At 32.2% G+C, this 72,089-nt stretch overlaps 1 long non-coding RNA gene across 1 annotated transcript; it reads right to left on the bottom strand.

The window, feature by feature from the left end:
• Positions 1-31,789: 31,789 nt before the first annotated feature.
• LOC118180948 (uncharacterized) lies at positions 31,790-46,638 on the bottom strand. Its single transcript, XR_004756791.2, has 2 exons — positions 46,463-46,638; positions 31,790-32,832 (listed from the first exon to the last, which is right to left on the bottom strand). It is a non-coding gene; the product is annotated as an uncharacterized LOC118180948 (long non-coding RNA).
• Between the last annotated feature and the right edge of the window lie 25,451 nt (positions 46,639-72,089).

Genomic DNA, 72,089 nt, shown 5'->3' with positions numbered 1-72,089 from the left:
ATGGCCGCCATCAAATTAGGCTTAACGGCACTTAAACAATTTTAAAATTATTGATAATTCTAAAAATATTGCATACAGATTTACTAAAGGCATAAAACCCTTAGCCGTAAGATAAAAACAACATAATTCAATCATTTTTAAAGCAAAAAATGTACAATTTACAAACATATAAGAGTAAAGAAACTGAGATCACTGAGCCGGGTAACAGAGTGGATATATTTATAAATATATTTATAAATATATTTATATACGTTTGGCGCAGCCGATTGAAACCAAAATACGAGGTGCACATCTACATGTTATAGTAGTCTTATGTACAAAATTTCAACGTCCTAAGGCTACTCGTTTTTGAGTTATGCGAGATACGTACATACGCACGTACATACGTACGTACGTACGTTCGTACAGACGTCACGAAAAATTCTCTTCAGAATTCACTTTAAAGCAGTTTTTTAGTTTTTTTGGAGGAAAAAAGTCTTTTATTCTGTCTTTACGTACAGATATCACGCAAAAACATCCTTAAATTGCATTCGAAAGCGGTCAAAGTGAATATTTTCGTTGAAATATGCTGCCTGAAGCTTTTCGCGATTACAATACTTCCTTTTTACTTCGTACAAGGAAGTAAAAATGAAAGGAAAATAGGTTGCTATAAATTAAGAAGTTCGCTAAACGAATTATTCTTAGCGCAAACTGAAAAAAGTCAACCAAAATAAAGTTCTAAATTTCTCCATAAATTCCTCACCAAAAATTACAAAATTTAATATCTAGGCATAATTGAGTCGTAGAATCGAAATTTGGAAAACAATTGGAATGTCATTTCAGAAAAAGTCTGATTTTATGTTAAAGTACCTATATTAGAACAATGCTATATATATACAGTGTCTCAAAAAAGTGATGGGACATTACAAAAGGAAACTGCAATAAAATAAATTTAAAAAACATGTAAAATTTTTTGTGGGTGTGTTTCATACTTAAATTTAGTAACAATTATTACATAACATACATTTTCTCAAAATATTAAAATATTAATTTAATAAAAATACAATTGTTTAGAACGGAGCAGAAAATGGCTCACTTAAGTGAGGGGACACTACATACTATGCAACAAAAATCGTCTGAAGTAAGCAATAAAAATATCTTTTGGGGTATTTATTTTTACTTAAAAGCTATTGCCAATAATTTTTAAAATCGTCTGCAGTATTTCTCTCCAGTTTGTTTTGGAATTTTTGTGTTTTTTAGCTCTGTGCAGCCATGAATGCTAAGCGAAAAGAAACTTTGCCTGGAATTCGAAAATTAGTTATTAATTTCCATATTGAACGTGGAAAATCTATTAGAGAAACTACTGAAACAGTTAACTTCAGTCATTCAACACTTTTCAATGTCATTAAACGATATAAAAATAATCATATGATTCAGGATAAAAGAAGACCTGGCCGACCATCAAAGCTATCCAATGGAATAAAGCGAATTATCGTTCGAAATATTTAAAAAAAATCCAAGAATGAGTGCTCCTACAGTTGCTGCTGATTTAAAATCATTATATGGAGTAATTGTTAATTCTTAGACTATTAGAAGAGTAATTCGATCTACTGGATATCACGGTAGAGCAGCCCGGAAAAAATTCTTCGTAAGTGAAAAGAATAGAAAACTCAGACTGGTTTCGCAAAATCCAACATAAATAAGAATTCTGATTACTGGAATGAAGTTATATTTGGTTCTGACGGTAGAATCTTGGTGGGGAGAAAACCCAGGGAAAAACAGAACTTGGTGCCAACAGTAAAACATGGTGGAGGAGGAGTTATGGTATGGGGGTGTATGTCGTCCGCTGGAGTTGGTAATCTTGTTTTTATTGACAGTATAATGGATCAGTACAAGTATATTGACATTTTAAATCAAAATTTGAAGAAATCTTCAGCACGAAAATTGAACCTTCAGAACGATTTTAAATTCTACCAGGACAATGACCCCAAGCACAGTGCTTTGAACGTTAGACTCTGGCTGCTGTATAACTGTCCTGAAATAATAAAAACACCCCCACAATCTCCACAATTAAATCCCAAAGAGAATATTTGGTAAGAATTGGAATCAAGAATTCGCAAACAAACCATTTCTTTAAAACAACAATTAAAATCGGTGCTTCAAGAAGAATGGGGTAAAATCACTCCAGAAATCACAAAAAAATTAGTCGAATCCATCCCAAGAAGATTAAATCATGTTTTAAAAGTAAAAGGAAATCCAAGAAAATATTAAGACCTTTTAAAAAGTAAAATTTTTGGATAAATATTTGATGGAAAAGTAAGTGTCCCATCACTTAAGTGAGCCATTTTCTGTTCCGTTCTAAACAATTGTATTTTTATTAAATTAATATTTTAATATTTTGAGAAAATGTATGTTATGTAATAATTGTTACTAAATTTAAGTATGAAACACACCCACAAAAAATTTTATATGTTTTTTAAATTTATTTTATTGCAGTTTCCTTTTGTAAAGCACAAGTGTCCCATCACTTTTCTGAGATACTGTATATATCCTAAGTCGCGCTTTCGAGATATGGAAAACGCAAGTTATATCAACAATCGGTCCAATAGAACGGAAGATATAATTTCTTTTTTTTTTTTTTTTTTTTTAAATTCAAAGGGGCTTTGTCCCTGAAGGACTACTGTTTTCGTTTTGCGATTTTGCGTTGAATCACTATAAACGTCCGTTTCACTTTTCAAACTGTTACCACCGAATGTTAGAGTCCTGCATTATAATTGAAGAAATTAAATCATGAAAAATCTGCATAAATGTATGTATATTTCTCGCATTGCGATAAAACAACGGTATCTAGATCCATCCAATTTTGAATGACGTAATGCTACTGCGAATATGGGCATCTGAAATTCCAAATTTGAAATTTGCAATTTGTTTTATTATCGATTTCATATTTTTTTAAATCTTTAACGAATTTTTGATTAACAAACTCAAGGATTTCAAAGTGAGCAATGGCAACATTGTACAGAAAAAACATTTTTATCTCCAGCACGTGAGACTGCCTATCGGAAATTCTAAAGGGATATGCTCAATTTAAAACTATTTTGTGATATTGCTCTTGAACTGAATTTTATGGTTTAAGGGCGAAGAACGTGAATAAAGGTAACAGACAAAATGTTAAAAAAACGCCCCTTCGGACGTAATTTAAAAACTTAAACATTTCTTCCCCCCCCCTACAAGGTATCATTCAGCTACATTATTTTTCCTGTTCAAGAAACGCAGTAGAAAATAAAAGACAAAGCGGCGATGTTACGAAAATTTCAATAACCTCACGATTATTACGAACCTAATTATTTTAAACCATGCTTCATGCCATTAAACTAGCATATATTCCTGATCTGAGCGATTATTGTAATATGAATGAAGAGGTATAGGAACTCACATCTAACTGTTTAACTCAAATCTGTCTTTTAGCAAACTTTAAGAATAAGTGTAATAATTTGGTTGATCAAGATGTCAAATGTGCTGCTAATGAATTTTCTATCTTAACTCTGATGATAAGTTTGATTTTAATACATGTAGAACAAATTAAATTAAAGTAATTCAAGAGACTATATGGCATTTATAATGTTCCCCGATTCTATCCTAATGTTAAAGAACGGCGAAGGGTCGTTTTTACATCCTGACATTCCATAGATGTGTAAGAAAGTTGTTCTCTAACATTTCGTGGTCACTTAACATTTTATTCTTGTTGCCATTGCTACTTAAAATAATACTGTAATCGTGCTTCTAGAAAATAAAACGCCGACTAGCTCTAAAAGTATTTATAACAGAGATCAGAAACAGTTTCAAAGAAACGAAAATCGAAACAGAGAAACAGGAAACACAAAAAAGGTACACCTAACATTTTATAATAACAGTTCGAGTTACTGAGACGCAGTACTGGAGAATTTTATCCTCATCGTAGCTCGAGATCAACTAACTGTAAGTTGTTCTCGTTGCCACTAGATGGCGTTCGATAAAATAGTTCGGTTGCATCCACATAGTTCTGATGTTCAATTATAAAGTAAATCCATTTTTATGATTAAAATTGTAATGGTATAACCGTTTTATTTTCATTTTCTACATACAATGCATGTAACATAGCACTCTCAATTTTCGGTGCTTTTCAGACCAAAAGGACAATTTTGTCTAGAGAAGCTATTAATTTCGTTTTGGAATTTACGTTGAAAAGTTAAATGCGTTGAATCACTTTTCAAATTGTTGTCACCAAATATTATCGACCTGTATTATACTTAAAGAAATTAAATAATGGAGGATCTGCATAAATGTATGTATGTTTCTCGCATTGTGATAAAACAACGGTACCTAGAGCCATCCAAATTCGAACAACGTAATCTTTCACCCGAATATGGGCATCTGGAAGCCCAAATTGAGTTTGTTATATTATCTATTTCATATTCTGTAAAACTTTAACGAATTTTTGATTAAGAAACTCAACGATTTCAAAGCGGGCAATGGCAACTGTAAGGGAAAAAAAATGACGAAGAAAACATGGTAGAGGGGAAATCAAGAGCAAGAAAGTTACGTGAGAGGAAATTGTTGGATTGCATACTTACGAAACCATGCCGAGTGTAACATCTGACGAGAAATGTTCATATATATCAGTACATGGTATTATCAAATTTTATTCCAAGAGAATTTTCAAAACCATGGCGACAGTCTCGTAATTTGGGAAGCATTCGAATGTATATGCCATCACAATAAGAAATTCCTAACTTTCATGCTATAATATTGTCCGGAGACTTCTGACATCAAAAACTGTTACGTACGTATGGGTTCGTAATAGATTGAATGCACACGAGTCCGATGATAGTAGGCTAATAGAATTTATTATATTAATAGAAACACTTCTAATTTGAGTGATTTTAAATTGTTAGTTACAGCTAACATAGTGGTCAATTACATTTATTCAATTTCAAAACATATTATGGTGATACAGAGACCGACCAAAATATCGCCAAATTTGACGAGTATTGAAGATTTTCCGACAAATTTGGTGGCAAAATAAATCGCTAAAACCGTTATCAACTTGGCGATATCTCGCCAAATTAAAATTTACTCAGTGCTAAATGTACTTGCCCCCTGTATTGTTATTTTTCCAGCATAGTTTTCTCTTAAAATTTGTTTCGAGTTACATTACACGGAAAAATGCAACAATTTCACATATAATTGCACCAAATTCGTAACAATACGTATGGAAATTTTAAAATGTTGTTAATTTTATTTTTCTGAAACAAAATTATGTGCATGTATTTTAAAATAACCCACAGTTTTCGATATTATTTATTTCATTGGGGATGGAATGACTGATGAATTTCCTATATCCCAATTTCTGCCGATGATATCACAAAATATCAAGAGTTAATTTCAGCTTCAGTTACCAATTATATTTAATTAGTATTCACTTATATTCAATTAGTATTCAATTAGTATTCAATTATCTTATCAATTAGTATTCAGTTATATAATCAATTAGTATATTAAATTCAGCAAAAAGCTGTTACTCAGAATCGGCGAAATATTGCTGCTGCCCGTTAAGATAATGTTTACTGTAATTATTAACTCAAACGGCGTTAGCCCAGAAGGGCTATTAATTTCGTTTTGCCATTCTGCGTCGAATCATTATAAACAGCGTTATCACTTTTCAAATTGTTGTCACCAAATGTGAAAGCCCTGCATTACGTTTAAAGAAATTAAATTATGAGGAATCTTCATAAATGCATTTCATATTATGTTTCTCGCATTGTGATAAAACAACGATACCTAGAGATATCCAATTTTGAATAACGTAATCCTCCACCCGAATATGGGTATCTGGAAGACAAAATTTGGAATTTGTTTTATGATTTGTTTCATATTTTATAAAATTTTAACAAATTTTTTGTTAACAAACTCAACGATTTCAAAGCGAGCATTGGCAACACTGCATGGGGGGGGGGATTATCTCCAGTGCGCGAGACTGTGTATCAGAAATTCTAAAGATATGCTTTTTTAAAATTAGTTTGTGATATTGCTGTTGAATTGAATTTTATGTTAAGTGCGAAGAACATGATATTTATTAAATAAAGATTCAAAGTTTAATTACATTGCACCTATTATTTCAAATCAGGTAAACCCAAAAGCAGGGAAACTTATCAGCTGGTAAACTGTATATAGTATTACTGTATGTTTTAACTATATATAGATTTTTAACATAGGATTACATCCCTCCATAATGGTCTGATGGGAAGCAGAAAGCAAGCATTTGAGGTGTGCGCGAATACTTATATCTTCCGAACTATAAGTCTTACAATCAGTCTATCATTACATTAGAGAGATCAAAGAGCACATTAGCAAAGAGAGAGACACACACACAAAAAGAAAAAACAAACAAGAAAAAAAAAAAGAAAAAAAAAAAAAAACTAAAAGCTAAAAGCTATTTTATTTTATATTACGCTCCCAAACGGGCGTATTTTTAACGTTTTGTGTGTTATCTTTATTTATTAAATATCATGTTTGCACTTAAACCGTAAAATTCAATTCAACAGCGATATCGCAAAATATTTAAAAGAGTATATCTTTAGAATATCTTTAGAATTGGGGGGGGGGGGGGTACGCTGTGTAAGTTTAGCACAAGGAGTTCTATATTTTCACCTGCAGAAATTCCGGAAGATATTAGAGTTACTGAGATTATCTAAAATATCAAAACTTATTATTAATCTCAATAAAATTTTGATAGGTTTCGGAATAAAGTATAGAACTTGCTTTGATGGTTTGGTTTCGTGATTACGGCAAAGTCTCAAGAGCTATCTGAACGAAAGGATGCCTTCGTGGAGGGTTTCCTGGGGAAAATGGCTCGTATAATACGCTACACATGGGGAAAACAAAAAAAGCGCCCCTGTAGCCAGCACGTTCGCGGGATTCGAACCTCGGATCGAACTACCAGTGTTTAGCGACTTTACCGCTCAGCTTTTGATGTGGTAACCAACTTTGATGATTAATGGTTACATATTGGATAAAAGATCTTTCTGAGCTTATCAGCTTTATAACTGGGTCATATGAAACTATTAATTATTCGTGTAATTTATTATAAATAACATAATTATTTTAAAATAATTTAATAATAAAATATTTTAGCTTTAATTTCAGAACCTATAGGTTTTATTCTAACCCCTCAATAGAAATCTCTCCTATATAAAGGTTACTTACTCCTTTTAAAATCTGGGCACCAGTGGTTTTGTTTAATTTTCCGGTAATTTTTCCCTTAAAAATGTACGGCATTTTGTATCTAACTTATTAAAGCAAATTGAATATTTTATTGATTGGGTCGTTTGCGTTACGGGGTCCAGACAAAAAAAAAAAAAAAAAAAAAAAAACAGGTTTCGAATTTAAAGAACTTTCCTGCTCCTAATTGCTGAAACCGTTTTCGTAAGTTCTCTGTTTTATGTTGGAAAACTTTGCAACTGAAAGTATATGTCTAGAATTAGTATACTTAAATCAAATTTAAAGAAATAAGACTTATAAATGGGCCGAACATTCTATTTATATGCGTGCATTATAACTATTGGCTAATCAGCCCGAAATGTATAATTGCAACGTTTCTACTTGAATATTCAAATGAATATTGAATTCTAAATGGACATTCTTTAAAAGGTAACTCAGCAGGTAGTTCTTGCGAAAAACGTATTAAATAATAAAATGTAACAGTTTACATACAAATGGACTTTTTTTTTTAATGATTACTCTATAAGTATTTCTTAGTGGATACAAAATTACTATTTTTCTCAATAAAATGATAATGATTCATTTATAATTTATTCTTGTTAGAATAAATGTGTGTTAATAAAATAGTATATACTAATAAATAACATAATTATTTAAAAATATTTTAATAATTAAATACTATTTGAGCTTTAATTGCAGATTTGTACGTGTTTTATTCTAACACTTTAATAGAAATTTCTCCTATAAAGGTTATTTTCTCCCTTTAAAATCTAGGCTCCTGTGGTCTAGCGAATGTGATAGCTGACCACTAGTAGTTCAACCCAAATTTAAATCCTGACGAAGAGGCTAGCAGCATGAGCATTTTCCTGGTTTTTCTCAGGGATAATGTGAATGTAAGCCAATTTCCTTGAGGAAGTGATCCACGAAAGCATTCTTTCTGTAGGCAGAGAGTCTTGTGTACTTTGCATAAGCTAATAAATAAATAAATAAAATTTAAAAAGAAATATTTTCTCAGCTTTTGTATATTTTCTGAATTTTTTATGTATTTTAACGAGTAAAAGGTCCATACATTAAAAATAAAAAAATAATTGTAAGCTGGAATTGAATTTTGTGTATAGAGAGAGATTTCCAATCAAATATATTCGGAGGGTTTTGTTCGATTATCCATTTTTCCTAAAGATCTCCCAAATTTTTCTCTTTGAGTAGACGAGATCGCCCTCTATCGGCTGTGGATGAAACTATAACCTTCCTTTAAACATTTAGTTTCGTTAATTGTTCTAACGTATTCGTAGTTCGCGAAATTTAATTAAAATGTATTATCGACCTAAAACGAATAATGCAATTTTCACAAACAGCGTTTTAGTTTAGAATTATTCATAACAACAGGATGAAACTTGTTTTTTAATACTTGATACGAGTGACTCGAGTTATTCCGTTCGCGTTTTTTAAACCAAACGTTTTGGAATAAAACACGAAAATTTTCATTGCATTATCTACTGATTAAGGACAAATTATTACCTGAAAAGCTTAGACGAATTAGTAGCCATATTTTTGACGAGAAAAATAGAGAACAAATAAAGGAACTCTTATTAAATCGTTGGAATCGTCTTTGTTATGACCGGCAAAAATAAATTAAATTTCTTTTATTATCTATTTCATATTTTGTAAAACTTATTATTATTAACAAATTTTTATTAACAAATTCAACGATTTCAAAGCGAGCAATGACAGCATTTCAAACGAGCAATGACAACACTGTACGAAAAAAAAAAACATTTTTATATCCAGCGCGCGAGACTGTGTATCGAAAATTCTAAAAATATGCTCTTTTTAAATTATTTTGCAATATTGCTTTTGAAATGAATTTCATGGTTTAAGGGCGAAAAACATGATATTTAATAAGTAAAGGTAACACACAAACCGTTAAAAAAAAATGCCCCATTGGGCGTAATATAAAATCTGAAAGCTTTCAAATTTTGTTTTAAGACTTTAATTTTTTTGTGGCATTTTATTACTATTTATGTATTTATTTATTTTTTCTGACAGCCTTCCAAAGAGCTCCGGCATTTCTGAATTTAGAAGTTAAGCTCTGATTGAGTCAAATTATTATTCTCGCACTCCGTCACATTTACTTCGTATGTTGCATAAATGTTCATTTGACTGATTTTGAATTGTATTGTCACTCCAGTTAATAAAAATTTTCGTTACGAGTCATTATTTTAAAATTCGAAGACAATAATTTGACTGTAATTGTGTATGTAAAGTAATGAAATAGAATCACATAGAGATTACATTACGTTATAGTAATATATTTATTATTCATCTTACATTATTGATTTTCTAAGTAGTAATGAACTTTTAATCAAATTATCATATCCAATACTTTTATGCAATTTTAATGACATCTTCCACATTTTTTTATCATGATGTAATGCATTCTATATTGTGACACGCGCTTCAAATTTTCTATAAAAATTAAAGGCACTTTTTATTTGAATACAGGGCAAATTGAATATCCTCTCTGTAACTCACAATTCGGCAATTGGGCATACATCTTCATTGTTTCTTGGATTTATATATATTTGAATATTACTTTACTTTATGTGTTCCATTGCCATATATTCGAATAAGTAGCTGCAAATGAATCACAGGTTTTGATTTTCCGCTGAATTTTCCTTAACCTTGACTTCGGTTCGTTAGCCATGCTTATCATTTTCAGTTTGGGTGTGCTGCCATCTATCGTCAAAATTAAGTACTCTATTGATATAATCATTGATTCACAAAACCCCGCGCAGATCTGCATTCTTGAAATCTTCCTTGACAGCAGGGAAGCCAGTCTTGAATATGAACAGCCAGGGATGCGGCGGGATGCCCGTTTATTGTAAGATATTTTCTCCGAAACGGGTTAATTATTTGCGTTACAAAAATATGCGATTCAAACTAAACTATTTGAAATAATAATAATATTTTTTTTAAATTTTTAAATAAATTAAACATAAATTTAATTAGTTACAGGTTTTTAAGTTTGACTTTGAATGCATTGTAATTCGTAGAATTAATTTCTATGTATGTATTTCCATTACATACATAAATATTTCGACCTAAAATACGAATGTTTCGAATGTTTGTATTATGGAGACATGTTACAAGCATTGTACATGTAAATACATTTTGATTTTACTACCATGTAATTCTTATTTGTGCTAAATAATTTAAGAATGCATAAAAATTAAACGTTTAATTAAAAACATTGCAGGAAATTCCAAGTAAATTTGAAATATTGTAATTCTCATAAACTTTAAAATTATTACTTGTGCTTACATACTATTAATTTCTTATTTCAACTCCTAATAAAACCTCGTATTTCTCTTTAGAAAATCATAAGCTGAATTTTGATTTTTTTTTCTTTCTTTCCCCTCTAAAGGAATACGAATTAAAATGGCAGCATTAATTAGGATTACTTTTATCTTTTGTTTTCATTACTTTAAACTGAGTTTTTATACCATACTAGTTTTTTAAGAGCTTTCCTTATGTGAAAATACGAATTAGTGTGTAATCTTAGTAATTTTAAATTTTTATGACTTTCTTTAAATAATTTTATAATCTACTAAACAAATGTGAGAAATAGTAATTGTTAATGTGAAGCACACAGTAGGAAGTTATTACAAACTACTGTGTGAAACAGTAGTTTGTAATAACTTACTTCTACTATGTTTTAATAATCGAAATTAGGATTTCTTTCTGTTACGAAGTTATTGCATTCAGTATTTATTGTAGATTATTTAAGTTTTCTAGAAGAGAACAATTAAAAATGAAAGTAAAATTTCATGTGCACTATTAGAAATTATTAGGATAATTTTATGTTTCATTTATTCAAAATTTGAAATATATAATTACACCGCATTAACTATATTAAGCACTACTACATGCAATTTGATGCAAAAGCGTATTAGAAACTGATCACCTGCCTTTATAGCCCTTGTCATACAGTGTCTCAAAAAAGTGATGGGACACTTGTGCTTTACAAAAGGAAACTGCAATAAAATAAATTTAAAAGACATGTAAAATTTTTTGTGGGTGTGTTTCATACTTAAATTTAGTAACAATTGTTACATAACATACATTTTCTCAAAATATTAAAATATTGATTTAATAAAAATAAAATTGTTTAGAACGGTGCAGAAAATGGCTCACTTAAGTGATGGGACACTTACTTTTCCATCAAATATTTATCCAAAAATTTTACTTTTTAAAAGGTTTTAATATTTTGTTGGATTTCCTTTTACTTTTAAAACATGATTTAATCTTCTTGGGATGGATTCGACTAATTTTTTTTTTTTTTTTTTTTGTGATTTCTGGAGTGATTTTACCCCATTCTTCTTGAAGCACCGATTTTAATTGTTGTTTTGAAGAAATGGCGTGTTTGCGAATTCTTGATTCCAATTCTTGCCAAATATTCTCTATGGGATTTAATTGTGGAGATTGTGGGGGTGTTTTTATTATTTCAGGACAGTTATACAGCAGCCAGAGTCTAACGTTCAAAGCACTGTGCTTTGGGTCATTGTCCTGGTAGAATTTAAAATTGTTATGAAAGTTCAATTTTCGTGCTGAAGATTTCAAATTTTGATTTAAAATGTCAATATACTTGTACTGATCCATTATACTGTCAATAAAAACAAGATTACCAACTCCAGCGGACGACATACACCCCCATACCATAACTCCTCCTCCACCATGTTTTACTGTTGGCACCAAGTTCTGTTTTTCCCTGGGTTTTCTCCCCACCAAGATTCTACCGTCAGAACCAAATATAACTTCATTCCAGTAATCAGAATTCTTATTTATGTTGGATTTTGCGAAACCAGTCTGAGTTTTCTATTCTTTTCACTTACGAAGAATTTTTTCCGGGCTGCTCTACCGTGATATCCAGTAGATCGAATTACTCTTCTAATAGTCTCAGAATTAACAATTACTCCATATAATGCTTTTAAATCAGCAGCAACTTTAGGAGCACTCATTCTTGGATTTTTTTTAAATATTTCGAACGATAATTCGCTTTATTCCATTGGATAGCTTTGATGGTCGGCCAGGTCTTCTTTTATCCTGATTATTTTTATATCGTTTAATGACATTGAAAAGTGTTGAATGACTGAAGTTAACTGTTTCAGTAGTTTCTCTAATAGATTTTCCACGTTCAATATGCAAATTAATAACTAATTTTCGAATTCCAGGCAAAGTTTCTTTTCGTTTAGCATTCATGGCTGCACAGAGCTAAAAAACACAAAAATTCCAAAACAAACTGGAGAGAAATACTGCAGACGATTTTATAAATTGTTGGCAATAGCTTTTAAGTAAAAATAAATACCCCAAAAGATATTTTTATTGCTTACTTCAGACGATTTTTGTTGCATAGTACGTAGTGTCCCCTCACTTAAGTGAGCCATTTTCTGCTCCGTTCTAAACAATTGTATTTTTATTAAATTAATATTTTAATATTTTGAGAAAATGTATGTTATGTAATAATTGTTACTAAACTTAAGTATGAAACACACCCACGAAAAAGTTTACATGTTTTTTAAATTTATTTTATTGCAGTTTCCTTTTGTAAAGCACAAGTGTCCCATCACTTTTTTGAGACACTGTATTTAGATTAATTATCGGATTTCAAAGAAAGTTTCCCCGCCACTGCGAATATCGTCTGCGCAAAGAGTTCACGTTGGAGTGTTTAATCATATTTTGTCAAACGATTTTTGGCATTTGAAAGAAAGAGACTTGCTTTAGAAAACTGTTTTGTGAAAGTTGTAAAAAAAATATCTTTATCATTAATTAAGTACAAGGTGTCTGAAATGGAACTATCACGCTGCCAGATTAGAACCTCATTTACTTCCAATTCTATTGCAAAAAGTCAGCTGCAGAATGTCACCAAATCCTGTTTACAGCTTTAGGTACTAATGTTCTATCATATGACACTGTGAAGGTTTGGTACCAAAAGTTAAAAAGCAAGCACTATAACCTTGAAGAAGCAGAGCGCTTTGGTCGGCCTAATGATGTTGATGAGGCCCGCCTGCGAGAATTTCGGAACTGCGAGAAAATCAGTATGCTACCGCTCCAGAGCTTCCGAAGGAATTAGCCGTTAGTACCATTTCCGTTAGTTGCGCCATGCATCATATAAACTTGACGTACAAGTTCAATCGCTGGGTGCCGCATGAGTTCACTCCAGCAGATCAGGACAGACGTGTTCGGACTTGCACTATTCTGCTCGAAATCAACACAAGTACAAAATTCTGGACCGGATCGTTACGCGGATTTACTTTAACAACACAGGCCGAAAAGGGGGGTTGGTTTGCACCCGGTGAGTCCGTCGGCAGCTTCGCAAGGCGGAATTTGATTAATAAAAAGATCATGCTTTGTATCTAGTGACATTGCCGTGGTATTGTCCACAAAGAGCATTTGGAAAAGGTAAAACCTCTCGATAGTAAGGTGCACAGCGAGATGCTAGTCCGTTTTGATGCTGCTATCGAGGATTCCGACGCAAAATGGTAATGTTCCATCAAGATAATGGAAGACCACATGTGGCTGCATTCACCGGCTGGACTCTGTAAGAAATCGAATGGAATGTTTTGCCACATCCACCCTATAGCTCCGACATCGCTCCTTCGGACTTTTACCTTTTCTAACATCTGCTACTGCATCTTGCTGGTGTTATCTTCCATTCTGCACAGGACGTCCGAAAAGATGTTGATCTGTTTTGGACTCGCGGCTGTCAAGTTTCTGGGCCGAAGACTCTGAGAAACTACCAAAACAGCTTGGCAGAAAATCATAGATTTGAATGGTGATTACTACCCGCCCTAAAGGTACTGTTTGCATGTTTTCATTTCTAACTTTATTAAGAACGTTTTTCGGCAGAAAACTTTCGTTGCAATCAGATAGATTCATCAAAAGATAGCTATCAAGTAAATTTTAATTTCTTTTGACTTGATCATCATACTAACTTCTTAATCAGATTTCAATACTTACTAATCGCACTCACTATCATAACATAATTACTTCACTTAACCATCATACTATGCTGATCATTAGGTCAGGACAGTATGATCAGTTTCCGAAAAAGCGCTAAGATGCAAGTCAAAATTTGGTTTTGTATAGTGAGAGTGGTGAGTACAATCAAAAAAGGTTTATATCCCTAAGATAGATCAACTTCCTCGTGCAGAGAATGTTGAAACAATTAAGAGAAAAAATATTAGAGGAGTTTATAACCCTTTCTTGGGATCTCTTAACCAGTCTAACAAAACACAAAAAAGGACGGGGGGATGTGAAATTAGTGGATATTTTAAAAGTCTGTAACGGGGACAGAGATGCTTGAACAAATTCCTAAAGTTTACAGAAATTACATTCATTTAAGAAATTTGATCAGAAAGATAAATAAAAGAAAGGTAAAGATAAAAAAATCAGAAAGATAAAGAAGAGAAATATAAATAGTTAAAAATTTGATTATAAAATAAAATTAATTTAGGATGCTAAAATAATTAAAACTTTAAACAATTTCACGCAATCGAAACGCAACGTTTTATACGTGTTTATTAGTGATTTATTTAGCTGAAACAGAAAGATCATTTAATGTAATAAATAATAACTAACCAGAATAATAGGCCTCATAAAAGTCCTTTCTAACTTCTAAAATTTAATTTTAACTGGCGAATGATTAACCTAAATTTCCAAGAAAACGTCGAGGAAGGAGAGACTGGGAACCCCAGGAATTACGACTACGAGGGGGAAAAAAAAGTATAAAAAAGTCTGAAAGCTTTCAGATTTTACATTACGCCCAAAGGGACTTTTTTTAACGTTTTGTGTGTTAGCTTTATTTATTAAATATCATGTTCTTCGCACCTAAACCATAAAGTTCATTTCAACAGCAATATCGCAGAATAATTTTAAAATGAACATGTCTTTAGAATTTCCGATACACAGTCTCGCGCACTGGAGGTTATTATTACTATTGTTACGAAATGTACAGACGCGGTAAGATAGCTTCCCCGCAAAGCAATTTTAGGGTTGCCATAAAATCGTAAAGAAGGCAGGGTTGCCACATTTAGCGAGAAATCGCCCATTTAGCGACAAAATTGGCGATATATCATGGACGGATGGAAAACCTTCTTCTTCCTCTTGAATTCTTACCGGTTTAGCCCAGAATGTTCTCGAACACAAGCCGAAAGCTATATAAACCCTGCTGGTCCTCAGTCAGTTGGTACCTCGTCTAGTTCCTCGTCGAGGGCGGATAGTCTCGAGTTAGTCCGTGCGGAGTCGATCGAGTTGACAGCCGGGCAGCGAGTGCCGAAAATTTCGTCGAGTGCATCGAAAGAGTCTCTTCGTGTATTGCGGTTAGTGCATCGTCGAGAGAGTGTGTTGAGCTCCGGGAACGACTGAACCGAAGAGTCGGGAGCTGTGCTCTGTGTGTCATCGAGTGCATTGCGAGTGGTAGCGTGGAGAGTCTCGAGAGTACGTGGAGTTCCGAGAACGACCGAGCAGAGTCGGGAGCTGTACTCTGGTGCTTTGCAGTGAAGCTGTAGCTTGATAACCTGAAAGCTGTGTCGCTGATCGTGACAGCGTGTTTATAACAGTTCGACGACTGTAAACGAGATTTTGGAGCTGTCCTGCTTAATACCGGCCAATAAAGTGTGTTTCCAAAAGTGTTCCAGCGGCCAATAAATCCACACGAACCCCGTACGAACGAGAAGTGAAGGAAGAAAATAACGTTACAACTGGTGTCAGAAAAAGAAAAAAAAAAAAAAAAACGCAACATTATTATTTTTTTTCTGTACAGTGTTGCCATTGCTCGCTTTTCAATCGTTGATTTTGTTAATCAAAAATTCATTAAAGTGTTATAAAATACGAAATCGGTAATAAAATAGATTCCAAATTCCAAATTAGAGCTTCCTGATGACCATATTCGAGTGGAGGACTACATTATTCAGAATCTGATGTCTCTAGGTACCGTTATTTTATCACAATGGGAGAAACATAAACACATTTATGCAAATTTTCCATTATTTAATTTCTTTAAATATAACACAGGGCGATGATATTTGGTGGCAACAATTTGAAAGGTGAAACGGACATCTACAGTTTTCAACGCGAAATGCCAAAGTGGAATTAATAGTCCTTCTGGGCTAAAGCCCTTTGAGCTTAAAAAAAAAAAAAAAAAAAAAAAAAAAATGATTACAACAGTATTATGTTTTACGTCAACTGCAGATAGTGAACTGAATCAAATAATTACAAGTTTTAGAAATGCAAGCCGACCAGCCATCAAGAGGTAAAACTGCCGAATTCAGGTAGTTCGACGTGAGGTCAGATTCCGGTTAATGGGCTGGCTGCACGAGAGCTTTCGTGGATTTCTTCATGTGTAATATGAATAGGATCCAGTTCTCCTTAGAAATTCGTTCACGAAAACATTCCATCCCTTAAACAGATAGCTCTATCGTATATGCTGCAATCCATATCCAATCTTGTGCAACGAGTCTGTGTGCCCATGTGAGTCCCCTGTATTCATTTGCGAGGTACACGATTCATCTGAATATACTGTTTACAAATTATATTCCAAGGAACATTTTACTTTATAAAGTAAAATTAGATAATAATATACCTTGCTTTGCATAATCAACTTGCAACTAGGAAGCGTGAGTAATTTTCGAAGGATGAAAAGTTCGGGTACGTTCCAAAGAAGAAGTAACTTCTTTTCGCTCTTAATATCCTGCCCTCGAAAACCCTGCAAAGAGAAGATTTAAGAACGAGTTGGAGAAAGTATTACATTAAGGGTGTTCCGGCCCGCCTTATCCGCGTTCCAAGTCATTAGGCCCCTGGAACGGGGGGAAGAGGCAATGAAATGAAAAAGGAGTACCTACCTTGTCCAAGTTGCTTGTTCCAGAGGTTGTCCTGACAAATGTAACTTTTCTCCATAAAAGAGTCTAATTCAAAAGAAAGTTTTTTCCCCTCGTCTTTCATTTTTTTTTTCCCCGATCAGTTTTCTAATGATGTCTTCAAAGTTATATTTCGTGTCGGGAAGAGCTATTCTGGTAAAAAAAATTTTTTGAGGTCTACGCAGAACTGAACTGGGTGGGAGGGAGGTGATTAACCCCTTTTCTAGAATTTTGGTCATAATTGGTGATTGCCTAATGAAACAAAACTTTAGCGATTTTAATTAAACGTAAATTAATTTCGTCACGTATTGCGGCGGGTTTTCGACGCCACCAGTGACCAGATTTTTCTTTAAAGTCCGAAGTTAAAATAAAATTCAGGAAGTGTTCTATACTTTTCATTCATCTTATTAGCCCAGAAGGGGTATTAATTTCGTTTTGGCATTTTGCGTGTTGATTCATTCTAAACGGCGAATCGCTTTTAAATTGTTGCCACCCAATATTACAGCCCTGTATTATATTTAAAGAAATTAAATGACGAAGATTCTGCATAAATGTATGCATGTTTCTCGCATTGTGATAAAACAACGGTTCCTAGAGCCATGCAATTTTGAATAACGTACGTCTCCACCCGAATATGGGCATCTGGAAGCCCAAATTTGGAATTTCTTTTATTGTTATTTCATATTTTGTAAAGCATTTATGAATTTTTGATCAAGAAACTCAACGATTTCAGAGCGAGAAATGGCAACGCTGTACAGAAAAACATTTTTATCTCCAGCGCGGGAGACTGTGTATCGGAAATTCTAAAGATACACTCTTTTAAGCATTTTGTGATATTGCTGTTGAACTGAATTTTATGGATTAAGTGCGAAGAACATGATATTTAATAAATAAAGGTAACCCACAAAACGTTAAATAAAACACCCCTTTTAGCTTCATATAAAATCTGAATTTTGTTTATTAATTGTGTGTGTGTATATGTGTGGTTTTTTTTTTTTTTTTTTTTTTTTTTTTTTTTTTTTTTTTTTACGTTTTTTCTTTTTAGCCCAAAGGGGCGTTAGACCCAAAGGGCTATTAGTCTCAAAAAGGCATTTTGCGTCTTCGTTTTGGTTTTTGCGTTGGTTCCCTTTTCACACTGTTGCCACCAAATATTATTGCTATGTGTTATATTTAAAGAAATTAAATTATGAAGAATCTACATTAATGTTTCTCACAATGTGAAAAAAAAGAACCACGGTACCTAGAGCCATCCAATTTCGAATGATGTAATCCTAATGCTAATGTGGGCATCTGAAAGCCCAAATTTGAAATTTGGAATTTGTTTTATTATCTGTTTCAAATTTTGTAAAACTTCAACGATTTTCTGATTAACAAGCTCAAACGATTTCAAAGCGAGCTATGGCAACACTGTACAGAAAAAAAGCATTTTTATCTTCAGCGCGTTAGACTGTGTATCTAAAACTCTAAAGATATGCTGTTTTTAAATATTTTGTGATACTGCTGTTGAATTGAATTTTATGTGGTTTAAGTGCGAAGAACATGATATTTAATAAATAAAGGTAACCCACAAAACATTAAAAATATGTCCTTTTGGAGGCGTAGTGTAAAATCTGAAAACGTTCAGATTTTCTGTGTTTTGTTTTCTTTTTCTTTCCAGCACTTTATGTTACAATAACACATCGTATTTTGCTTTTCGTTACCTTTTCGCTTTAATAATCCCCACAATTTGACTAACTGCTATTTAACCTTTCGTTTACCTTCATAACAGTGTAAAACTTCATAACAGTTTATAACAGTATAAAACTTTATCAAGAGAATAACAAAACAAATGTTTAATAACAGCGCGTATCTGCTAGTAACACTGGCAACCTTCATTCGTAATAGTACTCTGATGTCCCAAACTACATTAACGTACAGGAAATCAATTTCTCAAAAAGTGTTGAATGAAATTAAATGAATTTATTTGAGGCAATAAATAGGATCATAAGACATGCACAAATCTAAAGACTGAATATGAATGCAATGCAGTGCTAAAATATATTATAAAACCAATAACGTTGAATTAATATGTGACTATGAAAATTTAGGGAAATTCAGGAAAATTCAGATTTAATAGGGAGTGTGATTTTTCCTGCGCCGTACATAACCTGATTTCATACCCTTAATTAGGCGGTTAATTAGGGTAGGAGTTTGCGTCTTCAGAGCTTTGTCATTTTTAGTGGGCAAAGTTCAGCTTTGAAGCAGATATTCTAGTAGTGTTCCCATGCAATAATATGTACACTGCCGTAACAGTCATACTCCATAGTGCTAGCGGAAATGTTTCCTTTTCCTGGTTCCCTTCAGATTCAAATGTGTTTACAGCACGGACCTTATAAGCGATAGACTAACCCAGTGGGCGGGGCGCGCGTCACCGACATTTCGGTAAGAAAGAGTAGGGACGATTTGGTTTATTTTAACACTGACACCTATGGCGTTTGTATAACATAACTGTTTTTAATTATTACATGTGATACGTTGTATAGTGATGAGATTATGAAAGCCACAGTTTTTTCCAAATAGGATTTAATATATCTCATTAAAGCACTTTTTACTGCATTTCGCGCATTTTTTTTCACGCGTAATTCTTGTACAAACATCTTTACTTTGGTAAAATGGTAAAAACTCTAGGCACAAAATTTATGAACTTAATTTTGCGTACAAAAACGTAGAATTAAATAAGATTGATAGTACGTGATGCTTTGAAATAAATAAGGTAAAATTAAAGAAGATCTGATAACTCTCTTTAAAAATTTAATGATCATTTTCAGGCAGTGATTTTCAAAACTATAATAACATTACAAATCAATCATTTATTTGATTATATCATCATTAACTTATTAAAATTAAAGTGGAATATTTATTTTAGTAATTTATAAAATTCTGAGCATAAAATTTTCTGAGTGTAATGAAGGGAAAAAAAAGATAAAATAAAATTTAGAAGCATTCAGATTTTATATTATGCCCAAAAGGAACTTTTTTTTTAACGTTTTGTGAGTTACCTATATTTAATGAATATCATGTTCTTCGCCTGTAAACCACATACATTTGAAAACAGCATATCTTTAGAATTTCCGCACTGGAAATAAAACTGTTATTTTCCGTACAGTGCTCTCTCTGAACTCGTTGAGTTTGTTAATCAAAACTTCGTTAAAGTTTTACAAAATATGAAATAGATTAAAACAAATTCGAAATTCGGCCGTCGGCCGAATTCGAAATTCGGCCCATGTTCGGGTTGAGGATTACATTATTCAAAATTCGATGGCTCTAGAAACTGTCGTTTTTGTCACAGTGCGTCATGCAGCTTCTTCATTATTTAATTTCTTTAAATATAATACAGGGCGATAATATTTGGTAACAACAATTTGCAAGGAGACACGGACATTTATACTAAAACAGCGCAAACTGCCGCTTCGAAACTAACAGCCCTTCTAGGCTACCGCCCCTTTGGGCTAAGAAATTAAATTAACAGTAAATAAAAAAATCTTATGCAGAACTAAAAATAAATTTAAAAAATAATCATTATAAAATATAAGCAAAATTAATTATTACGGTTAAATAGAATTTTAATATTAGAATTAAATGTATACAAATTAATGTTCTATTCAAATACTATAATAAATCTAAAACGATGTATAAAAGAAATTAAGCAAACAACAACCACAACAAAGAAGCAGTATTTCACAGACGATTCACTATTTCTTATTCAATTAATTCAGTTCTCACTTCGCGACAAGGCAAAAATACATTAAAACTCAAGATGTTTGTATTGAAAATTATGAAGTAAATCTTAAACACTTATTTCCTCGAATAAATTCCAGAATGGATTAAGCATGATTGAATTCGCAATAATAAAAGAAGGCATTATCTTTATTATTGCGAAGCTTACTTTCTCTAGATTGGCAACAAATCTACTATTCTGCTGTTTCAAATGTAAACTCGCAATGGCCGTCATGGAAAAAATTATTAGACTTAGCGGCACTTAAAAACAACTTTTAAATTGTTGATAATACTAAAAATTTGCATACAGATTTACTAAAGGCATAAATATCTTAACCGGAAAAGAAACTCTGCTACAGTTCAATCGAGTTCCTATTGCAAAGGGTAATCATGGCCACCAAGTCCCACCAGGTCCGGTCTTAGGAACTTTTAGGGACTCGAAAGCTGTGCTATAGGGCTGTATGTATTGCGAAATTTTCCTTACGAAAACGAAGAAAGTGGATAATGAGAATCCTAGACTAGCTGGGGTTAGGGTTTTGAGATAGCTAGGGACAGAAGTTCAGAAGTTCGCAGAAGCTGACCATCAAGGCCGTATATATACGGTCTAGAATATTTTTTTGTGATGTCTGTAAGAACGTATATATACGTAGACTGCGAAAAAATATGGGACAGTTCTATATCTCCTCTTCTACTAAGCCGTTTGACAAAATTCAAATTGCGTTTTCATGTCTCGAAAGTGCGCCTTAGGATATGTATTAGATTTATATACAGCATTGTTTTAACCAGGACTGTGGAATCGGTAGGGAAATATCATATATATATATGTGTGTGTGTGTGCGTGTAAACATATACACATGGCTTACAGCTTATTTTTTTTTTAATATAAAAGACGTAACAGATGCTACAAAAAGATTGATGGCATAGCAAATTATTTATATTAATTAGCATTTATTATGAAATAGAAAAACTGGCATTAGTTATTTCTAAGAAACAGTATAGCTTCGGCAAGATCTTTGTTGGAGGCCCATATATCCGACTTCATAAACTTCAGAGCGGAGAAGAGTCTTTCCGCAGTAACTGGAGTAGGAGGAACAGCTATTACTGTTAGGGCTACTTCTTTTAATTTTTCAGGATAGATTTTTATAAGTTCTAAAAGAGGTGTCTTGCAAGCGCAATCATATTTCTCTATTTCTTCAAAGGCCGTGTAGAAATCTTGTTATATTTTTACATTTTTATATCTAAAGGCTCTTGGTTCCTTATTTTCATTCGCTTTGCCTTAGCCTTTTCACTATTATCCAAAAATATTTCTTAAAATCTAATTCATCACTAGAAGAGGATGATAGAGACTCAACTACCGTGTCTGCAGTTTGACTGTCCTGATTCGAACTCTCCAATTGTTCTGAGAATAATTTCACTCTTAATGAAAGTTCATAGATGACTTTCTTTGGCTTTTTAATTTGTTTGTCATCCAAGAAAATTCGGTGTTTCGAATCAACATATATTGGATCCAGCTAGATCTCATTGTCTAGCAAATTCGTTTCTTTTTTCTTTATTGAAGAAGTGATTCCTTCTGCAATAAACGCTCCATTTCAGAAAGAACAAACATCCCATTCTTCCATTCTCGCCTCCTGTCAATTCTTCAGATTGCAGCTTATTTGTGGCTATATATGGTGTAGAAAGAAGAGTTTCTAATTCTGCAAGATCATTCCACAGTCTTTCTGTTAGTGAAACATTAGAATTATCTACATCTTCTAAAAAAGTTCTTAATTCTAAAAACTCGTTATCATTAAATATGTACTTCCGTATCGCGTTGCTTGATCAGTAATTGCTCCGTTTCCTGCTCACTTCCTAAGAATAGCATCAGTTTTAGGAGTTCTTGCTGCTTACCTAAATTTACCAGTGAGATTTGTAACTAAATGAATCAGTTTAATTGCTAATGGCAAATATTACATCCATCCTTATTCAGAAGTCAAACAACAAAAATCAGCGTTATGTTTTCAAAATTTTCAAAATTACCGAACCAACATCCTCAGCTGCAAAACCGCTGCGGTTTTGCAGCTGAGGATGTTGGTTCGGTAAAACCATCGAAACTAGTCCTGTGAAAATTTTGAAAATATAACGTTGATTTTTGTTGTTTGACTTCTGAATTAGTATTTATTCGGCGGGTTATTGTGTCTTAATCCATCCTTATATTTATTTATTAATATGTTAATAAAATAGAAAATAACTATTTATTAATGTATACAGTCCGTAAGTAAAAATAACTCAGCTTGTCATTAATTTTTTTCAATTCATTTAAATTTCATTTCAAATTCAAACTGTCCAACAAAAATTGGAGTCGGAGTCGACCTGTTTTTAGCGACTCCAGCTCCGACTCCTTTTACCCCAAAATCTGCCCGATTCCGATTCCGACTACATGACTCCGACTCCAAAGCCCTGGTTCTAACATAGGAATTTTGACACAAAATCGAATTTTTTCTGAAATGACATGCCAATTTATTTCCATATTTTGATTCTACGACTCAAATTATGCCTAAATATTAAATTTTGTATAATATGGTGCGAAATTTATGGAGAAATTCAAAAATTTATTTTGGCGCATTTTTTTTTCAGTTTGCGTCAAGAATAATTCACTTGGCAAACTTCTTAACATATGGTAACCTAATTAGGACACAATAACACACCGAACAAATACTGATTCAGAAGTCAAACAACAAAAATCAGCGTTATATTTTCAAAATTTTCACAGGACTAGTTTGGATGGTTTTACCGAACCACCATTGCATTGGTTATGCAGCTGAGGATGGTGGTTCGGTGGCTGAGGATGGTGGTGATAAAAAACTGCAAGTTTTGAAAATAACCCGGCCAATTTTGCCGTATGGGTGTCAAACTTATTCATTTTAATAATTATAATAATTAACTACATTATAATTTTATTTTTTCATGACGAGTATAAATGTTTCATAACAAGTATTCCTATTCCTAAATATAAATACAGGAACCGGGAGGTCGTATACTAATTTTTTTTTTTTAACCTGACACTGCCAAAACCTGAATACTTTCGTCTCTAAAACACTTCTGTAATTCGAAGAATATGACTACGACTAACAATTAAGAAAATAAAAACCGGATAAGTACCTTTTAAGCCGGGTAAGCCGGTGGGTTTGGCACTTCCGATTGCAATAAAAAAGGGGAGTGCCTAACTAGACGATATAGTAATCCCATATACAAAATTTCAATATTCTACGGCTAATCATTTTTGAGTTATGAGAGATACATACCTACATACATACGAATGTACGGGTACAGATGTCACCAAAAAAATCCTTTTTGAATTCATTTTACAATCCATTTTGGAAAAAAGAGTACTTTTTTCTATGCGTACGTACAGACGTCACATAAAAACATATATATTTTTCAAATACTTTCGGGAACGGTCAAAATGGATATTTGCTTTGAAGAATGATACTCGAAACTTTTTGCGATTATGACACTTCATTTACCAAGGAAGTAAAAAGTACAAAACGACAAAATATACTATACAATAAACAGATAAATTTTTACCTTTATATTCAGTCTGGTCTAAACGATTGGAATTGAAATGCAAATGCAAAAAATTCAATAACGTTACATAAAATATTCCTCCTCTGTTTCCTCAGTTTTTTGCCTATGCCTTGAGATTTCCCTGTGGCAGTATCTCATCATGCAAGAGGTTGAGAAAGTCATGCTTCCGGTTTGAGACCTTTATACCACTATCCTTTAAAAAGGGAGGCACCTATGAAAAAAGGTATCTCCCCTTTATACTTCTAGCAATAAAAAAACTCTCGCTATTTGTTGGAGAGAGGGCATTTCAGTGCATTCACCTATCTCGGTTGCAAGAACTTTCATGGAGAATGAAAAATCTTGTGAATCATTGGTGCCTGCATTTCTGCTATGGCATTCCGTCATTTCAGGGCAATGATTGAAAAATTTGATCAATGCTTGAAAGTACTCAGAACCTGAGAATGGCTTATGAAATATGTAATTAATTAAATTCTAGCGTTGAATTACATATCTATACTATTAAAATCTGTCTGTTTGTTTGTGACATCATCTCCTCGGAAACGGCGGAGAGTTGAGTTTGAGAGAGGTATTCTCGGATTCTAAAAATTCGTTGGAAGTCATTTCGACTACTCTCATCTTTGTGCGACTTTAATTACCCGAGATATTAATTAAAAACTTTGAAAACGCTCATTTTCGCTCTCATTTTTCCGAGTGGCAGCAGCCTCACGCGTTGTAGATAAATATCTTCTTTATTCCGAGAAGTGTTGCCACTGCTCGCTTTCTAATCATAGAGTTTGTTCATAAAAAGTTTGTGAGGTTTACAAAATATGAAATAAAAATAGCATTGCTAAGCATTAAACATATTATTATGATATAAGGTCATATTCTGACGTCGAAGAAAGCACGAGATTGCATGTGACGTCATTGTATGTCGAAAATGTTTCGTTAATGGTATAATTTTAAATAAATAGCTGCTGGTGGCAACTTTTTTGTTTCAGCTTAGGATAATTGATAGCATATGTTATTACCACCTTAATTCTTTTATTGATAGCGAGAAAAAGTTGTTATATTACTTTGAATTTAAATCATGACATCATGCGCAGACGTATTAACCTGATGTGCCCAAAGATTTTGTTTCCTGGTTTGGCAACAAAACAATTTATGAATTGGTTGATGCTTGGAAAGAATGAATTCCTTTCATTCATATCGAAATGTATTAATAATACATTTTCTCTTCGGGTGTACATAGAACTTATAAATTTTGCTTTTGGTATAAATTTTGCTTTTAGCATAAATATAAGGTATTTATTGTTTCATTACTGCTTTTAGTGCATGCGCTAATGTTTCGTGGATGGAAACAATGGATCTAACTGTGGTGAAGGCACGTCAGGAAATGAGTTTCATATGAAGTGTAACTCATTTCAAAATTACGCAATTTGATTGCGTTCAGAAAAACAATATTTGGATAACTTCAGAAACAAATTTAGAGACAATAATTTGGAGTCAACAGGCTCTATTTAATTAAAAGTATCAGAGGTATTCTTTCTGAATGAGACCCGAAAGGGACCACAATTCCCCTGTTATGTCGCTTTGGATTTATTTTTTCATCTTTTCTTGTCTCTCATTAATTATGTGACTGCAAAAATGTAATTGACTAGCTCTCCGTCTGTGACTGTAAGGATAAATGTAATAAAGATCCTGGGAGTTTACTACAGCGATTTTATTTATTAATTATTTCTCTGTAATCTACCGTTTTTCCCCCTTCCAATTAATATAATAAAAAGAGAACTAAAAAATGAAATTATTGAAAAAAATCTGAAAAGTTTCCAGATTTTAAATTACATCCAAAGGGGCGTTTTTTTAACATTTTGTGTGTTATCTTTATTTATTAAATATCATGTTCTTTGCACTTAAACCATTAAATTCAGTTTAACAGCAATGCCGCAAAATAATTTTAAAATGAACATATCTTTAGAATTTCCGATACATAGTTCCGCACGCTAGAGATAAAAAGGTCCTCCCCCCCCCGTAGAGTGTTGCCATTGCTCGCTTTTACATCAAAAATTCGTTTTACAAAATATGAAATCGATCATAAAACAAATTCCAAATTTAAAATTTGGGCTTTCAGATGCCCAATTCGCAGTAGGATTACGTCATTCAAAATTGGATTTTTCTGGATACCCTTGTTTCATCACAATGTGAGGAACATATACATTCATTTATGCATATTCTTCATTATTTCATTTCTTCAAATATAATACAGGGCAATAGTATTTGGTGGCAACTATTTGAAAAGTGATACAACCTTTTAAAGTTTTCAACGCAAAATCGCAAAACGAAAAATAGTTCTTCAGGAACAAAGCCCCTTTGGACAAAAAAATTTAATATTTTTTGGTTATTTGTGTGTTTTGGATGGCTAATAAGTTTTCTCCGTTGCACAAAATGAGCTTTAGAATTCATTATTATACATTAAAGAACAAACACAGTTGCAAAATTTTGAAAAAGGTATGGACAAAAAATTCTAAAAGGAATCTTCATTACCTAAGCCAACAGCGGCCGAGCGGTAAAGTCGCTGAACTCTGGTAGCTCGTTCCGAGGTTGCAATCCCGGCGAACGGGCTGGCTGCATGGGGCGTTTTCAGGGTTTTCCGCATACAAGCCAGTTTTCCTTAGAAAGTCCTCCACGAAGGCATTCTTCTCCTTAGGCAGATAGCTATCGACTGCTTTGCCATAATCATATAAATGAAAGTGAGCCTAGACTACTCGTAACAATATGGAATTCTTTCACTGAAAGGAATTCCCCAAATGATGGACATGCCACTTAACCACTTAACGCATCGGTTCATCTGCACCGATTAGGTTAGTTTAGGCTATTTGAACATGGCAAAGAACACAAGAGCTATCTGCTTTAAAAAAAAAAAAAAAAAAAAAAATCCTTCATGGTGGCCTTTCTAAAGAAAAGTGGCTTATATTCACGTTATGCATGTGGAAAACCACAAAAAACAACCATACAGCCAGACCGTTCACTTACGATCCAACTCCTCATTCTTCTTGCAGTCATTATCTGTCAGATTTTCCTGTTCTCAATATTGCCAAAATTTATCTGATTATAACCGTATAGTACACATGATCGCAAAGAAATTGCCTGGGAAGCTGGGAAGTGAAAGCAAATTACAAACACTGTGGTTTTTATACGTAATTACAATCAGTATATTTCCCTACGTATATAATTTAATCTTTACCATACTCGTTGTAACCAGTTAATACAATAACGAGTATTCTTTGGATATCGTTTATAACATCTTTTAATTGAAATTATTTTTGTAGAAATATAATATCACTTATAACGTTTGAATACGGCTTATAACATCTTTTAACTGAAATTATTTTTGTAGAAATATTTGTCAGGTGTGTTTTTTGAATAACATTTGATTCAAATAGAACAATGGTCGAATGCTATTTTTTTGCATTTTAAGTTAGAAAGGGTAACTTTTTTTTTAGCCCAAATGGGCGTTAGCCGAAAAGCGCTATTGATTTCGTTTTGGCATTTTGCGTTGGATCACTACAAAAGTCTGAAACACTTTTCAAATTGTTGCCATCAAATATTAGAGTCCTGCATTATATTTAAAGAATTTAAATAATGAAGAATCTGCATGAATGTATGTATATTTCTCGCATTGTGAAAAAACAACGGAACCTAGAGCCATCAAATTTTGAATAACATAGTCCGCCACTCGACTTTTGGCTTTTTTTTTCACGGAGGTTTTAGGCACCTTTTCAGACCCCCCTTTCAGTGTTTTGTTTTCCAGATTTTGAATTTCCTGAAAGCTTTCAGACTTTTTTATTAGCCCAAAGGGCGTCAGCCCAGAAGTGCTATTGATTTCGTTTTGCATGGATACACTATAAACGGCGAATCACTTTTTAAATTGTTGGTATCAAATATTAGAGCCCTATAATATATTTAAAGAAATTAAATAATGAAGAATCTGCATAAATATATGTATGTTTCTCACATTGTGATAATATACAAAATAGATCCATCCAATTTTGAATACGTACCTAGATCCATCCAATTTTGAATAACGTACGTCTCCACCCGAAGGGGTATCTGGAAAAACAAATTTTATTTTTTATTTTATTTATTTATTTTTTTTTTTTTTATCTAGTTCATGTTTTGTAAAACTTTAACGAATTTTTGATTAACAAACTCAACTATTTCAAAACGAGAAATGGCAACACTGTACGAAACACAAAAAAAAAAAAAAAAAAAAACCATTTTTATCTTTAGCGCGCGAGTTTCTCTATGGGAAGTTCTAAAGATATTCTGTTTTTAAAAATTTTTTGTACGATATGGCGTTAGCCCAAATGCTCTCCAAACGCTTTTTTTATTATTTATTCGCAAATTTTATCCCACTTGTTAAATTTTGGTGAAAGCTTAGAAAATTTTCATAATTTGTTTATTTTTAGTCTAAATTAAAGCAAGTTATTTAATAATTATTTAAGCATGTCATAATTATTTGAAAGAAATGCCTGCTTACGAATTTATTCAACTGTTAATATATATTTGAATTACAAAATCCAACCCATAAAAATGCCTTACAGGTACGAAACTTTAGATTTCAGATCGAAAATAAGTATAAATCTGAATTTTTTTTCTTTGCGATATTATTGCTTATATGTGTTAAACGTTTAGTAAGCGAAATTCAAAATTTATTTTAAATATTTTTCTACTATTTTCAATTACTTTATCGTTTTGTTAAAAAATTAATAAATAGGCCAATTAAATAATATATTCATCAAACTGTTTTACTTAAAAGTAACAAATCGAAAATTTCGTTATATTCACTTATCTAATTTTCTTTCTCTGTTTTCAGATATAACGTACTAAAATTTCTTAAGAACGACCGCTGTAGTTCCAAGCAATTTTGCTCTCTCGTGGAAATAAGAGCCTAACAGAAAAATTTTTAAACGTTTTGTTTGGAAGGTACAGGTTGAACAAAGCAGTTCATCTAGACACATTAGGTATCGCCTGTATTTGCTAATGCTAAGCTTCAGCCCGTGATGAAATTCCTGGCGAGAACACCCGGAGTCAATCCCAGGGTCTGTAACCCCTCTTTCCCTAGGAGCAAGCTCTCGAGAACATTTCGGCTGGCCTTTTATTCGAGTACCCCTTGCGGCAGAGACACTATACAAACATGCCTTCGGGGCGGCAAATTGTACTTTCTCTGGCATTCGAAATCGGGTTCTTCAGTACGGCAATAAGCGATACTAACCACTATCCTGTCTGTGCGTTTCGCCTGACAGCATCACCGAAAATATTTTATTGACAGCTAGTGAGCTGTGGACGACCTTTCTCAGTAAAGAAAGTATTGTAATCGCGAAATATTTCGGATATCATATTTCAACGGAAATATCCATTTTGACCGCTCTTGAAGCTATCTGGCCGATGTTTTTGCGTGACATCTGTATGTACGGACAGAATAAAGGTCTCTTTTCCGCAAAACGGATAGTAAAATGGATTTAAAACGGATTCAGAAGACATTTTTTTTTCTTGATGTCTGTGTGTACGTACGTACATATGTATGTATCCCGCATAATTTAAAACTGAGTAACATCAGAACGTTGAAATTTTGTATATGCGACTGCTAAAACATGTAATTGTGCACCTCCCTTTTTGGTTACAATCGGCATCACCAAACATATGTAAATATATATAAATACATACCCACTCTGTAACCCTGCTCGGTGAGCTAAGTTTTTTTTTTTTTTTTTTCTCTTTTATGTTGGTAAATTGTGCATTTTTTGCTTTAAAACGGATCGAATTATGCTGTCCTTATGTTTCGGTTAAGGTTTTTGTGCCTTAACCGGATGCTTAATCTGCATGCAATAATTGTAGAATTATCAACAATTTAAAAGTTTTAAGTGCCACTAAGCCTAACATACCCTCCATTTGTTTACATTTGAAACTCTTTAGTAGAATAAGTCAGTGAATTAAGTCAGTTTCTGAAACTTCAATGTCTTTTTGCCGAGTGGGACCAAAAGTAAACATCCAATTTCGTGCACCGAAAAATCTGTCTTCTTGCCGGTTGTCCGAATTGCTTATTTTTGCGTAGAAACTCTAATTTTGAATGTATATATATATATATATATATATATATATATATATATGCTAGAGTTTCTGGGGCTTTCTAGTACTTTTTATCAACGACCTCATACGGAGAAAGTGCAATACAGTTATTTAAATGTTGAAAAATCAAAATACAGTTTAGGGAATCCACCACTCTAATTCTGCAGAGGTGGTCTGGAAAAAATTCATGTCTGGTCAGACGTCTAAATAGAGTATCGCTGCTGTCTTTCTTGGAAAATTGGGAATGAAAGTTGCCTCTTTCCCCAGAATCCTCCATCTCTTATCCACAGCACGTTGAATCATATCCTGCCTAAGAATTTTCTTAAGAGTCAGGTTAACAAACAATTTAGTCGTATGAAAAGAAAGCGGTCGATTAATGCAATAATTGTAGAATTATCAAAGTTCCTTACTTAGTCAATGCTTCAGCTTTTTCGTTTCCCATAATTCCACAGCGGGTTGTTGAATTATGGGAAAGAAATTCTGTGCGCCATTGCCTTAAGCAAAGGCCTACAATCTAAGATTAATTAATCGAGTAAGAACTAGCCAAAAATGTGTATAATTTAATAGGAGCCAATTAATTTTATCTAGCCAAAAATGTGTATAATTTAATAGGAGGTACAAGGGAGTCATGTGGTGTCCACATCAGAATTTTTTAAATCAGTTTTTAGGTATGAAAGATCATTTGCATTGTCATCCTACTTTAATGTTAAAAAAAAATTAAAAAGATAGTGACAAAAAGAGAAGAAATAGCAATTGTCTATAGGGCCTCTTAAAAATAGTGATATTTTCCAATATCTGTCATTTTCTCTTTAACGTCGATTTAGATATTAGTCTTCCGAGAACTTGCAGAAATTTTTCATTTGCCAAACACACTGCTATACAGAAATGTTAGTATCATAGTTAAATATATACTCGTGACCTGGTATAAGTTTTGGGCAGTAGAAATCCCTCACATTTGACCTGTTTCTTCAAATCCTATGGACTCCTATGCAATTCTTAATTCTTATGATGTGCCCTACCTTCCCTAGAAGTTTGTCGCAACAATGTATTTTATGTTTGGCAATACTTTTTTATGTCATCGCAAAACTTCGAAATTTTTTATTAACAAACTCTAGGATTTGAAAGCGAGCAGTGGCAACAACTTTCGAAATAAAGCAGATTTTCATCTCCAGCTTGAAGACTGTTGCCGCTTGGAGAAATGAGGGCGAAACTGATCGTTTTTCCGAGATTTTAATTAATATCTCTGATTTTAGCTACTTTTTTTTCGGGGGGGAGAAGTCGTTGGCCTTTTTCCAGGACACAGAAAAGAATTGTAGAAAGTTTGTTAACGATAATTATAGTAGTGACTGAGTTATTAGCGAAGAAACATACACACAGACTTTTTTCTTTATATATATAGATTGTCAAATTCATAAAGTGTTTGGGGCAAGATTTACTCTTAAAAGTGACATTGTGAATTTTCGCTTGTCTCCTTAAGTTCATTTTGCTTGTAAAAACTTCAGAATATTCAGTACGACATTTAAGATGAGGAGCTTCATGACGTTCCAAATGATCAAATTTGCTAAATTTCATACACCACATTTGAAGGTTGTCTCGTTTTGCCTTCGAACATCAGGAAAATTAGTAATGGAAATGAGTGTAATCAGTTATTCAATGAAACATCTCGTTACAACACAAACAGTTTATTTACAAATCTAATAAGTGACTACAAGGAACTGTAGTTTCAGCATCTCAAAACAACACTCAAAAATATAAATGGCGTAAGAAAATACTCATTTAATGATCAAATACACATGAAATGCAACTCGAAGTTATTTTTCTCCTTTTCTCATAAAAAGAAGGAGCTCAAAACGAAAATGCCAACAACCTTCACTGTTGCCATACGTAATTTTCTAAACTAGTCAATCAAAGATAATATTAGTTAGGGGTTCAACTTGACAAAGGTCCTTTCATCGGAATTCAAATCACTTGTTTTCGGGAAAACTTGTAAACATACCACACAAATAAAATTTCGAAGATGAATCACTTCATGAACTCTTAATTTATCAACACGAGCTATCTCTTGCAATTTATACTGTATTAAAAAGGTATTTTTTTCTTTCAGAATGAATTCGTGTATGCTTATTAAATGACTTTGTCAAACGAACTGCAACTCACATTCCACGCTATCAAAGGTGCGTCCTCCCAAATGGAACTTTAGATTTCAAGTTAAGTTCTTTTCCAAAGTGAACACTTTATTACAAGTAGAACACACCTAAGAGAAAAGAAGAGAAACTCATAAGTATTAGAACATATACTTAAATAAATCTTAAATACGTTATGCACAGACTCACATATTAAAAATGAAATTTAATGGGGTATTGCTAAAGTACGTGCATTTCTTAAACAGTAATTTTAACATTCATCATAGCTATTAACGGCCTTTTTGTCTCAAACTAGTTTACGCAATTATATTCCCACTTATAACGCACTGCTTTATGAATAATGCTGATTTATGTTTTAAGAAATAATTATGAATTATATCTTAAAACTGCTGAAGACATATCTTATAAAATTAAGCAAAGCCTAGGTACAAATGCATCACAGGCATTATTAGTCTAAAGGGATTTGAGTCCCGAAGGACTATTACAGTGCTCCGCAACCGGTGTGCCGCGGCACACTGGTGTGCCATGAGTAGGATATAGGTGTGTCGCAATCAAATACATGTATTTGACATTTTGCAATTTTTTATCATGTATTTAATACACAATGACAATTTTTTTTCCCTTAATAATGTCTATTTTAAATGTTTTCATATATTTCACTGTTGTGTGGTTGTGTGTGTGATTGTAAGTGTGTCAGCATTTGAATTTTTTCGGCACTTCCTTGATAACTCGGAACTCTTTGGTGTGCCACGAAATTCCAGAAAGATTTTTTGTGCGTCACAGGTGAGAAAAGGTTGCGAAGCACTGGACTATTACTTTCGTTTAGGCATTTTGCGTCGGATTCCTATAAATGTCGGTTCACTTTTGAAACTGTTGCCACAAAATGTTAGAGTTCTGCATTATATTTGAAGAAATTAAATAATGAAAAATCTGCATAAATGTATGTATATTTCTCACATTGTGATAAAACAACTATCTAGAGCCATCCAATTTTGAATGACGTCATCCTACTGCGAATATGGACATGTGGAAGACCAAATTTGAAATTTGGAATTTGTTTTATGATCGACTGCATATTTTGTAAAACTTTAACGAATTTTTGAGTAACAAACTCAACGATTTAAAAGCGAGGAATGGCAACACTCTACGGGGGGTAAAAACCTTTTTATCTCCAGCGCGTTGAACTGTGTATGGAAAATTCTAAAGATATGCTCATTTTAAAATTATTTTGTGACATTGCTATTGAATTAAATTTTATGGTTTAAGTGCAAAGAACATGATGTTTAATAAATAAAGGTAACGCACAAAACGTTTAAAAAACGCCCCTTTGGACGCAATTTAAAATCTGAAACATTTCAGATTTTTTTATTTTATTCTTTTATCTTGAAGAAAGTGAAGTATTATTGATTTTGAACATCAGAGAGGTAGCTGTTATGTGATTGTTTACTAACATAGCCGTCTGATGTTATTGCTTGCTAATAAAATTCATAAAATATTGAGTTTTAACGAAACAAAGTTTTTTGCAGTGGTTTTCTCGCCACTGCAAATATCGTCTGCGCAAACAATGCGGGTTGGCGTCTTTAATCATATTTTGTCAAACGATTTTCGGCATTTGAAAGAAAGAGATTTCCTTTAGAACATTGTGTTGTGAAATTTGTAAAAGTGGAGGTTTGAAAGTTCAAAAACAAGGACATTCAAGAAGCAGGGCGCTCTGGCCGACCTACTGATGTTGATGAGTTTCGCCTGCGAGAACTTGTGGAAGAAGATCAGTATGCTACCACTCGAGAGCTTGCTAAGGAGTTAGACATTAGTGCCATGTCCATTAGTCGCATTATGCATAGCATAAACTTGAAGAATAAGTTGAATAGCTGGTGCCGCATGAACTTATCTGCTCGAATATCAACGCAAGGACAAAATTTTGGACCGGATTTTCACTTGTAATGAAAAGTGGATTTACTTCAACAACCTAGGTCGAAAAAGGGGGGGGGGGTTGATCTGCGACCGGTGAGCCCGTCAGCAGCATCGCAAAGAGCAATTTAGTTATTAGCTAACAAAAAGATCATTTGGTACCGCTGTACTCTCCATAAAGAGTATCTAGAGAAAAGTAAAACCTTGGACAGTAAGGTGTACAGCGAGATGCTAGTCCGTGTTGACGCTGCTGTCGAGGAAAAGCGTCGCATTGAGTTCCGGAGCAAAAATGTTATGTTCCATCAAGATAATGCAAGACCACATGTGTGTGCATTCATCGGCTGGACTCTGTACAGACTCGAATGGTATCTTTTGCCGCATCTACCCTACAGCCCCGACATGGCTCTTTCGGACCTCTACCTTTTTTTTTTCACACCTGCAACTACATCTTGCTGGTGCTGTCTTCCGTTCTGCTCGCCCACCAGCGGCCGAGCGGTAAAGTCGCTGAACACTGGTAGTTCGGTCCGAGGTTCGAATCCCGCGAACGGGCTGGCTGCATGGGCGTTTTCGTGGTTTTCCCCATGTGTAACGTGTATACGAGCCAGTTTCCCTTAGAAAGTCCTCCACGAAAGGCATCCCTCCCCTTAGGCAGATATCCCTAGTGTGCTTTGCCATAATTAAATACACCACACCACACCACTTCCGTTCTGCTCAGGTCGTCCAAAATGAAGATGATCTACTTTTGGACTCGCGGCCACCAGGTTTCTGGGCAGAAGTCTTTGAAAAACTACCAAAATGTTGCCAAAAAAATCATAGATTTGGTGGTAATTACTAACTTCACTAAAAGTACTGCTTTCATGTTTTTAACTTTAGGGGGCTCATACACCTTAAACCCTTCATGATCTTCGAATATGTGACTGTTGCAAGGATCGGGATATTTTATTTATTTTAAAAGTAATTACTTCCAACTTTTTACAGTTGACTACGTAATATAGCTGCTTTGGGAACTAATAGCGAGAAAGTTTGTGTTGCCACAAATATTTTTGTAATTTAATCCGCTTTGTGACAAAAAAAAGTTTTCGCCATGTTTTCACCTCGCGCGCATGATATTTTAAAAATGGCTAATGATACATACTTGGAATTTGATGGAATTCTTTATATAGGCGCTATTTTCTAACTGAACCAAAATCTGATGAATAATTTAATATTAAAAAATTTTATGCACGAAAACATTACATTTTTTTAATAAAATACATTTTATAAACTCAAATTCAAATAAAATAAAAATTTAACAGGAAATTCTTAGAATTTTTGGTCATAGTAATTTCCAAATGTTATAAAAGTTATATATTAAATATGGAATTAAATTATGCAACAGAATGTTTTAAACTGTGCGTGCAAGGTGGCACGAAAAATTGTGTCACAAAGCGTATTAAATTACTCGTATAAAAATATTTGTGGCAACACAAACTTTCTCATCAGACAACAACTCTCACAAACAAAACTCAGAGAGCAGCTATATTATGTAGTCAGCTGTACAAAGTTGGAAGTAATTGCTTTTAAAATAAATGAGTTATCCCAATTCTTGCAACAGTCACCTAATCGAAGATCTTGAGGGTTTTAAGGTGTATGAGTCACCTTAAGAACGTTTTTCTGCGGAAAACTTTTGTTACAACCAGATATAAACTCTCTTGAATATATTCTCTCTTAAAACAGTGCAGAGACGTAAAACATGTTTTCAAAGCACTGTCTAATAATGATTTAAGAAGATATGAATTTATATATGCTACACTATGGATCAAGAAAATATTCAATTCACCAAACTGATAATATGGTTCAAGAAGTAATATTCTTTAGCCAATCAAATGTTACCAGTTTACTGATATGTATGGAACATTAGTCATTATGTGATTATTTCATTCTTCTGGTGTCTGTAAGTACCTTATCAGATGAATTTCGATAACATCCTCTTTCATAAGCTATCAATATAATCTTCGACCTTATCAGAATTTCTCAAGCAGCATTAAAGAGAGGGGATATTTATATCATCTTAAGACAGTAAATATACGATTAGGGAAGGAATAGTCTATGAATTATAACTAAAAAATATCGATGTTATTGCTCAGGACTCAGAAGAAAGTTTAATGCATCTTATAATTTTTGAAACTGTTTTTTCAAGTAGAAAGACATTCCAAAATATTTATGTAAAATCATATTATCCCATATATTTTTTAAAAATTAACCTTATTTCGGTTACTTGTGTTATCAGCAGAATTTTTCAAATTAAACATGAACATATTTCTAATAGAAAACATCTGACTTGTGCTTCCTTAACTTCGCAAACAATTTAAATAACCCCAAACTACTTTAAAAATTGAATAAAATAGATATTTGAATTTTCCCTAAAATTTAGCAGACTTTGTAGAGACATTAGGCTATTTTAAGCAGGAGACATGAAAAATGTGCAATGGCTTCACCGGGACTCGAACCTGGGTCTCTCGAATACGCGCCGAGCGTGCTACCGTTACAATACGAAGGCATACAGTGAGGAGGGAGAAAATACCTTATCTACTCTCCCTTTTAAAGGGCGACTGGGGATTAGGGGACCCAATCGCCAAATCCTGGTGGTGAAGAATCATCCTCCACCACATTTTAGTTCGGACACCACTGTGAAGTCATTAGGATTTTTGAAGTAGGAAATACGAAAACTGAACAATGCCTTCGCTGGGACTCGAACCTGGATCTCTCGATTATGCGCCGAGTGTGCTAACCGTTACACCACGAAGGCATGCTGGAAAGAGAGAGGAAATTATCCAATTATGTAATTTAAAAAAAGCAAGAAAAAAATCGTCGTTATTTCAAAATTTTGAAAATATACTGATCTTTACGCATGTTTTTTATCATTTCATACCAAACATTTCAATATCTTGTAGATTATTAAAAGTTATCTTGGTCTTTTTCAAAGACTGTAAATGATTTCACATTATTTAGGGAGTAACATGCCAGTTTTATTTCGGATAGTTGCGGAATGATGCTAAAACTTTCAAGCAGAAATAAAATATTGTTAACCTTTTATGAAAATTCATAAAAAACCACGATATATCATAGAAGTTTGAGGACTTTCAAAAATATTTTAAAAAAATCTCAATTGCTATTGAAAATTTAGATATTTTCAGATGATTTTCGGGGTTATATCATTTCATTCGAACCAGAAGACATATTAACCAGTTAGATTAAATACGTGATTTGTTGCATTTCTTGTATTTTTTCCGAAAAAAGAAGTTTATATTACGCGTAAGAAAATTATTACATTAAATCAATTAAATTTTATATTCATATTACTTGGTATTTTTTTACTCTGCAAAATTATTTTAAGTAACATTGGGGGAAAAAAGAAAAGAACAAAAGAGGGCAGTTCTGTATATCCCGTTCTACTGGGCCAAGAATACAAAGCAGATTTCTGAGGACGTAGGAATAATATTAACAGTAGAAATCTGGGTGTTTGGGAAACATTGGTCACCCAGCCGATTTCAAACAATACAAGAACCTGTGAATGACGTTCGATACACAATACTCCATTCCTCCACGTAAAGCAGCTGTCAATCATCGGCGATGCACATGTCGGTCATGATGTTAAAAGAAAAATAAAGAAAGTTAATTAAAATATATAGTATCTTGCATTGGAAGATAGATCGCTTTACGTTTTTCCTTATATTAACAGTAAAAAACTGTATAATGGTATACAATGCAGTTAAAGATAAAAAAATTCAATAAATTCTAATCAACTGTATTGAACAATAACATAGTTACAGTAATCTCTTTTTACGTGTCATGATGAGGCAGTCTTCCACAGTGATGACTAATGGATGTTATTTGGATGCTATTACCATATTGCTAGAGATCCATACATTCATAAATAAAAACACTGGGATTTTGTTGATGTAATTAAGAGTTGTTTAATGCAATCAAGGTATTACACAATGAACTGATATTCAATCAAAATGAAGTTACCAAACTGGAAAGTGAGTCCTTTCACTTTCCACCTTGATTCATTTTTCAAACTATTGCCACCAAGTATTATCGCTCTGTATTGTATTTAAAGAAACTGAATAATGAAGAATCTGCATGAATGCATGCGTGTTTCTCACATTGTGAAGAAACAACGGTACCTAGAGATATCCAATTTTGAATAATGTACTCCTCCAATCGAGCATGGGCGCTTGGAAGCCCGAATTTTTAATTTCGAGTTTATTTTATTATCTATTTCAAATTTTATAAAACTTTTAACGAATTTTTGATGAATAAACTCAACGATTTCAAAAAGAGCAATGGCAACACTGTAGGGGGGGGATTATCTCCAGTACCGGAAACTGTGTACTGGAAATTCTAAACATATGCTCATTTAAAAATTTTGTGTTATTATTGTTGAATTGAATTTTATGTGGTTGAGAAGAACATGATATTTAATAAATAAAGGTGACACATAAAAAGTTTAAAAAAAAAAAAAAAAAAAAAAAAGCTCTTTTGAGCGTAATATAAAATCTGAAAAGTTTTCAGATTTTCTTTTCTGTACTATTCCGTTTTGAGGACCCATAAAAAAATTGTACACATCGACCTATATTCACTTAAAAAGTAAAAGAAAATTGACAAACATCCAATTGTTTTTACCCTTGTAAAAAGCGGCAAACAAATAAGTGGGTGATTCTGCAGAGAATTTTTTCAAAGAAAAGGCATCATTCATTATAAAAAATTATGTTTGGACAACCAACGAGATGAAAGTATGCTTTAGCGATAACTCGGTAGCGAAATAGGGATGCAGGCATCCATTCAATTATGTTTAGCAATTTTTATATAAATTCTAATAATGATCTGAATTAGTTATTTACTCTTATGCTTCCACTCATTCATGTTTAGCCTTTTTTATATAAATTATAATAATAAAAAAGTATTATATGAAATTAATTTTTCATCTAAATTAAGACATCAATCTCAGATAGTTATTTATTATTATACTTCCTTTCTTGCGTTAGGGTATTAATGCAATTATTTTTGGCAGCACTGGCATCAACAATAGTTTGGCGATTTTTTATAGCCCTCAAAACCGAATAGTACCCTCTTTTCTTTCTCCACTCCTTCTTCTCTCTCTCCTTTGTTAAGATTATGAAATATAGTAGTGAATGAATGAAATCTGATCAGTTAAAGTGATCTGATCTTTGGCATGAGTGGCCAATAGTTTTTAAATGAATGGAATTTTGAAATCGAATAATGAACCAAAGAATGATGTCCATCATCTGAGTGATGATTTCCTAGCTCAAATGTCTCCCTGAAGCATCGATCTCGAAGTAGTATTCCTTCCAGAAAACACCATGTCCATAATTCAGAAATAGGATCAAAGAATTATTAGCATAAGATTTGTACCAGAATCCTTCATAAAGTAGGAGTGTACTTCATAAATTTATAGTTGTAAGAAGTAAACAGAAAACTAACTTCCTTGTTCTATTGCCCTGGTGTTATACCTCAGAAAAGACGGTAAAGATGAAACAGAAAATGCAGTGTCTCCAAATAGCCCAAACTGTGAGGATTATATAATCATGATTATGGTAACTTCAACTAGGCTATGTGTCTGCATGGCTTCAGGAAGAATTTTGAGAGAAACTTGCTTACTTTATGCTGCACATAAGAACCATGAAGCCCCTACACAGCCATTTTGTTCAGCTGTTGAAATTCATTTGAGTCACTGGTCAATCCATAAATTGTGAGGAATTTGAACCTCTCGTGAATGTAATAAATTAAAAAATATCTGAAAGGTTTCAGACTTTAAATTATGTCCAAAGGAGTGTTTTTTAACGTTTTGTGTGTTACCTTTATTCATTAAATATCATGTTCTTCACTATTAAACCATAAAATTCAGTTCAACAGCAATAACCCAAGATAATTTAAAAATGAGCATATCTTTAGAATTTCTGATACACAGTCTTCCACGCTGGAGATAAAAATGTTTTTTCTGTACAAAGTTGCCATGGCTCGCTTTGAAATCCTTGAGTTTTTTAATTAAAAATTCGTTAAATTTTTACAAAATATGGTTTGGTTTGGTTTATTTAATTACGGAAAAGCACACTATCGCTATCTACCTAAGGGGAAGGATGCCTTTGTGGAGGACTTTCTAAGGGAAACTGGCTCGTATACATGTTACACATGGAGAAAACCACGAAAATGCCCATGCAGTCAGTCCGTCCGCGGAATTCGAACCTCGGACCGAATTTTACAAAATATGAAATCAATAGTAAACAAATTCCAAATTAGGGCTACCAGATACCCATATTCAGTGAGAGATTACGTTATTAAAAATTGGATGGCTCTGGGTACCGTTGTTTTATCACAATACGAGAAACATACATACATTTATGCAAATTCTTCATTATTTAATTTCTTTAAATATAATACAGGGCGATAATATTAGGTGGCAACAATTTAAAAAGTGAAACAACGCTCCTAGTGAATCAACGCAAAATGCTGAAACGAAATTAATAGTCCTTCTGGGCAAATTGCCCCTTATAATTATATTAAAAAAATGTAATACTGACCTGAAAATATAAAAATGAATATAATAAATAAAAAATTTCAAATAAATGTACTGAGGTTAAAGAAAGTTGCGTGACACTCATTTCCTCAAACATACTTAAGGCAAACAGAGAAACTTTCCAAAGGAAATGATGATTTGTTTCCTATGTGTGCTGAACTATGAAAAGTTAAACCTTAACATGTTAAGGTTAGGGAAACAAAATTTTATCTGATGATTGCTTGAAAAAATAAATAATTCATCAAGCAGTTTTGCTTAAAAACTGAAAATAGTGCATATTAAATGCAATTTTTTAAAATTTTACTTCTGATAAGTGCCACATAAAAGTATATTTTGTCTGTTTCTCTTATAGTTCCACTTTAACTAATTTAATTTAAATTGCAATGATACTTTTTTCAAATTTTCTATCTCATCATTTAAAGTTTTCAGAGTAGTCATGGACAAATATGATCCTATTAAGCAGCACTTACTACATTGCGTAGCTAATGTTTTTTCAGTATAGCTAGTTATGAAAAGTAATGATAATTAAAAAGGTCAAAAGGTCATCATGGTTGCTTTTCTATAGGCATGTATAGAGAAAGAGTTTTGAATCTACACTTCATATAAAATTTTGGTACACTTTTGTTATCAGGACTGGCTTAAGAAATGTATACATGTATGTATGGATGTATGTGTTCATACATGCATGTATGTTCATAAAATGTATGTATGGATGGATGGATGTATGCCTATGTGTGTGTAACACACGTGTATATACATACATTTCTCAGTCTTGTCCTGATAACAGAAGAGTACCAAAATTTTATCAACTTTCCTCTAAAAGTATGTAAATTTTGTAGCTTTTAATGCATTGTGTCTAGGAGAATATTTATTCAGTAAAAGAATTATAAGTAATAGAATTTTGATTAGTTTGTTCTTTCTTTTTACCTCACACCAACTTATATACATAGGGAGGGGAGATAATGTTTTTGCTCCAAAAATTCAATAGCGAATTTTCAGTCAATCAGTTTGAATTAGGGTCTCCATAACATGATTTTACTATTCTTACAATGACGTCTGTGTGTTTGCATGTGAATTTTTTTTCTTTTTAATCCACAGTTATTCTTGTATGAAACTTCCAAAAATTTCTGTTGTCCATACATTTACGCTTTCTGTATTCATATAAAGATTTCATTTTGGATAAAATTGGGCAAGAGAAAGTGGACAGAATTGTGTTGCAACTGAATGAGCATTGTTTACTGATCGTGAAATATTACAGGGATATATATACATGCAGATCAAAATGATTTTAAATTTGTTGATACTATAGAAATAACACAGTAGAAAAATAAACTAAGGTATTTAAAGTGTTTTATTGTAAATGTATTATTGTAAGATCCATCTCTTCTATTCCACATATACTAAATTAAATCCTACAATGAATTTGGCGAATTCTCACACAGGCATGAATGAAATACCAGCACTGAAGAAGAGTGAAAATAACCCTTTATTAATTCAACTCAGAATAGAAAGGCATGAACTTCATGCCTTACGATAACACCGTCAACTTGCGGCGAAACTTAAATGTAGAATATAAATCAATTCAAAGTCTAATTAGAATAGTGCTGGATTAGCACGCTAAAGTATGACTAACTTTAGGTTGACTCAACAAAACCTAACAGGCATGAAATTATCAGAAATGGCCAAGGGGTGTACTGGCGTAACAGCGAGATAGCAACGAAACATGCTGACTAGTGAAAACATGCTCTTAATAAACTCAGGGATTTAACTGTTTAACTACTCACTTCACTTAATTTTAAATTTACATCCTGGCCAGAAAGTGTGAAGGGAAAAATGAGAGGTTCAGGAAAGGTATCAAACTTAAAGTAGTTTGATATGCAAAATAAAGAGAATCCCTACATTAGAAACACTTAATTTTTTAAAATTAAAGACGATTAAACTATGTATTATTCAACTACCCAATAAAATACAATTTTTAATAAAAAATAATAATAAAGGAGAAAACATTCGATTTTGTTTGTACAAATTTTGAAAAACCAGTTTTTACACTTGGTCAGTTATACCTTAAAATAGGACCTGAAATTTCAAACAAACAAACAAACATAACATTGAAAGTGATTAATAGCTTGTTGTTATATTATGAATATATTTAGCATAAATGCTGAAAATTTATTTCTTTTCCTTAATGCAATTTTCTCTTCATGGAAACACAAATCTTTTATAATATAAATGCCAATTTTATTTTTTAATGGTAATATGCATTTCTTAAAAATAAAATTGTGGAAAGAATTTTTGAAACAGTTAAAGATTTCTAATTTATTTTGTGTTAAATATTATCTGATTAAAATATTATTAATAAATTTACTTATATTTCTACTTTTAGATCTCATATGTTGTAGGACAATGAGCACCAGACAAGTTTCTCTAGAAAAACATACGACCCAACTTAATACTTCCAATGAGAAGATATAGTTTCGTCATTAACTCTTATCTAATGTGGTAAGATTTCTCTCAGCATAAGAAATATATCTTTTAAATTAGTTCTTTCAATTAATAAAGAAATATATCTTTTAAATTAGTTCTTTCAATGGATAAAAAGTAAAACAGAATGAAATTTTTGCGTTTGATTACCAGTATTTACTGTCAAAGCAAGAACACCATAAGGAATTAAAATAATGATATAACAATGGGCAACAGGCAAAATTTGCATAAATGTCTTTAAAATATCTTATCTCTTATCTTCAATACATATTTGTTATAGGAAATTGTTTGGCATGTATAGTACTATAATGGAGAAGATCCATACTTTCTTTACTTTTATTATCAGATAATGCCATAAAACAAAATGTAGCTAATAGATTAAGACCACAATATCCTGAAGCTTACATAGGTGAAAAAATATACAGAATTAACAATATTCCAGTTAATAATAGAATGATAATTTTTTTTTTCCTTTTACGCAAAAACTCCCAAACAACCATTAAGGGCGACATACTAGTAATTAGCAACTTCAGGTATTATTTTTAACTTCAAGGATTCAAGATTTATCTGATTATCAAATCAACAATCAAACTTAATAATCAAATAATCGTAAACTTAATATCAAATGCAATACCAAAGGATTTATTTCGCAACATCCAATATGAAGTATACCATAAAATTAGCAAAGCAACAACCTAGTGTTTGGCACAGATTTTAATCAAAATTCTATCAATTTCCAGGGCAAACAAGTACAGTCCCTCTTTATCAACAGGAAAGAAATCTGTGATGAAGGGAATGCAGTTGTATTTATATTAAAAAAGAGTAAAGCAAACAAGGCCAATAGATAGCATTACCTTCTCATCTGCTTTACTTCTTTTAGGAATAAATACAACTGTGGCTTTACCTTCCCTGCAGTTTTTTTTTTTTTTTTCGCTCCTGATGTAGAGGGACCGACACCTTGTAACCCTTGAAATTAATAGTCTTGACTAAAGTGCATGACAGATACAAGGTTATTGTTTTGTTAATTTTATGTTTCACTTTGGTGTGTCTCTCTTCTATCTTTATATATAGCATTATTAATTTCTACAATGGTATATAAAATGAGAGAAAATGCAATTAAGTTTTCAGAATATCAAGAGAGTGAAATAGATTAAGTTGCTGATAAGAACAAAATTAATAATGCCAATTAACTACATGCTTTACTATTATGAAAAATAATTCTTAAAATTAACATTTTACAAGGCAGTATTTTATTAGTTATATTTTGGAATGTCTGAAGAGTAAAGCAAGTAAAATGGGAAATAAGAATTTGTTTCTTATTAGCTAACTAAGAAAATTTTACTTTACGTTTTTTTTTTTTCTTTTTTTAAATTAAATACAAAATTTGCAAAAGAAAGAAAAAAGTCTAGAAAGTAATTTTTGTATTTTTAAACTATCCAAAAAATAATTTACATACTTCCAAACAAGCATTATATATAATACAAATTCCATATTATAACAGTTTTTAATTCACAAATAACTCATTAAAAAAATATGTTCCTTAATAGTTTTAAAATGTGCTTGGGAAAAATGGAAAATGTACTTTGAAGTTAGTTACTAGTTACTATTTACTATTAAGTTAGTACGTATTTCACATATTCTGGCACAAAAATTAGTAATTTGAATAATAATTTACATAATTACATATCAAAATGCAGTGATTCAGCATCAAAGATTAGTGTAATTTAAATTGTTTTCTTTGCATAACACAGTCCTAATTTCTTTTATAAATTAAAAAAAAAAAAAAAAAGAACAGTTACAAGAAACAGTACTTCAAAAACAGTTACGAGAAAAGTTTGCAATTCAAAATAAATATCCATGAAACTTTAAGTCAGAAATATATAACACTTTTTCTTAGTCCTTCAGTGCCTATCCTTAATTATGCAAAACATCCTTAATATTTTGCAAGAAATAATAATTTTTGAAATGTAAATAACATTTTTTTACATATGGAAATATACCCATACTGATGTAAAGTTTTAATATTCTGTAATTCCAGATATCACATATTTTAGTCAATATTCTTGTTTCTCCTATCAATGACTATTTAAACTCTGTTTATTAATTTTTATTTTATGGTAATCATAATATATCATGCTACTTTGTTAATGTAAACTAGAATGGAAAGAAAATGTACTTTCATTTTTCTCATATTTTGAATTCACCAGTTTCTTGTAAAGGAATTCTTGAACAAATGAAAATTTTAGTTTTAAACCAATTACAACTGAAATTCTATATATTCTCCTAGCAAAGACGTTCTCTTCATAATATTTTATTTTAGTTACTGCAATACCAAAAATTAGAAACTAGAGTGAAATGAAAAATTGATTATAAAATATATTGATTAGAACTCTGTCATGTGTATATGTGATATTAATAATGAAGGAATATTTAAAACAACATGTTTCTAAAGTAAATGTAATTGTAAACTAATATGCACATTTGAGTTTGCCAAATTTTCTTAATGCTGTGCTATATTTTTAAATGCAAATATTCTTAAATAGGTGCTTTTATTATTAAGGGTGCTGATGAAAATTCAAGATTTCTATTATATTTAAGAGAAATATTATATTTTACACATATTTATAGTACTGCACTTTAGAAGTTTATGATGCTTGGGCACAAAGTTATTTAAGATCTAAATTGTTGTTGCATGCAATATATTTATTAATTTTCATCACAGGCAGATTTATTCTCACAGGAATAAGTAATCACCTGTATTTCTTTCTTACCTCTTTGATGAAAAAAAAAGAAAAAGAATAGGATATCTTTCCTCTCGGAATACTGTTCGGAGTATCCATTTCGTGATTTAAGGATATGCTAACTCTTTATCCCTATTATAAATGATAGAATTAAGAGTAAGGAAAGATCTTTGTTCTTAGAGAAGGAATCTTAGTGCTTCGCCGTGTGCTGTAATCGAATTCGTGCGATGAGTCATCGTAGCTGCCAAGGGAAAGTGCGCATCTCTTCGGCGGGAACTTATGGGAAGCCGTCACCGTCTCGCAGCCGCTCACCGTTGCGCTGGCGAACAATCGAATGTCATCACGGGAAGCGCGCTTTAGCGCGACCCCGCCTTTGCCCGTCAATCAATCATCGAAGCGAACTCTCATTGGCTCATTCAAACGCACCTCTCCAAGATGGCCGCCACCGAGACCGGCTTCTATTGGAGCCGCCATATTTGTCAGTATCAAGTCTTTGCGACCCCCGACCCCCAGCGGCGGGTGGCCAACGAGGTTAGACTTATTTTTTTATTCTTTTTACTTTTTTTGCTTTCCCTCTCTCTCTCCCTCTTCCCCCCCAGTCCGCATCTCTGCGGAATGTGTGTCCGCGGGTGGTTGGGATTCGTACTGTACGAAGGTTAGGTGCAACATGGGGATATGGAACACCAAACGTAAAGCGTATCGGCGATTTACCTCTACTAGGTGCAAGTGTAACTCACGGATTACTACGTCTGTTCTTCGTGTGTGTTTTTACTGCCTGAACCCTTTGATGCCCTAACGAAATTCTGTGCTTGAGTCGTCGACAATGATGATATGTGTGTTCTATGTTGGAGGGAACTTTAGGCCTAAAAAAAGCTTATCGTCCTGCACGATCAGTTCTTCGGCATTTTAACCTGTTCTTTTCGTGTGTTTGTGTGTAAGTGTGCTTCGCGTATAGTAAAATGATGGAAGGATGCAATCTATTTCGGAAGGTAAGTACCGCGGCCATGCAAATATTGTACCTCATATTTTCACGTTTGGAATATTAAGATATTAATGAAATTTTTACACTTTCATAATTAGGCGTATTGTGTGATAAGTTCAACCCTTTTTTTTGCAGTCCAACTATCGCGATTTGAATCCGATCTGAAAGTGAAACTAAAATTCTGAGTGATTAATGAATTGAAAATCTGCACTCCGTTTGGCCGTTTCGAATTCTTTGATTATCTTCTTAAATATATTTGCTAATTTAGTGTTATTTTTATGTGCATTGTTCCTCGATAACAATCGAAGATTTGCAAACAGAGTTACTGAATTTTGGTATTTCTTTATGCTAAAATATGGCTTTCAAAATCCGGAAAAGTATTTTTGTCCCCTGGTCATATGCTTATAAAAGATAATATTTGGCATAGTTTAAATATACATCCTGCACTTTTATTTGGTGTTATGAATTGAGTGCACTGGTAAAATATTTAGTATTTTTGCATTGTGTTTTGTATGGATCTGGCATAATCTGTTTATTTTAGTTATCCTTTTAATTTGCTTTATATACTTCATTAAAATATGATAATGATTTAAATATTTTATCTTTTATATGAATTATCTTTAATATAACATAATCTGTTTATTTTCGTTATCTTTATTAATTTCTACATTGCATGTAATTTACAAGTTGCATTAAAGTATAATAGGATATAAATCTTTTATTTTTTATTTGAATTATCTTTTTATATTTTGCTTCGTGTAAATTATGTTACTAAAATTGCTTTTTTTTTAATTAATGCATAATTGTATTAGCCATCCTTCTCCTCTCTGTAGCTTTTGAAAATATTAAAGCCATTGTATGATTTAAAAACACTCTTATCTGTTTTCATAGGACGGATATTAAGCTATTTTAATTTTTATTAATCTTTAATAGTTAACTTTCTTTTTGCAATTTTGCAGCAGATGTTGTTAAACAAATTTAAACTGATACAAAGAACAGCAAAACATTACTATTGTTGTTCAGCTAAATATTTTTCGCTAATACAAAAGCGTTGAAGTGATACAAACTAAATAATTTCTTAATCGTTGGTGTGTATTACTTAAAACAGCTCAGCTCCCAGTAAATGTACAAAAACGTATAATGTACCTGTATTTCTGCGACACATATTTAAAAAAAATATATAATCTAGAAGTTTCTATGAAACTTTATTTTAAAACTGAAAAACTCACTTGAAGCTTTCATGAAATAAATCATAATTTAAAAGAACAACAGCACATTTTTGTTCAAACTAAAAACTGCTTATTCTGTAAAAATCGTGTAATTTATTACAGTAATATGAATTAGAATGTGTTGTTTCGACTCTATGAAATGTTATATAGTCAAAATAATCTAAAAATTTTACTAAAATTTAATTTATTAGCCCAAAGGGGCTATTAATTTCATTTTGGCATTTTGCATTGGTTCACTATAAACGGCATTTCACTTTTCAAATTGTTGCCACCAAACGTAGAGCCCTGCATTATATTTAAAGAAATTGGAACTACTCTTATATACGCCCTCGCTTGAAATTTCTCGCCAAATATTTTTGACGAGAAACTCCACGGTGCCATCTTGATATCTAAATTTTTTGTCTACATTTCAAACTTTAAGCGTAAATTGTCTCCAAAACGTGGTTTACGCCAATTTAAAAACCATGTTTTGAACACACAATTTAAGCGAAAAATCCGAAACAAAAAATGGTGAAAGTATAGTTTAGGGTACCCCTTGGCGATTTTTGGCAGTACATGGATACCGAGTTTGTGCAATTCTTTGACTCATTATTTTGGCTTGCGAAGTGACAAAAATCGCTGCTACACGAAGCCAAAATAACAAGACAAACAATTGCACAAATTTGGTACACATCGACCTATTTTCACTTAAAAAAAAATCCCCGAATTGCACAAAAATGACATTGTGCACTCCTTTGACTTTATCCATGTACACGCCAACCTATTTTCACTTAAAAAAAATCCCAGGATTGCACAAACTTGCATTGAGCACTCCCTTTATTTGTCCATGTACACATCGATATATTTTCACTTAAAAAGTCAAAGGAGCCCCCAGTTCTACAATATAAACAAACAAAAAATACATAATCTCAATAAAATACATTTCAAACCAAACAATAAAATAACCTAAAAAAGGAAAAACATTTAAGCACTACTAATAGCAGATATTCACTTACTCTATTTAGAAGTTCCTTCGTCTTTAGTCCGTGGCACACAAAATTCCTTAACAGTATCCAAAAACTTCCTAAAATTATCTGAATTCGAATTCGTATATCGGCATTGTCACATAAATTCATAAAAATAAGAGTAAAAATATCCTGCGTACTTTCCGACTGTCAACACTTTTTTCGAAAATCTCTCTTCACCACACTTCTGTCTTGATGATTTTCGAGTTCGCTTCGTAAACCCAGAGCCGCATAAAAATCAAAATATCAATCATACTCAAATGACTTTTTTCAAACCAGGTACCCTTTCTGATCGAATACTTCACATAGTGACCATCTGAACCTTTCTTCCTACAAACCCATTCAAATCCATCTAAACGGTTTTTACGTTCGACTAGATGCATATCCTTCCTACTTACAGGACACTTGTAATGGCTACTAAGTAAACCTTCATTTACAAACCACTCAATTAACGCTGTTTTCTCCTTTCGTTCCAAATCGAACAGAAACTTCAAATTAATCTTACTACATTCAGACATTTTACCGTCTAAACAATCAAACCAACACCCACACCATAAAACGCTTACAAAACATCTCATGATTCAAAATTTCCCAGAATCATGCATCCAATTACATCACAATAGGGTTTCCATAGCATTCAACGACTCAGGTTACCATAAATGGAGCAACAACTTGGTGATAAATGAAACAACAACTTTGTCATAATACAAGGGTACCTTAATACCTTAAAGTCTACTCTCACCCAAAAAAATTAGATAGCAAAAACGTAAAGTTTCTAACCGAAAATATTTGACAAGAATCCATGTACACAGCATCCTGTTTAAACTTAAAAAACTGCTAATCTTTGGAATATGGTAACAGGTAGTTTGGCGACATTTGGTAAGGCGATAAAGGTTACTAACTAGGACTTTAGCAGTGTACATGGATAAAGCCAAGAATGTGCGCAATGCCATTTTTATGCAATTCTGGGATGTTTTTTTGGTTGATCTTTGGATTATGGTAACTCGGCGATTTTTTGGTGAAAATTTGGTGACCAACTCTGCTACAGCAACCCTCTATTTTTTTTTTTTGCCACCATTTTGTCTTCACGAAGTAAAGACATCTTTCTTTTTTTTCTTTTCTTTTTTTTTTTTTTTTACTTACACAACACTTTTTCCAACAATCTACTAGCTGAATTACACTTATGCTAGAAATTTTATGTAACAAAACTGCTTAATCATGACAAATATTAACTGCAAAATTGGGAAAAAGTGCACAATCGCAAACTCCTTGCGTGTTTTTCAGAATAGCACATACACATAAACCATTTACACATCGACTTACTTTTACTTAAAAAAACATCCCAGAATTGCACAAAAATAGCATTGCACACACTCTTAACTTTATCCATCTACACTGCTATTTTCTCATAAATTACAAAAATTTGCACGAAAATGCAGGAAAATTTTCTTACACATATATGAAATTACCTGATCATGAAAAAGTATATACCCTTTCCAAGGATGAACATTTCCATGTATAAAATAAATAAAATATCCAAAAGCTTTTACCTCTAAATTATCTATTATATTATAAACATCACCAATGAATTTATACGCAAACATTAAAAATAATTACAAATACTTAGTGTCAAATATTTAAATTATTTCCATACACGTTTACTTCAACTAAAACGTATACAGTCAAAAGTCGTTAATTCGGACACCCATAATTCGGAATGATCTATAATCCGGACCTCAAAACTAAAAACTTTCTGCGCATGCGCCGCGTTGACACATGCGCATAGGCGTTTACGCGTGCGCGTAAGACCTTTTACTACTGCGCATATGAGTGTGTGCAAGTGCAGAATACGTTTTCGCGTCCGCGTTTTATGTATAATAGACGTATAAGCTATAATTATCTATTTCAGTTAATGTTGATGATTGCGTTGTTCCTTAATTTTCGAATTGGATCCGGTTTATTATTTTTTGCAGACTGTAAGACCAATTTTATAAAAGTAAGCTTAAACTTATATCAAATAGAATTTCCGATATATATTTGTTAATATGTAAAGGATCTAAAGCGAAAGTATGTTTTGAAATCCGAAATCTGTTTATCAATTTCAGGCTGCTCGGTGGGGGGAACGCCGGGCGAGCGCAGCGCATAATGAATTGGAAGTTGATCTGTCAGCACTATCCTTATCTTCAGCGCAGATGTTTTTATTTTATTTGGCTTATAATTCCTTACCAAATGTAGTATTTCATCTCGATATGCTCCGTCTTTGATATGATTTAAAACAAGTTCCTCGAGTGACAGAGGTTATTGAAAACAAAAAAATTTCGATTGACAAATTAGTCGGTGTTCTTGACACAGCAATTATAGGACTTGAAGAGCGGAACTTTGTAACTGAACAAGAAATGATGTCTGTTTAATAGAATTAAAGAGAAAGTATTATCACATGAAATGAAGCAAAACTTAAACAACTTACATTGAAAGAAATGTTTAATAAAGTAAACAAATAAATATTAAGCTTTTTCTTTTTGTAAATTTTGATACCCTTTAGATCATAATTGTTCTTTATTTCATAAATTACGGTTTCATATTTTTAATTTTAGAATTTCTGCATGCCATCTTACGCGATTTAAACTGATGATCTATGATCCGGAAAAATCGATAATCCGGAATTGCCGAAGTCCCGACGAGTCCGGATTAACGACTTTTGACTGTATCAAATTCCTACAAACATAAAATTCACAAAATAACTATCATTTAATTAAAATATAACTAAACCATGTACACGTCAACTTATTTTTATTTAAGATAACATCCCAGAATTGCACAAAAATGGCATTGCGCACACTCTTCACTATATCCATGTACACTGCTTTTTTCTCATAAATTAGAAAAATTTCACGAAAATGCATGAAAATATTCAACTTATTCTACTCAAACGTATTCCAAAATACTACAAACATATAACTCACAAAATCACGATCATTAAATTAAAATATAACTAAATTAAAAAACACTACCTAAAATATAAATAAACACATACATTAAATTAATAAAAATTAGATTACAATCCTAATTACTTTAAACTAAATCATTGCTAATGACAATTTTCCAATAATACCATTTTAATTTATTTACTCCTTACATTTAGAACAATGCATAAAAATAATATCCTCAAATGATTAAAAATACTAACTTACCTAATCTTCTTCAGAATCTTCATTACGTGGCACACACACTTTCCTACAGAAAGAGTTCCAATCGGCTGCAGTACTACTGCTAATTTCTAAATCCGAAATCCAGTAGTGAACTGGCAGTCTATTCACCAAGTAATAAGAAATTAATAAAATTTCACCCATACTCAAACTACTTTCAGCAAGCCACGTACCCTTCCTTACACTCTTTCACAAAATGTCCATTTTCACCAGATTTCTTGCACCGCCATTCAAACTTATCTGTAATATCCTTCCTTTCACACAATCTCAGCTTATTATTATCAGATAAACGCATTAAAAATTTAGAATTCACTTTACATAGTGCCATGCAATCCGAAAATTAATCAACACTATTTCACATAACACACAATGAAGCTTAATACAAAATAATTTTTCCAAATGTACCCCCTTTTCCGATTAAAGAACTGTAATTCGTCCATTAATGTCACATGACATATCTCATGATCTCCCATTTCCCTCACACAAAATAATGCGTAATCGGAACTGAGTACTTCTCACATTATTACCAAAGTCCTAGGTAGTAACCTTTATCGCCTCCAAAATGTCGCCAAACTACCTGTTACCATATTCCAAAGATCAGCCGTTTTTTTAAGTGAAAATTGGTTGACGTGTACATGGCTACCGTGTATGTGCAATTCTTAAAAACGCGGCAAGCAGTGGGCGATTCTGCACTTTCTCCCAATTTCGCACCTAATCTTCGTCACGATTAAGCACTTTTGTTCCATAAAAGTTCTAGCATAAGTGTAATTCGGCTAGCAGATTGTTGGGAAAAAATGTTGAGAAAAAAAAAAAAAAAAAAAAAAAAAAACCTTTACTTTGTGAAAACAAAATAAAAAAAAAAGCCTTTACTTTGTGAAAACAAAATGGCGTCCCAAACAAAACTAGCAGGTTGCTGTAGCAGGGTTGGTTGCCACATTTTCGCCAAAAATTGCCAAGTTACCATAATCCAAAGATTAACCAAAAAAACATCTACGAATTGCACAATCTAGGCATCGAAGAAATCTACGAACTATGCACACCTCGCTTTAGTAAATTAACATAACTATAAATTTCAAAGAATACCATGTACACAGCATTCTGTTTAAACTTGAAAAAGCATCTATGAATTGCACAATCTAGGCACTGCACACAAAACAACAAAATAAACTAAAATAAAGTACAAGTAATTCAAAAAAACAACAATAACAACAGAAATTCACTGTAAAAAAACAATGAACATAACATTCTACAAAATGAAAACAATAAAATAAAATGCGCTTACCATAATGGATTCTTCTTCAGACAGCAGAATGTAGCTTTAACATGCCGCCACATACTCTCTATGGTATTTATATGACAGCCAGACTCGCTGTCCACAAAATTCATACTATGGTTCATAAATAAATGTTCAAAACATTTTTTTCCTAAATCCTTGTAAGATTTCCAGCCATCCGAAAATTAGTTGTACAAGGCTCAATCCACTCTTTAATACGCTGCATCAGCCTTTCCTTACTTCTGTGTTGCACAGCCACTAAAATAATCTCCGAGACCTTCTTGCAACCACGTATCTCATTGCAACATACGCCATTTCAAAACATGCACGACACGAACCAACGAGCAATTAAACCACTCCAGCAAAAGGGTTTTCAACGCCAAAAGGGTTACCATATGACACCCAATAGTGCCAAAAGCCAGCGCAGAACACATATAACCACATTGGTGATCTTAATGTGCATATAAGAGTAGAGCAAAGAAATTAAATAATGAAGAATCTGCGTGAATGCATGTTTCTCGCATTGGGAAAAAGCAACAGCACATAGAAACATCAAATTTTGAATAATGTAGTCCTCCGCTCGATTATGGGCATCTGGAAGCCCAAATTTAGAATTTATTTTATTATCTGTTTCATATTTTGCGAAACTTTAACAAATTTTTGATTAACAAACTCAACGGCTTCAAAGTGAGCAATGGCAACACTGTATGGAAAAAAAAATTATATCCAATGTATGAAACTGTTTATCAGAAATTCTAAAGATATGCTCTTTTCAAGCATTTTGTGATATTGCTGTTGAATTGAATTTTATGGTTTAAGTGCAAAGAGCATGATATTTAATAAATTAAGGTAACACAAAATGTTAGAAAAAACACCCCTTTTGGATGTAATATAAGTTCTGAAAGCTTTCAAAATTTTTTAATATATTTATATTGTAATGTATTTTGCAGTAATTGACAAAATAACAGATAATCTTCTTAGTAAAACATAAATTTTATTTTTATTTTACGTAGATAGATAATTTGGAAACAGTCTTTTAGTTACAAATTTTTCATGCGTCTTCTAGCTGGTAAAACTTCAGAATCTAATTTTAAACAATTTATTATGTTGCTAAGCAAAAGTTACATCATACAAATATGGCATTGCCACTTTAGTAATAAATATAGTTATTTGTTAAATAACAAGATATTACAATATATATGTTATAATTCTTCATATATAGAAAAGTAATAGTTTGTTAGAAGATCACTATAGCAGTCACTTTATGTGATTATTGCATATGTAAATAATAAATAGTGTTAATACAATTATTTTCCATGTAGTAGGCTGATTAAGGTTAAGCATGTCCTTAAAAACTGAAATTGCTGAAATGTAAATGAGTCTCTTTTAGCTTGAAGTGAATTTTAACTGCCAAAATAATAAATACTCTACGAATTTTATGCCATCCTGATCAGGATAATGGTTAGTGATGCTGACTGCCATTTTGCGGAATCAAAGTTTGAATCTCAGAAAAGGCGTGGATATTTGTAAGGGCCTGCTGTCTGTGCAGCATAGGGACAATTAAAATACTGCTGAAAGGAAAATCTTGATTTGGTGGTTGTAAAAGAGGGGTACTAGATCCTCAGTTTCATCCTCCAGGGTGTTTTATTTCAAAACTCGAGCGGAGCTGCAGCGAGCACTGTGGACTCTACGTTTATGACCAATGGAAAGATTATAGTATCCTATCCACTTCTATCTGGACATGTCACATATAAATATGTACAAAAGCAATTGATATATGAGGCTTTTCTGTTAACAAGGTGCCAACTACCGAATGTGCATCAGTGTAGCAATTACAATAGTCTGTTTAGATTGTATCTGCAATACCATCACTGTGAGCAAGTTTGAAGAATGAACTTCATCCAATAATTTTACATCCTGTATTGAAGTGCACAGTCATTTTGCATTGAATTTGTGCAGTTATATGATGCTTTGTAAGTAGAAACAAATCACTGGGTGCATGGAACAATAGTTTCATTCACCCGTTGTACACAATGATCTATTTTCAATTACAAAAACATTAGAGAATTGTACAATTTTGAATGGCGCACAGTGTTGGCATTGGCCAGATATGTAATTAAGCATTACATATCTGGTTGTAATGAAAGTTTTCCACCAAAACACATTCTTAATAAAGATAAAAAAAATAAACATGAGAGCAGCAATTTTAGTGCAGGTAGTATTCACCACCCAAATCTGATTTTCTGCCAACGTTTTGGTAGTTTTTCAAAGCCTTCAGCTGAGAAACTTGGTGGCTGTGAGTCCAAAAATGAATCAACATCATTTTGGACATGCAGAATGGCAGATAGCACTGGCAAGATGTAGCTGCAGGTAGGAAAAAAGGTAGAAGTCCAAAAGAGTGAAGTCGAGGCTATATAATGGGTGTGGCAAAAGTCTCCGTTCGCGTCCGGTGAATGCAGACACTTATGGCCTTGCATTATTTTGATGGAATATTACCTTTTTGATTTGCATTTTAGTTCAACGTTTTTCCTTGATAAGAGTGTTGACACGGACTAGTGACTTCGCTGTATACGTTACATTAAAGGGTTTTACCTTTTCCCAGATACTCTTTATGGATAATTCCATGGCAGCTGCACCAGACACAAAGCATATCTTTTTGTTAGTCAAATTGCTCTTTGCAACGTTGCCGACGGGTGCAGACCAAACCCCTTTTCGGGCTTGTGTTGTTGAAGTAAATCCACTTTTCATCACAAGTGATGATCCGGTCCAGAATTTTGTTCTTGCATTGATATTCGAACAGATTAGTGTAGGTTCCAACATATCTGTCCTTATCTTTTAGCTCATACGGCACCCAGCGAGTGAACTCGTATAGCGCAACTAATGGACATGGCACTAACATCCAACTCCTTAGCAAGCTCTCGAGTGCTTGCATACTGATCTTCTGCCACAGGTTCTTGCAGGCGGGCCTCATCAACATCAATAGGCTGGCCAGAGCATTCTGCTTCTTGAATGTCATAGTCCTTGTTTTTGAACTTTAGGTACCTAACGTTCACAGTGCCACATGACAGAACATTAGCACCTAAAGCTGTTCACATGATTTAGTGACATTCTGTAGCTGACGTTTTGCAGCAGAACTGGAAGTGAATGATGGTTCTAATCTGGTAGCATCATAGCTCCATTATAGACATCTTGTACTTAATTATAATGATATTTGTTTTACAACACATTGTTCTAAAGCAAGTGTCTTTCTTTTAAATGCAAAATATATTTGATAAAATATGATCGAATACGCCAGCGTAAACCTGTTTGGGTGGATGATATTTGTGGTGGCTGGAAACTTTTTTGCAACCCAATATACAGTACAAAGTCCATAATCCATACGTCCATTATCCGGAATGATCTATAATCCGGACCTCAAAGCTACAAACTTTACACATGCCCGTAAAGAATGCACATACATTACACATGCACGCGTTGAAAGAAATGTTTAATAAAGTAAACAAATTAATATTAAGCTTTTTTTTTGTAAAATTTGATACCCTTTAGATCATAATTGTTCTTTATTTCATAAATTACGGTTTCATGTTTTTAATTGTATAATTTCTGAATGCCATCTTACCAGATTTAAATTGATGATCTATAATCTGGAATTGCCAAGGAGTCTGGATTACAGACTACTGTATTACATTAGGTGCTGTTTGACATCCATAATTTGAGCTGAAATTCTCATAATATATTCTTTAGAACCACACAATTCAAATAACTTTTTTCCTATTATGTATTGTTCCCTAATGATAAAGGCGTTTGAGTGATCATCTGTCGTCTTCATTAGGAAAGTAAAATTTACTTGTTTGTCAGAAATTGTGTGATAATCTAGTATGGGTCCTATATTTGCAATTTTTAAATTTTTATTTTGACTTAATATAAACTAATTTACATTATTCTTTAACTAAATGTGTAACATCTTCATACATTTTTATATAACAGTTACTATTTCTGATTAAGCTTTGTAATCATTTATGGAATTTTATGACTTTTTTCACATTCCATTTGTATTCTCATACTCTTTTTTTTTTTTTTTTTTTTGGTTAGAAATTAAGGAAATGGGGAGAGACGAAACAAAATGCACTAAACATAATGGAACTACTCTTATATGCACCCTCAGGTCGCCAAATTTCTCGCCACTCCACGGTGCCATATTACTATCTAAATTTTGTGTCTACATTTCAAACTTTAAGCCTTAAATTTCTCCAAAAACGCGGTTTTCACACATGCAAAAACCACATTTTGAACACACAATTTAAGCTAAAAATTCAAAACAAAAACAAAAAATTTAGATAACAAAAACGTAAAGTTTCTAACCAAAAATATTTGACAAGAATCCATGTACACAGCGATATGTTTTAACTTAAATAAAACATCTACGAATTGCACAATCTAGGCAACGAACAGATCTACGAACTGTGCACACCTCGCTTTAATAAATTAACATAACAAAAATAAATTTCAAAGAGTACCATGTACACAGCATTCTGTTTAAACTTTAAAAAAATCTACGAATTGCACAATCTAGGCATTGCGCACAAATCAACAAAATAAACTAAAATAAATTACGAACAATTCAAATAACAACAGAAATTCATGGTAAAAAAACAATGAATATAACATTCTACAAAATAAAAAGCACTTACAATAAAAACAATAAAATAAAATACATACATGCGTGAATTAAATTTTGGCAGTCACACAGCGTCTGTCAACAAAAGTGCCACGATTTTGCTATATCACATATCTTTCTGGGATTCAAAATTAACGTAAACGATAAAAACTTCCTTTAAAGTTAACTTACTACACGAAAACCACAATCCAAATCTTAAACTTTGCTGACAGCCACATACTTTAGCAGCAACCATTTGACTGCAAACCCACACAAGTCTATCAGAAACACCATTCTTCGTCCGACTTCTCATATCAGCTCCGCATTTCGGACACGCCAAACTCCGTTTTAAAAGTCCTGACTCCCGCAGAAATTCCAAAAATGCACTTCTATCTGCGTAAACACACCCGTGAACAATAGACTAGTTAACAACTCCAACATCGTAACTTTTAATACTAGATTTACTACAATTACACACTATCTAAAATACGCGACTGAAATCTTGCCACCACATCTCTCATTGCAACATTCAAAATACGAACCAACGAGCAATTAAACCACTGCAGCAAAAGAGTTAAGTTTCAACATCAAAAGGGTTGCCATACAAACAGCATCATCCACCAAACCATCCGACGGCACAGAATCGCGCCAAAAACCAGTGCAGAGCACATATTGCCACATTTGGTGGTCTTAAGGCGCATATAAGAGTAGAGCCAACAATATAAATATGAACTAGATTTGTAAGTATGCAGGTTGGAAAGCAAATTTTTGTAATTTATTTTCATTAATAAAAGAATTCATGAATAATATTCATCTTCTTCTGAGGTGAACTCACAGTAATCTTTATGTAATTCATTACTGTAACATAAGAAAGAAAATCAGAGATATATTGGTTGTGTTTGATTACTTAATTTTAAAAAGAAATACAGTCAAAAGTCGTTAATTCGGACACCCATAATCCGGACCTCAAAGCTAAAAACTTTCTGCGCATACGCCGCGTTGACACATGCGCATAGGCGTTTACGCGTGCGTGTAAGACTTCTTACGACTGCGCATTTGCGTGTGCGCAAGCGCAGAATACGTTTTTGCGTGCACCTTTTATGTATAATGGACGGCATAATCTAAAATTATCTAATTATCTATTTCAGTTAATGTTGATGATTGCGTTGTTCCTTAATCTTCGAATTGGATCCGGATTATTATTTTTTGCAGACTGTAAGAGCAATACTATAAAAGTAAACTTGAACTTTCGATTATGTCAAATAGAATTTCCGATTCTGGAGCTCCCAAAGGATCGTACAAAACAAAAGTATGTTTCGATGTCCATCAAACAAAAAGTGGAATTGCTGCAAAAAATGGATAAAGACATGAAGAATGTGACAGAGAGGTTAGTGAAAACGAAAAAATTTCGATTGACAAGTTAGTCGGTATTCTCGGCACAGCAATTAACGGGACTTGAACAAAAACTGAACTTTGTAACTGAACAAAAAATTATGTCTGTTTATAGAATTAAAGAGAAAGTATTATCACATAAAACGAAGCAACTTAAACAACTTACATTGAAAGAAATGTTTAATAAAGTAAACAAATAAATATTAAGCTTTTTTTTTGTAAATTTTGATACCCGTTAGATCATAATTGTTCTTTATTTCATAAATTACGGTTTCATATTTTTAATTTTAGAATTTCTGCATGCCATCTTACCAGATTTAAACTGATGATCTATAATCCGGAAAAATCGATAATCCAGAATCGCTGAAGTCCCAACGAGTCCGGATTAACGACTTTTGACTCTATTGCATTTGAGCTATTGGATGAAGGAAGTGTATCTTTAGAAAAAAAATTTCTTGGTGAAACTGGCCTTTATTCATGCTAACAGAAAAAAATTCTTCAAATGCCTATACATGCAATCCATTTTATATCTTCAATGTGATTTAAAATCTGATGAGATAATTTCTTAAATATTTGCATTTTCTTGGTGTCTGTAGAGCATTTTAAAGGTTTCATTTCAATATTTACTAAAGTGAATTTTCATTTGTGGCTTAAAATTATAGAAAATTTAAATTCATCAAAAATATTTTTCAGAACAGTTTTTAATGTTAAAGAAGAATAATTCTACATCGGTTTTCCTTTCATAATCAGTTTTTAATGTAAAACCATCGTTATATCCAAAAGTAGAATTTTGCTTTGGTTTAAATATGAGATAGATGTACATATATTGTTCATATTAATATTTTTAAAATTCTTTTAAAAAGATTAATTTTCATACTGCAAAAAGGATAAGGGCAAACTAGGTGTTTAGATTTATAATGCTGTGAATCTCAGTTTTTTTTCTATTTATTCACCATGATCGAAACAATTACCCAGGAATATTTTGAATGGAAAATTATAAAAAAATAGTTTTTATGGCAAACTTTTTAAAAAGTATCCTCTCATGTATCTTTTTATTTAAAGTGTGAAATCTTCTCTTTCACAAAATAAAGAACCAGCCATGGAACAAAATAAGTTTGTGAAAAATAGCTGTAAAGTGCAGTAGTAATTCCACATAAAACCAGCATATGAAATTTTGGAGAAAACTACAATATAGTTTATTTAAAAATAATCTCCTCAAATGTCAGTTTATGTACTCACAACTGATAGATATTAGTTAGTAAATTAAGCTGCTTATTGCAATAATTGTTCTTAGTCAATTTTTGATGTTGCACCAGCACCTGAGCAGTAAAGACGCTGAACACTGGTAGTTTGCCCAGGTTAGAATCCCAGTAAACAGGTTGGATTCAGGGGCATTTTCATGGTTTTCCCCCTGTGTAACATGAATATAAGCCAACTTCTCTGAGAAAGTCTTCCACAAAGGCATCTTTCCTCTTATACAGACTTCTCTAGTATGCTTCAGCATAATCCAGTAAAACAGATCCAGAAAACAGGCTGACTGCATGCCCGACTTTGAGGATTTTTCCATTGAGAACGTAAATACGAGCAGTGTCCTCTTAAAAAGCGAAAGCATCCATTCCCTTAAGGAGATAGCCTTTATGTGATTTGCTGTAATCGATTTGATTTGATTTATTGAGATTATGGCAGAGCACACTAGGGCTATCTGCCTAAGGGGATGGATGCCTTCATGGAGGACTCTGTAAGGAAAACTGGCTTGTATACATGTTACATGTGGAGAAAACCACAAAAATGCCCATGCAGCTGGCCTATTCGCTGGATTCAAACCTTGGACCGAACTACCAGTGTTCAGCATCTTTACCGCTCGGCTGCCCGTGGGTATTTTGCCGCAACCAAATCCTAATTCTTGCATATTTAATAATGAGTCGGAATATACCTTATTACAGAGAAAATAACTTTCCTTTTTAAAGTTTTTTTTTTTTTTTGGTTAATTTTCTTATCTGAATTCTCTTTATCTCTTGAATAATATGTAAGCTTCAGTAAATTAAAACTGGCAGAAATTTTATGTAAAGTGTTTTAGTAGTAGTAGTATTTAGTAAAGTAGTAGTTTTTGCAAATTTTATGTAATGTTTTGATTCAATTTAGGAGTTACCGTATTTACACAAATCTAATGCGCATCGTTTTTGGCCAAATATAGTATTCAAAATTGGGGTGCGCATTAGATTCGATGGCGCATTAGATTCGAGTGCAAAGTTCGCCGATGACCGTGAATTAACCCCGACAGGAAAAATTAAGCGTGCTGCACCGCACATTGTTGCACTGAGTTTCTGCTGCCTGGAAAAGCATCGAAGCACCAAAGATTGTGAAATCCTTCAAGAAATGTTGCATGACGATGATGATGAGGAGGAAAGAAGAAATGAATCTGCGGCTGACGAAAAGAGCTGCGAGGATTCCAGTGATGAAAACAGTGAATAAAGTGAATGTTTACTATTAATCACTAATTGTAGAAACTGTTAGCTAGATAGAAATGTTACGATTTATTTCATGTTCATATTTTACGATAGATACCGTATATACGGTAGTGGTAATTAACAATGATTGTTTCACATAACAATTGCCCACTAATAGGTTAATTCTATGTTCTACTACTTTATGTATAAATCCATTGTTGTATAAAATATGGTATCTAAATTTAAATAAAATTATCATACCATTAATTGATAGTTTATATACAAATCCATTGTTGTATAAAATAAGATTCAATAAATTCCTCATATCATTGATGCGCATTACATTCGCCGACAAACAATTTTTTTATTATTTAAAGTTTTAAAATGGGGATGCGCATTAGATTCGATGGCGCATTAGATTCGCATAAATACGGTATATGGTTATGTCTAAATATGTCATCCTAAAAGAGTATCTAAAGAAAAATCGCTTTTATTTACTATACAGTGATTTAGTTCCAGGTAAATGAGACAAAATTGCTTATATAATGATAGAACATTGAATGAAGTTAATGGTACTTTATGATTTTGTGCACTTTGCAAAAAGAGATCAATTTATTTTTAAATATAAGGCTGTGGTATAAAACAGGCTCTGAATGATAAAAGTAATGGCTTTAAAATATTAAATCTGTTAATTTTGAATAGAGTGGAAAATCGCTGAAGTTTTGATCATAGCGTAAATATGCATATGCCAGATAAAAAAGTTTTAGTTTGTTATAACAATGGAATGCTCTTTGCCTGCTCGATTTTGACAACACAGGGTAGGACTGGTTGCCTCAAAATATTGATGATTTTGTAGAGGGGCTGAACACTGGTAGTTTGATCCAGGCTAAACTCTAGGTGAACATGAGAGGTGTCATGGCTTTCCTAATGTGTAATGTGAATATGATCCAGTTTCCCTTAGGAATCTTCCATGACGGTATCTTTACCCATATTCCGATAATTCTTGGGTTATTTGATATTAATTAATTAATGTAACCTTAAGCTTTGTTGCAAACTTTTGGAGAGAAAGTGGCTTATAATCACATTACATGTGGCAGAAGCCTAGGAAGACTATTTGCTTGTATTTGGAATGTAGATCGAACTATCTGTTACCTAACGAAATTGTCAATGGTCTTATCTGCATAGCAGCTGGCTGTCACAGTGTAACTAAATACAATATTTACAGACGTTTTAACGTCAGTTGGATTATTTGATTAAGGTAAAGTAGAATAAGAGTAATTAAGATAAAATAACATGCCAAACAAGTATTAATTTAGAATTCAAACAACAAAAATCAGCGTTATATTTGCGCTTTGGCAGCTGAGGATGATCATTAGGTCAAACCATCGAAACTAGTCCTGTGAAAATTTGCAAATATAACTCTGATTTTTTTTGTTTGAATTATAAATTAATAGGTGTTTGCTAAAGAGAATGATGCTTTCATGGATGAGTCTGACAGATTAACTGGCTCATAATAATATTTTTCATTAGAAAAACCACAAAAAGAATCACACAGGCAACTCATTCACTAGAATCTGAACCAGGGTGTCTAAATATGTAAAATTCAATATTATGTATTCTTTACACAACGATCTTCTGAGCCATTCTTTCTTTCCCTCCCCTTTTTTTTTTTTTTTTTTTTTTTTTTGATTAGTTACTTTTTGTTTTGTTTTTGCTGTTATAGGAGGTTACTTTTATTTAATTAATTATTGCTATTTTTAGAGTTAATTGTTTTTCTGAAATGGTGTGTGATAAGCTTCAAAGCAGTTTATGCAGAATGCTACATTATATGTTTTATATATGATAGCTGTCCCGCATTCCAAACCGTTTGCAAGAACAAGCTTCATTTTACACCTTTGTCTTTTATTTGCATCAAAAGAAAAAGGGGAGCATTGATACGTGTGGGTTTTTTTTTTTTTTTTTTTTTTTTTACTTGTTGGAGACAGTATGTGAGTTTGAAGATAAGAATGATGAATCAATTCTCTAATCAGATTCATCTGAAAAATTTTGTGATTTTTTTCGTTACTGCTTTTTTGCTTAGAATACATGTGGTTAGCACTGTTAGGATGAAAAATAATTTCTTGTCCACTTCAAAGTTTTTCTATCAAAAGTATAGCTATTGGTCATGTGATGACTTAAATCTATGGAGCCGACATTTTCGCTGTAACTTACTACAATTTCAAGTCTTGACTGACCATCCGGTATAACCATTGGTTCAGGTATTTTAGATAATATGAAAACATCATGCTTATCTTTTACTTCCAAGTATCAAGAGACAGTGCTCTAATGTTGGAGAAAAATAGTGTCTACTTGTAGCACAAGAAAAAAATCAGTGGTCTTTGCCAAAATGTAGCCAAACTGATAAGAAATGGGAAATCCACCCTCACCGTTCAGAGTAGCCATTGGTTATATTATAGCCAATGACTATTATATATTATAGCTACTCTGAACAGTAAGGGTGGACTGCCCACAGATTTTAAGATAGGCAGTTACTCTGAAGCAGGGAGGAAAATTCTTGCAGAACAGTTAATTGTCCTGTAGCCAGCTAGCTGTAAAGGAAATAATTTTACCACTACAACAGTTGTACTGCTGGCTTTAAAAAAATTATTGTGATCATTATATTTATTAATTATAATTTGTAAAATTATAATTAATTATTATGTTATGCACTGCATTATTATGTTTTCTATGGCTATTTTGGTAACATTAATAGAACAATAAAATTAAATGAGGATAAAAGTAAAAAAAAATATTAAGAAGTAGGTATTTTCACAGCATTTTAAAAGTAAAATTCCAAAGGTTCTTTTTTAAGAACTGATCATAAATTTTTTGTACATAAATTATGAACTGTTCAAAATGAACACTAAATGTAATAAACGTCTGAACTGTTCATAATACAAAAATTAATTTATGAACTATTCATAATGCTTAGGAAATTATTTCATAGATGTCGTACCTCTAATCTTAATTCTTCGATGGTTGTGAGATTAAGTAATTCGTTTGAGGTAGGTGTTTTCAGGGGCTTTGTTTTTTTAAGGAAAAAGAAAAATGCAGCAGAATTCTTTTTATTCCTGAAAAAGGACTTGTGACTGATAATCCTTAAATTTGATAGTTATTAAAAATTTACATCACATTAAAGTTTTTTTTTTTTTTTTTGGCCTAATTTTAAATTTTTTACTGAAAAAAAATCAAGCTGTTTGGTATCTTAACTCTTCACTTGGCAGCATTTGTCTGACTCTTGACAATTTTTGTAATCTATTTTGATTTTTTTTGGTGACTTTATTTCAGTTAAATATATTTATTCTTTAAAAGTTTGATCATATCAACCGAATTTTTGTTCACAGTAAGCAGCGTATTGTGTTTTCATACTTTATTTGTCTAAATATGAACGCAACCTGAATTAAATAAAAAATGTGAAAAGTACGGAATTTTTTGTTATGCAAAGCCTGGCTGAAAAATTTTAGAATTGCTTTTTTTTAACCCAAAGGGTGTTAGCCCAGAAGGGCTATTAATTTCATTTTGGCATTTTGCATTGGTTCACTATAAAACAGCATTTCGCTGTTCAAATTGTTGGCACCAAATATTAAAGCACTGCATTATTTTTGAAGGAATTAAATAATGAAGAATCTGTATGAATATGTGTATGTAGGTATGTTTCTCGCATTCTTAAAAAACAACGATGCCTAGAGACATCAAATTCTGAATAATATAGGCCTCCACTCGAATATGTGCATCTGGAAGCTCAAATTTAGAATGTTTTTTATTATTTATTTCATATTTTGTAAAAATTTAATGAATTTTTGATTAACAAACTCAATGATTTCAAAGCATTCCATTAACATTAATAACACTTGCATCTTCAAGCACGGATATTTTATGTGTGAGGTTTCTTTATATTTCCTTCTGGTATTATGTCAACTTTTTGTATTATGTCTGAACTAAGTGATTATTCGCTTACCAGTTCTTAAGGTTCCTTATTTTTAGTTGTAACTCAAAGGTTGGAATCTTACAACTTAATCAAATAACACTCATAATGCTTACAACTGATTTTCACTTTTGTGTTGAATCACTTTTGTGGAATATCACTTTTTGAATAACACATGGTTGGTTTGGTTTGGTTTATTAGATTACGGCAAAGCACTCGAGGGCTATCTGCCTTAAGGGAGGGAAGCCTTTGGGGAGGACTTTTTAAGGGAAACTTGCTCGTATACACATTACACATGGAGAAAACCACGAAAACACCCATGCAGTTAGCCCGTTCGCGAGATTCAAACCTCGGACCGAACTACCAGCGTTCAGCAACTTTACCGCTCGGCTGCTGGTGGGCGAATAACACATAGATGCTTATAATCCTAAATAACATCATGTTGTTGAATGTTTGCCTTTTGGACAATATTAGACATGTGCACTGCACATTGTCCCATTAGATAAGAAATAATGTAGGATATGAACTCATGAGAAAGGATTTCCATGAAGTATTACCCTATTAGAGACAAGCTCCTTCGTATAAAACTATATGTACCAGATTTCCTTGCATATTTTCTCCCTTAGCTTTTTAGTGCCAAATTCTGAAAATTAAACAAATATTTGCTTATTTTCTCTCTTCCTCAATATGTTTAGATAAAAAACACCCCTAAATTTTAAAATGGGTTCACCAACATACTGTTTTCATCTTAGTAACAAAGACAAATCCTTACAAACTATTTGTGAAGGCCATGAAGGACACCTTTCAATTTTAACTACTGAAATTTCTGCCAGCATATATGATAGTTACCAGCAGTTTATCCATGATTACTTTTCATTCATTAATTTCTTACTGTAACTGCATCCTTTGGAGATTAAATTATTCGCTTAATTTTCCTTCTCGATTTTTGGACATTAAAATTAATAAAAATGGGGGGAAGCTACATAAGGAAATATAATATTTCAATGCGCCATGCAAAACAATTTGTAATTCAGGATGAAATTAGTTAATTTTTTTTATTAAAATGTTTAGTATGTAAATATAGTAAATATAAGGCAAACACCTGTATATATATAAAAAATATAGCTTTTCAAGGAATAAATTAAAAAAGCAAAGAATAAATTAAAAAATTAAATTAATAAAAAAATTTAAATTATTTTTTTGGCCGATCATCTGTTAAATAACTTTTCTATTTCCTTATAAGCACTGCAGTTATTTTATCCGTTTCTTTTGGGGGTGATACATTATGTTTTGGAACCTATGTCCTGATACAAAGCAGAATATTACACACACTATTTTAAAAGGGAATACTATGTTATATTAAAGTTATTAATTATATGTAATAAAGAAACTAATTAAGAAAGAAACTTCTTTGCTTCTGTTAAGTTCTATTTTAGATAAATATATTAAAATAAATAAGATTGTTTCATAAGAATAAATTGAATGTAATTAAAAAAATTAAATTTAAATACAAATTTAATTAAATATTCTTTGCGCCATTGCTAATGATTGGAGAGTTAGGTTTGGAGGCAACTTCCACTTGATAAGTCTGTCTCCTGCCTACTCAACGGTCATTCACTTATGCATTTTTAAAAAAATTGTTATGTTTAATTTTAATTTGCTAAATTAGTGAATTTATTTTCCTGGATTGATTTTGCACTTGATTTGCTTATGCTTCTGAATTTAAACGATATTGCAGATTAGTTCGATAATTAAATCTTTTATATGTTTGCACATTTTTTTAATTTTTAATTTTTTTTCCTGGGATTTAAATTTACTTTTTTACTTTTATACGTGTTTATTAAAAATTAAATTTAAATTTGTTTAAAATTAAAATAAATAAGCATGTTAATTATATTCTAATTCATGACATTAGAGTATCAGTTACAGCAATACCAGAAATATTCATTCAAGTCTAATATACTATGAACTAGGTATAATTTTACTCATATATAGTGTAATGTATTTATTATATACTAATCTAATATCTTTCTGAAAAATAAATGGGTCTTTTCAAGATGAGTATGATAAGATAGATATATCTCATATTAATTAAAGTAATTCTGCAAATTTTCATAATTATCATTTTAATTCTTATAAATTATGTGAGTTGGTATATTAAAAAATTGGATTTTTAATTAAGAATTGCAATAATTACTTTAAATCATTTAGCCCTTTAAGCCTTGTGAAATATCTTTCATCTCATTGAATGCTAAACTCTAGAAACTAACTTTCTCTCAGTACACGTGGAAGTAAATTAAAGATCTTATGTTTGGGCAATGGTAACACGTGCCAAGTTACGTGGGTGAATACATACTTATATAAAAACAATAATAGCTCAAAATTTTATAAAGGGTCTGTTGTGGACTCTTCTAATATTAAAATAAGATTTAAGTTATTAAAGTGTGTTTATAGCTTTTAAATCTTTTAAATTTCCAAAGTGGTTATCATTTCAAAGCTAAAAAATGTTATATCCCATTTAATGGCAGTATTCTGAGCATTAACTATTATCTGGCCATATTGAAGGTAAATTAAAGCTCCTATGTTGTTTGCAATGATAATATTTATTAAGTTGTATAGATAATAAGCATATGTGATGCAAAGGCTTAGAAATTTTGGGAAAATTATGTTAAAAATTTTATTATTGTATTATTACTATGGACTATATTATGTATTGTTATTTGCATTTGTTGATACGTATAAGTATTCAAGAAATAGTTTTTGTCAGTGGTATTCATCTGTTTTGTATTGGTTTAGTGAAAATGTTTCTTAAAATTTTCATTTAGCAAACCAGATTTTAAAATTGAGTTGTCAAATTTATTTAGTCAACTTATGATTATTTAGTGATTATTTTATCCTAAGCAGTGAACTGGTTCTGAAAATTTTTTGATTCCATCTCGGCATTATAAAAACTAATTTAGATTAACTCCTTGAAAAAGACCAAAGAATTTTGAGCTATTTGCTATGTATGTTTTTAAGTTATTTTATAGTTTTTCATTTCAGTTTTTATTTTTTCTATTAGCTAGTTGCTACTTTTAATTGATTTCTTCATTATTTAATTAATTTCAGTAATTAATAATCTTAATGACTTCAGTAATTAATAATCTTAATTTTGAAATAACTAAACTCTTTCGGTATATATGTATAACATAATACCAACATAAAAATGAATTAGACAAATTCCTAATCTTTATTTCCACGCATAAGAAGTATGCGTGAAAATAAAGATTGTGTCAGTAGATATTTATCCAATCGTAATGAAATCCAATACATTTCTATGATTCAATTATAATAAAATATGATAAATTTCTATGTAGATTGGCTTTGCAAAAGAAATGACGTAGGCATTTAAGCAAAGGTAAAGCGACGCAGCGTTGACAGAACAGCAGTTAGGGAAGGGAAGAATGACACAATTAACCCATCAGCGGTATTTATACTAAGTATATAAGGTATAAGTAGAGTTAATCTGTGATTGGCTAATTTGAGGTTGTTTCATAACATAGAAGATTCTCGAATTTGGGAGAACAGATGAATTTAGGGAAAGAGCACCATATCTAGAGTTAATTTTGAGGTCGCCAAGTATTTTTAAAGCAGCTATTGTATTTTCTTATATCTTGCATTTATGTAATAACCTCTCAAATCTGCTTTTTGATTTTGGTTCTTTTCACTTTTGTTTCTAAAAATATGCTTATAATAAATCATTCTAAAATGCATCACTTCAAAATTAATACCCTTTGTATGTTTCTTATTTAAAGCAGCTAAACATATGCTTACATAATGGCAAACATGAAACTGAAATTTTTGACTGGTCGTATTGAAAAGTATTCAGACAATTAATCAACAGCAATTTAATTTTAATTAATCAACAGCAATTCTCAGTGATAACTAAGAACAGTATCCTACTATTCTTAATTTAACATTGGTAATATAATCTTCATAATTCTAACTCAGGATTCCCAATTTTTTTTGTGCATAGAAACCTTTTAAAAGAATAAATGTATTCATTAACTTCTTACAGTCTTCTCCATAATGTACAGCCTATAACATAATCATACTGTCAACAATTGCATGCAAATAACTTAGGAATAAAAGTTTTAAAAAATGGTTTGTTAAATTTGTTTATTAGGCCAAAGGGGTGCTAGTCCAGAGGGCTATTTGTCTTGAAACAGCATTTTCCATGGAATCACTATAAGCAGCTGTATCACTTTTCAAATTGTTGTCACCAAATATTATTAGCTTGTATTATGTTTAAAGAAATTAAATTATGAAGAATCTGCATGAATGTATGTATGTTTCTCACATTGTGAAAAAACAATGTTACCTAGAGCCATCAAATTCTGAATAACATATTCCTCCACCAGAATATGGGAACCTTAAAGTTGAAATCTTGAATTTCAAATTTGTTTTTATTATCTATTTCATATTTTTAAACTTTAACAATTTTTTTTTTTTTTTTTAAGAAACTGAAGGATTTCAAAGTTTCAAAGTTAGCAGTGGCGACACGCTGTAAAGAGTAAAATTTTAGGCTATTTTAATAAAAGGCTATTTTAAATATTATGTCACATTTTGTATGCAGGAAACTGGTATGTTTTTTGTTCTTCTGTATCAAAATGATTTTTTTAAAAGCTTGATTGGTATTTAAAAACTTAAATTTGATTGATATAATTATACGAGTACATTGAACCAAAAGAAGAGTTTCTATGTTCTGTGTGCAGCATTTTCTGTAAAATACTGGGGGGGAAAAAAACATTTTACTGAAACTAGAGCAAGGTAAAGGAACAGATCTGGAGGATAGTTGAGTCTTCTTTACATTGCTTGTTCATGGGGGAAAAATTATATTTCAGTTTATGGCTTTGCATTTCTTGCAACAAAAATAGATGCATAAAACACAAACTGAAATTAATTTTTCCCTCTTTATCGGGACTGAATAGTTTTAATATGGTTTGGTTTCTTTGATTATAGCAAAGCACACAAGAGCTATCTGCCTAATTAATACTATGAGTAAATTTTGTTTTTGAGGTTTAATTGTGTTTTGTGTTAGGAAATGCAAAAATAGGTGTTTAATTTCAAAATTTTTCATTTTTCTCATTTATTTATTATGCTTATTTAACTCACTGTGGAAAACTATAATAATGTGTACATTAATCAACATGAGTAAAATTTGCGAAAATATTTATCATCGTCAGATTCCTAGCTAGGGTTTTCAGCGCCCATTGAGCAACTGAGGATTTTGCACCTCCCTACTTTTTGCCGAAATGCAGTGGGGAAATGAAAGAAAATGCCCCCTGGATGCTGCACCTAGTGACAGATGCCCTCCTTGCCCTCCCCCAGCTACCCCTCTGAGCATACTCAAGAGTGGTAAGGGTGATAAAGGGATAATGGAAGAATACTAATATACCAGTACTAGGTGGGAAAATGTAAAAGCTTTCGGAATTAAATTTTTCCTTATAAAATCAAATTCTAC

The sequence above is a fragment of the Stegodyphus dumicola genome, chromosome 6 (assembly GCF_044657685.1).
Source record: "Stegodyphus dumicola isolate Sdum_Otavi_A_Nest chromosome 6, ASM4465768v1".
Classification (NCBI taxonomy): Eukaryota; Metazoa; Arthropoda; class Arachnida; order Araneae; family Eresidae; genus Stegodyphus; species Stegodyphus dumicola.
The sequence above is the reverse complement of the archived record's forward strand: the minus strand, read 5'-3'. Positions and strand labels throughout refer to the sequence as shown.